General features: G+C 35.5%; 1 protein-coding gene across 1 annotated transcript; it reads left to right on the forward strand.

The window, feature by feature from the left end:
- The first annotated feature begins 20,897 nt into the window (after positions 1 to 20,897).
- Positions 20,898 to 47,158, forward strand: LOC123524755 (internalin I-like). The gene is made up of 12 exons (XM_053538505.1): positions 20,898 to 21,001; positions 25,354 to 25,532; positions 27,278 to 27,433; positions 30,856 to 31,045; positions 33,961 to 34,029; positions 35,522 to 35,653; positions 36,760 to 36,882; positions 38,069 to 38,202; positions 39,143 to 39,208; positions 43,233 to 43,323; positions 43,671 to 43,739; positions 44,416 to 47,158. Exons 2-12 carry the CDS (start codon positions 25,378 to 25,380, stop codon positions 44,458 to 44,460), a joined length of 1,230 nt encoding a protein of 409 aa, XP_053394480.1. The 5' UTR covers positions 20,898 to 21,001; positions 25,354 to 25,377; the 3' UTR covers positions 44,461 to 47,158.
- Positions 47,159 to 55,865: the final 8,707 nt, after the last annotated feature.

A 55,865-nucleotide genomic window follows, 5' to 3' on the forward strand; every position in this document is an offset into this window, starting at 1 on the left:
AACATAGTTTCGAGATAACATAAAATGCAGTGAAAAGTAGCGTTTTTTATTTACTAAAACTTAAAATGAATTGACATTACCTGTCATGGTATGTCTGATTTGATCGGATGAAATCAGACATACCGCGTAAGATATTTAGACATACTAGGCCAATGGTTTAGGAATATGTAGTTCGACCTTTCCCCTATCAGACGTTAACATGTCCTTATGATTATATATTTTCTTTAATTTAACCACATCATAATGGCGTGTTGGCGCTTTTTATGTTTTATGTGACTCCTCGTGTCCGTCCGTCCTATTTCGTGCCAGGAGCATAACTTAATAACCATCAAGATAATGACTTTTAACTGTGCATATACGTATATGGCGATGAGATGATGTACAGAGCGCAAGAACCGATAGGTCAAAGGTCAGGGTCAAGTTAAAAAATGAGGTCAAAGGTTATATTTGTCCATCATGCTTTTTGTCCAGAGCGTTACCTAATAACTCTTCAAGGTATTGACTTCAGACTCTGCATATAGGAAGGTGGCGATTAATGTACTGAGCGCAATCCCCGACTGAGCTGCTGCATATTTTGTGTACGAAGCACAATTAAAAAAAATCTAAGATACTGACTTTAAACACGGAATATAGGTATATAGTGAGCTCATTGAAGTAATGTGAGAATTTCTATTATTTTAATTTATTGTTGGTAACAGGGGTACCAAAACTCGATCATCAGGCATAAGAATGGTTCGTTTCTGGTGGGTAAAGAAAAATATCGGGTACATTATTCTTTTAGAAATATTCGATTTGTTTTTATTTTCTGTCATTCATCGGAATTTCAAGTTGTGGCACCATTTTAAAAGCTTGAGTAATGTCAGACGATCTCGTTGTACACACGAAGCATAAAGTCTTGTTCATAACAGTAAATGAGTGAGGCGCAGTTAGTCCAAATTGGGATACAAGTTACTTACCTCTATGTTTTATTTCCAAATTTGATATATATATCCAATGGAAACCGCAACGCTCAAGGTGTAGTTGCTCAACTTGTGTCTTGTTTCCTAGCATGCCAAATAATTAGCATTTTCTCTTGCTATTATGATTTTTACAAATTATATGTTAAATTATTATTAAGGGTACAAAATCGTTTGTGCTAGTGATCGAACATCTGTAATCATCATGTTTATTTAATAGCCTTTTAATATCATCTCCGGAATCCTTGAAGGACCAAAACAGATTATCACCATAGCTTTTCAATACCTTTGTATTGGTTGTAAACAGTTATAGTTATATGAATTTAGCGTTAAAAAGTGAGTTTTACTGGTAAAATTGCTTATGTCCAATATCCTTTCGGTACTTCCTATTAAATGTTTGGTCACTGTTGGGTCATTTTAAGGGCACGGTCAAAACAAAAGGTGTAGTTATTTGGTGGTTATTCATTTGTGCAAAGAAAAACGGTTCCAGTTTTTATGCAAACATAGTATGTTAGGTTTTATTTCACCCAAATACTGTAGCCATGGTATGCAAATCCACATGTAATTACTGTACACAAGTTCTGTGTTCAATAGCAGTGTATATAACCAACTTAGTTATAGAGGGTGGCTAACGCTCCATTTCAAACGTTGTTTCTATAATGACAGTCGGCTCAGCAGCAAAATAAATTCAAGTTGTATGACTAAATACTTTTGGCACTTAGCAGAGGATAAGTAATATAGCCAGTCGTACATTATTTCTCTGTACCAACTACTAACATTACATTAAAATTACGAAAGAGATAGAATCATTGGTCATATATACATGTACCTGCGATCTGAATGTATATCCTTAACCTTTAGCATGCTAGATAAATTGTCGTCTGCTGGAAATGTCGTCTGCTAAAATTGTAAAGTTCATTCAACTTGCTCCAAAATTGGAAGAAATATTGTCAGAGTAGCAAACAGCTTGGAACCTGATCAGACGCCGATTTAATCGGCGTCTGATCTGGTTCCAAGCTGTTTGCAAAGGCTGTTAAATTCGCCTGCAGCAGGCTAAGGGTTAATACACGTAATGGAAGTAGGCTTTAACACTTTAATCTTCATAAATATTGTTTATGTTAATATGCGATATTTTCGTAGGACAAAAATAAATATTTGCTCATCGATTCTTAACCAATGACATGTTCCCGTATGTTACAACTGTACGTAGGCCTATCGTAAATCAATTTGCTAGCGATTTATGTGACATTTAACAGGAAATCTTCAGAATTTATTGAAAAAAGGTCATTAGATATAATCGCCTTTTCTTGGAAAAGGACAATTGCACTTTGGTGTAGAGTTCGACCACTAACTAATGCATAGGGGACCTGATTTTGCAAATGCGCACGTAAGTTGCTACTGCAGTAGAGTGAACTGCTCTCAGTTGCTGGAGAAGAAGCAGTCGTACAAACTACAGCGACGACCGTAGAAATAAACACTTGAGCCGCGCCATGAGAAAACCAACATAGTGGGTTTGCGACCAGCATGGATCCAGACCAGCCTGCGCATCCACGCAGTCTGGTCAGGATCCATGCTGTTCGCTTTCAAAGCCTGTTGCAATTATAGAAACTGTTAGCGAACAGCATGGATCCTGACCAGACTGCGCGGATGCGCAGGCTGGTCTGGATCCATGCTGGTCGCAAACCCACTATGTTGGTTTTCTTATGGCACGGCTCACTTTCTTTACTGACAATTACACAGGTCACTTTAACATCGAGGTACACTCGTCAACTGTCGTTGGTGTTCCATCTATCCTACAATAACAGTAAAGAACAATAAGGAAAAACGTTACGCTAAACTGAAATATAAAGATCCTCTTTCAAGCCCGGCAGCAACGGTGAATAATGCAAATACCTGGCAAAATTTGTGTTACATTGAGTAGATTTATAGGATATAACACTTATAATACGGTGTTCTGTTACGGTCATCATTGTTTCGCCACTTCGACTTATAACTAGTCTGGTAAGTGCGATTATACGATGCAAAGATGAGATCAGATGCGATGACTCGATTATACAATACGAAAATACAAAGGCAAGACACGCAATCGTGTTTTTCTCGTTTCTGTGTCGTATTAATATAACAATATTGCCCATCAACCAAAGGGCCAACTTAAGATATTACGATGCGTAAGTGCAATATTTTTATCACGTTTTCGCACTTCCGTAAGTTGGCATTTGGGTCCAGTAAACGACCGTATGGTACTAATACGAATGCGAAGTCCAGTCTTGGCATCGTGTTATCGCAATTTTGCTTGTATTAAAACACCACTGTATCTTATCTTCCTGTCTTCGTATTGTACTCACCCCTACCAACCTACAGGGCTATGGGGTGAAACAAAGTCACCGTATAAAAGCCTTTTCCGGTAAATGTGTATATATATTGTTAAGTGACTTGAAAAAAGAAAAGGCGGGGGTCAAAATTTGTACTTACGTAAACGTGGGTATTCGACGAACTTATACACTAGGGATGATATCAACAAATTGTTTCCAGTGGATCCTATTGACCTCCCTGTTATCCAGTCTGAATCTGCTACCAAAAGACCTAACTGAAGTTTTTAACATGAATGAACGGGAATCGAAGCAGAACCCGGATCGCTAAAATGAGGGCCTCCTATAACTTCTGCGTCATTGACTCCCAACTGATGTGCACAAGATGTAAATATATACGTTTTCTTATTATAAATTGATGTCAGCTATTTTGAAAGTTTATAATATTGTAGGTGAAAATATGAAAATGTTAAGTTCAGTTCACTGTTGAAAGAAGGTGGAAAAAGCATAAAGATTTAGCCTTTTGTTAATTTAAAGATCGTCTAAGTGTAAAAATCATCTCATTGATAAATTGGAACAAGCAGAGTTCCACTTTCTTGGTCTTGTATTTCCTAATGACAAATCACACTGACTTTCTGGCAAATGACACAAAGTAATAGTTTAAATTTATGACAACATATTCGTTGTAAGAATCTTAATTAAAAAGCGGGTTGATGTATCGGTAGGTAATGGCCACTACATATTTGGTGACTTTCTCATAATTTGGTTGTGGAAAGGACGCTGTCATTTTCCAAATTTTATTCACAATTTATTGAAAAAAAAAAATGAACAAGTAATTCGATTGCAATATAGTTCGTGTAACCGAATTTATCCTACCCTTATACAAGATATAGCACAAAATCGGCCTGCCTAATAAACTTTGCTTTATTCAGTCAGTGTCAAAATATCACTTTTGTGGGAAACTTTGAAATCACATATTTTATCAAAATTTTAATTTGAAACCGATACTATTTTATTGGAAATGCTTGAATTTAGGAAATGAGTGGTCAAATTTAAGGATTTTATCCAGAAACAAAAAGTTATTGTTATTTTTCACTTTCACGGCACTTCAGCCGGAAATTTTGAAAACATATTTTTTCCGAATTTTTCACTGAAGCCGATATCATTGTATTGGAAATGTTCTATCTAAGAAATAAGTGGTAATATCAAAAGTTTTTATCCAGAAACAAAAATGTTATTGCAATTTTTCAATTTTATCCAGCAAATTTTATTGCACTTGCAAACGTTATATATGACGTCAAGTCTGCACGCTGTTGCTCTTTCCATCGCTTTTCCCCCTAATATTCTGAGCACGTAGGATCAATAGAATATTAGATTACTGTCAGAATTTTTTTAATTTATTAGGCTCGTCTGCGAAAATATATAAGGCTCGGCAACAGCCTCGCCTAATATATTTTCTGCAACTCGCCTAATAAATTTAAATTTATCCGACAGTAACCTAATATTCTCTATATCAGTCCGCTTGTTATGTTTCTCTTTTCATGATTGTGGTTTACCAAGTTATACTCCCCTGCTTAAAATAATGACTGTTTTTTTATGTACCATTAAATATGTCAGTGCATCTTAAGACCAAACAAAACAACACCAAACACAATGTATGTTCGCATTTTCGGAGTATTTATGTGTTTAATTTCGTACTTAGTCTACATTTTCTTTAACTTATTCTGTCAGTTAAATTTGTTTTAAATCTAATATTGTTCATTATCTAACGGAATGCTAGAAAATTGGTGATTGACCTGCCTTACTTCCGAACCTGATATCTCTCTTTTCAGACAATCCTTGTACATCTTATTCATAATTAATGAGATACGGAGACACATATTTGCTGCTGTCGTGCCATTTATTACTGATGCCTGCGATTTAACCTAGGTTCATAATTTTGTCCTACTTAAACAGAAAATAAACTACAGAGAGTAAAGTTTACATTGCTAGTTAATGAACCATCAGTGTTGATTGATATACAGACATTATCACCGTAGACAGACTACGTTACTAAAGAGATATTTTAGAATCAAGCTAAAAGCTGAATCCGAATGGTTAATGGTATACTAGAACCAAATTACATATTTTAATACATGAACAATTACTTCATGTATTTCATGCAAACAAAAAGTAGGTTTGAAATAGTATATACTTAAAACATGTATAGCTAAAGTTTTAACGCAATGATAATTTCATTTCTTTTAGTAGATCTACCTCATGCATTTCGTAAAACGTCACAAAATTACATTTAAAAGTTACATTCCGAGAAAACTAAAGTATACCATTTATATCCTTAGGACAGCCAGCACAATTTTATACAATCTCGCCAGGCATACGTATGTTTTGACAACACAGAAAATGACGTCAGATGACCTTCAGCTTTTCCTGGATGTAAAAAGAATGAAAGTACACAGACTAAACTTGAAAACGAATTTCGCATTTGCATTGAAATAGCCAGGGTTTACGCGCAGTTGACTTCTTATTTTTTTTTTTTTTTTTTTTTTTTTTTTTTTTTTTGGCAATTTACAGCATTTTCCTACAATTTGAAAACGCCTGGGCTTTAGCACGGCGTGTCAGCTTTTCATCCATGAAAAAATATTTGCACTCGGAATAAACACAAATTCCACAGGGGTCCGTAACGGAGCAAGGGTATATGTATATGGAGATTTTTGGAACTTCGTCAAATCGTGTCAGTATATGCCTCGAATGTCATATATTTCCGTATTTGTGAGCTGCAGACCTAGACATTTCAAAAATATTTTAAAATAAATTTCTTGTAATAAATGTTGATTCTATGGAAGCGTTAAAGGGCCACCAGACGCTAATACGTTTTATTACGTTACGGTCGCGGAAAAGAAATGAATAGAGAATTGTATATATAAAGGGTGTGTAGTAAATTCGCTCCTATTCGTTTTGTTACCATAATAACCTGTATAGTGTCGAATGAATTTTGTTGCACGTCTTGCACTGTTACTGTAAAACCTGTTTAGTATACAAGAATGCCATCAACTGCAATTTGGCATGTAGACCGTAAGCTAGATTTCAAAGGTTTGCCAAGTTTGGATAATGCCATTTCGGATAAAATCAAGCTGTTGAATATTTTACAGGCTAGCTTTTCCATTTCGTAACTAATATTGACTGAACGTTTTCATTTTTTGATGAACATACCTATAAGCTACTTTAGCCAGAACCATGAATTCGAAATTGTGTGATTTATATATAGTAGACAAAGAATCCAGTTTGTCCGTGGAAATTGTAATATTTTTAACTGATATGCGTTCTTATTTGAATGTTTAGATTACAGCGGCACTTGCCTTCTCATTTGGAAATGAAGCCTATGGTGAAAATAGAAACGAACTTTTTACACACCCTTTATAATGAATGGTGTTACTTGAAAATGGACAAATCTCGCAAAATATAAACGCCCTTTTAGACATAGCAAGGCAACATTTTTTCACTTTATTACCATTTCTTTCCACAAACCGTGTTTTGCCAGTTTGTACATTCAGACATATTTATGTATTTTTGTGAATTCTCGAAAAATGGGTCGAATAATTCTGTTAGATGATATGTTGTTTTTTTTAGATTTGATTTTGTTGAAATTTTAAAATATCGTCAACAACATAAGCGTACGCTAAATTTTAAAGTCACTTGTATAACATTGGCAACTAACAAAATTAATGGCGAGTTAGCTGTTTTGTTCAGTATATGTTTTCCCAGTCAGCCACTTTCCAGTGCATTTGTAATACCTTGATTGAATAATGACAGATAAAGGGATTTCGGGCAAGTCGACCATATATAATGGCTCTCTTGATCGTTTTAAACTTCTGATTAATCAAGGGGTACGTATTTGTTAGATTGTAGATTAAAGTTCACAAAAGAACACCTATATTGTATAGAGTACCAAACGCATGTACATGTGTACCTGAAAAAAAAACGTCGATGCGCTTAACGAAACGAAACAATTAACATTGATTTTCAGGTTAGAGGTCACTAATTCAAATTCTCCTTTGTTTCAAATAATAGAAAACGTCCAATTAAAAATCTGATTTACGTACTTTATAGAATATCACTTTTCCCTATACCTTCTTTTCATGAAAGTTCTATCATTAACTGGAGAAAGAAATATATTAAAAGTACAATACAATTCCTGAGATACCACTCAATGGTGAACTGCTAACGTAAAAAAGGCACATATTTGCTCCCTACCTTTTGTTTGGATATGCAAACCTGCCATCGTTGGCGAAAAATCATGAAAACCGTCATATTTCATGCAGAATGCGTTCAAGCAGGTGATTGCAGCACCCGTTCAACACCCAAATCCGCAGCAATGGAACAATTAGGATATATTTACCATGGACTTTTTTCGAATACACGATAGATACACATATTTTGACCTTATTCCTGTAATTGATATGTTCTGTGTTCTTATCTTTGCAATCACGATGGTGCTGACTCCTATCAAAGTTGATCACCACTTGAAATCAGGCTATTCCTTTTATGTCCCCGAAAGGATGCATATTAGTTTTCAACTGTCCGTCCGTTCGTCACAACGTTAACTTTTTGCATGAAAGCAACGTTAACTTTTTGCATGAAGGCACTTTACTCACGAACCACTGCACCCAGGACCTTCAAACTTCACATGCTGATAGTACTTATTGAGTACACGACCCCTACTGACTTTGACGTCAAAGGTCAAGGTCACCAGGTCAAGGGGCTGCGGGGGCATTTGTCACCATTAGTGACAGCTCTTGTTCTTTATAAAATCCACTTACTTGATAATGTTGTTCCGAGATTGTCAATCTGACCAGGCCGAGATTTATATTCCAACCAAGAACTGTTCTTTACACAAGAAAACTTAAGGTAAAAAGAAATGCTTCATAAACAACAGCCCCCTAAATAACCCCTTTTCTCTTCTTTCATTGTGGCACTTTTCGGAACTTGAAATTCTTTTCTAGCATGATATACGAGCATACATATTTCGAAAGAATGCTAAAATAACCACTAATATACAGAGTAAAAGGCAAACACGATATGCTACTGAAAAAAGAACACAAGGGGAGAATAAGGACCCCTTGTGACCTGCGAAGACTTTCGTTGGATTTGGTAGTGATAAGCCTCAACACACAGAACAAACAAGTTCAAAGCAAATTAGTTATCGATGCAATCGATATGAAAAATATAAATACATTACTTTTTTTTAATTTCCCTTTACGATTTGGTTTTGTCTCTGTTTATGTTCTTTTAAACAAAGACACATTTTCTATACAACATCGAAATAATCAAATCAATGTGTCCGTCAGTATCCACAGTACGCTATCAACTTCCGATATTATATTCAAGAAATTACTTCCTTACACATAAAGCAGAAAATGTGATTGGAAGTTCGGAAAGTGTGCCAAGCAAGTATTGATATCGTTATTATGTTGGCACCACATGTCAAAATATGATAGACACGTAATAGATAGCCCGATGCCACCAGTTTGTTCAGATAGAAAGATCAAACATATGTCAGATTCCTCTGCCATCTTCACTAGCTCTCTCACATTATAAGCTACTGTCAGAAGTAGATAATTTCAACCTGCCTTGAATAAATTTACAAATGATAATAATGAAATTGACACTTACATTCATCATGAAACATATACAAGTCCGTCTCAAAATTTAACTACATAGCGATTTGTCTCATAATTTTTCGCTTACGCCGATGTCCGCTAAATTATGATCACACTTTTGAAAAAGAACATGTGAGCCGCGCCATGAGAAAACCAACATAGTGGGTTTGCGACCAGCATGGATCCAGACCAGCCTGCGCATCCGCGCAGCCTGGTCAGGATCCATGCTGTTCACTAACAGTTTCTCCAATTCCAATAGGCTTTAAAATCGACCAGCATGGATCCTGACCAGACTGCGCGGATGTGCAGGCTGGTCTGGATCCATGCTGGTCGCAAACCCACTATGTTGGTTTTCTCATGTCGTTCTGCATGCAAAAAAGACGTCTTTTAAAAGACGTTTTTATTCCGTCATAAAGACGTTTTTGCAAAAATAGCATTCAATTTTTATTCTTCTTAGGTGCAATGATAATACAGCACAATTTGTTTGAAAAAAAAAAACAACGAAAATCTGTTATCAGAAATGAAATGCGATCGTTGTAAACATTTTCAAAGAGAGGCAACTATACACAAGCCCTGTACATAACGATTTACCTCCCATGCCTTAAATAAATTCCAACTAGGTGCGGGCCAATCAAAATCCAGCATACCACGTGTTTACATGTAGACCGCCATTTTAAACGGAAAACGAGGAAATGTAAATAGCAATAGTTACTTCTTGGATTTAATGCTTCAAAGTTTCAGTTGTTTTAGAAAATATAGCAGAGGTGTGTTTTTTACAGTATAAACATGAGTGGGTATATGTATCATGTGGAATCATCAGTTGTTAAGTATATGTATCATAACATCATGTGTCTTGGCTAACACTGGTTTGATTTTGAAAATGTAAATATTAAATGTTTAAAGTGAACATGTGTTTTATCTTTCTGTTGTGCTAGTTTTAATTTTTAAATGTTTTATGGGGAGTTTCTGAAGTCGTCACTAAAAGACGTCTCTAAAAGACGTGAACGCAGCTTTCAAAAACAACCGGAAAAAGACGAGAAAAAGACGTCACTAAAAGACGTCTTTAAGACGTCTCTAAAAGACGTGAACGCACCTTTCAAAAACAACCAAAAAAAGACGTCATAAAGACGTCTCGGAAAGACGTCATAACAACCAAAAAAGACGTCTTTTGTTTGCTGGGTAAGTATAGGTAATGCATTTAGCCCTCCTCCTTTTTTGTTTTTTGTTGAACTATTTTCATCTTGAAACATTTAGATTTGCTTAATATTTTACACATATGTAAAATTAACCATGATTAAATAATGAGCATAATTAGGTATTATGATAATATGTTACCTACATTCACATCAATGCATTTTTACTTTTTGCATTGGCTATGATTACCTCACTTATAGTAAGAACTTATGGTTGAGATGGGGACAATTAAAGTATACAGAACAAACGTTCCAAATTGACCAGGCTACAGCTGATTCTTTGATCCATTTAATTATGTCATTTGTCATTTAGTAACAGATTTATTTAGTAAAATAAAAGACGTATTTATATTTTCCCTTACCATTAAAGGCTAATTCCTCTACAAAGAATATATTTTTCATTATATTTTTTTCATGACATTTCATTGTCATGGATGCGTACAGAAACCTGATAACTCGTATCATTTGAATCACCAAAATACATATTATGCATTGACTTGTCAATGATTCTAATCAGTTAGCATCTCTTCCTTTTTTCGTGACACCACAACTGTTGGTTTGTAATTCCTATTAGGCTATAAAATTTCATTATTATGATGAAACTATGCACCCAGTGTACGGATGGTCAGATAATCAGTGGAGAAGCACGCGAAATATGCTTGTGTCCTATAGTTGCTACCGATGTAATTGGAAACTGCCTCGAACGTCTTTCGATAATACATTTACCGTCGAGCATAAGTGCGTATATTGTTTGGATGTTGTTTCATTTCCCAGTTGTGCTTGCACATTAATGTGGAATGTGTGCAACGGTATAAACAGATTCTATTCCATGATTTAATTTAGAAACAATTGTCTCGTGCAATTTGTAAGATGTCTGAACAAGACTATTTATGGTCACCATAGGCTTATTATGCTACATTTAGACACCGTGCAATTACATCTTGCAGTTTCTGGAGAAGAATGAGTAATCAAACTTTGTAATAGGCAATTTCCTTATACAAATGCAAAGACTCGGCTACATTAATCATTTGGAAACAACAAACAAACAGAAGGACATATTCGCCTATTAGTAAATAGTGTTGGTATTAATTGTCTGACCTTTATTTAATTTTTCTTGTTGTTTGCAAACGTGTCACTTCCTTTAACGATCATCCACGCTATTAATCCTTTCATTTTGATCCCGGTTGATACAAAAGTATTACCCGACTAAATATTATCTTGAATTGATTCGGTGCAATAACGTTATTCGTTCTAATAAAATACTAAGCAACAAAACTGATAGCAGACCCGATTTGATAACTCTTTTCATGAAAGGTAACGGAAATGCTATCATATCAGAACGATCGACAGATGGAGCAAATATCCTTAGGACGGCCGCTAAAAGAAATTAAAGGGACTTATAAAGACTAAATAGATGTAACAATTTTAATTTTCTACACCAAACAAAAAGTAGAAAATACCCGTGCCTAACTCACACGACTGTATTTGGAAGTGACTCTAGAGACTGTGTGCATATATGTGAAGTTGTGAGAATTTGTGTTTAAAGTCGCATTTCTGACAATTAAGAAATAACTGGGTCACGCACTGTTCATACAATCACAAAGTAGATTCTAGTTGTTTGGCTTATAAAATGGTGTTTCTATGTTAGAGTGAAATTGCCATAGTCTTAAATATGCATAAATACTTTACGGCCCTTTATAGGATATACAAATTTCTTCCTAGGGACTCCGTCGCCGAGTGGTTAAGGTCCCTGACTTCGTATCACTTATCCCTCGCCGATGTAAGCTCGAAATTCACTTGGGGCGTTGAATTCTTCATGTGAGAAAGCCATCCAGCTGGCTTACGGAAGATTGGTGGTTCGAACCAGGTGCTCGCCATTGATGAAATAATGCACGAAGAGGCTTCTGGGGGCTTCCTCCACCATCAAAGCTGGAAAGTCGCCATTTGGACTATGATTGCGTCGGTCCGACGTTAAACCCAACAAAACAATAACAACAAAAATCATCCAAAACGTCTTTAGAATTGTTTTTGGCAAAATAACTTTTCTATTACAAACTTTAAAAAAAACCAATCATTTTAACATTTCTAGACGTTTTGTCATATACTACTAAGAGTTTTCAAATGCTTTAACCCAACACCAGTATCTTACATTAAAAGAACAATTTTTCAAACTATTAAATGCTTTTGAAACATGTAGTTGTTACAGTAACAGCAAAAGTGGATGATTGATACATGTTATTCTAAAAAAAAAGAAGCAAAATACGAATATGTTAACTGCATCTGTCTCCAGTCATTCTCTATCTGTTTCATTTAAGTAATCTCGAACATTTGTTTAAAGCTGCATTTTCACTGAAAAGTGGCATTTGAGATATCATAAACGTGATAATCAGCAATTTGGCCCCGTTAAGTTCGAAATTATTATATCTAAAAAAAAAAGAGTAAAGCATCCCGTGACGCTATTGAATGGGTGAGTAAACAATTTTAATGTTTGCTTGTAGGTATTTATTTCGAGATTTCACTTATTTGTTATTTTACTATCTTAGAAATAAAATCTAAATAAAAGTATGAGTACAACTATATTATAACTGTTACAGAAGTAACCGAAAGAAGTAACCCTGATCTTTTGTTTAATACTTACTAAATTGTTTATTCACAATAATATTTATGCTCATTTATTTCATACATCTTTAAAATGTCTTAATTTTTAGACGTATTTTTTTTGTGTTTGTAAAACGCCATTGAATATGTTTTACGTAAAAATAGGCGTTTAATCAAATAAAACAGTTTCAGTTTCAAAGTTTACGCGAGTAGCTTCAAATGAGAAAAATATTATATGGATGAGATGTAGATACTGAGCTCCCTGAAGGAAATGTGCTAAAAAGTTTTCTATCTAGTTTTAAGTGTTCTTTTTTTTTTCCTTTTTTTATAGCATGTTTTTGAATTACATATTTACTCGTTTTAAAATTCAGTATGTGTGTAACTTTGAAATATACTTCAGGAAACGTTTAAGATATTGGCAAATATAATTATTGCGTTCGAAGACTTGTTAAGTGAATACTTATGTCTGTTTTCTGCATTAAGTGACCCTATCATAAACAAAAATACTTCTTTCATAAACAACAAATGTACAAGAAAAAACCATTATTGACAACAGCAAACCTTTTAAGATACATATTAGGAAGCAGTTTGTTTTTCTTAATCTTATTTTACAAATGAAAATGTCACAAGGTTTCAAACCATAAGTGAATTTTCTAGAAAACCCGCTAATACGAGAAAATGTATTGGGATCAATGTCTCCGGCAACGTTTATGTCTTCTAAAGGATCGTTACCCGTAATTACTCATCAGACGTACTTTTATATTATTGTTTTGCTTATATGGCTTCTTACTTACAAGTCTGTAAACAAATTTACATCCAGGAAACATTTGCTTTCAGCTCATTTGTCAATTCTCTTATGTTACTGCTGTTCAGTCAACTGACAACCAATCCATCACTTCAAGAATTGGCAATTACTGTAATGAACACGAATAGACAATACATACTAAATAACAAGGATTACTGGTAAATATCTCTTATTTGGCACTATGTACAGCTCTCTTATACAAATGTGATAAAAAATACAGCAGCAGAAATCGTTCATTATCTGCATTATATTTGCCACAGTTTTATTTGGAGTATTGAAAGAAAACATTTTCTACATTTTGTATAACTGATATTTTTATCTTTAAATTTACCCAAATCTTAAATTTTACTGTCTATTTCCATCTACGGGTAAGTGTTGAAGTTAATAACCAAATAATAACCCATACTCCGAGTGAATATGCGTAGGTACATGAGCCGTGCCATGAGAAGACCAACATAGTGGCTTTGCGACCAGCATGGATCCAGACCAGACTGCGCATCCAACAGTTCGCTTTCAAAGCCTATTGAAATTAGAGAAACCGTTAGCGAACAGCACGTATCCTGACCAGACTGCGCGGATGCGCAGCTAGGCTGGTCTGTATCCATGCTGGTCGCAAAGCCACTATGTTGGTTTTCTCATGGCGCGGCTCATATCTGTTTTAGTATTTCCACTTAATGAGTACGTCAGTGGGGAGAATAAAATTTGATATGCGCGATCATATTGAATTACTATAAATATACCCAGTGGATGTTACAAATATTTTAGAGTAGATATTTATGAAAGCATCGTTGTGATCCTACATATAATTACATAGCAATGAAGCCACCAAATTGTACGTACGATCCTTCGGTACAAATGTCGGAAACAATTATTTCACGCCTCTTAATTTCATGTTGTAAGTCTTCTCCAAAAACAGTAAACAATGTGAATGTACTTGTACTGCTTTTATTCAGAATAAATTCTAGAAGCACTGGTTTTGTTGCAACAGCTTGCGTAGAAGCATTTTATAAAACTTCATTTCCTGCGATGAAATTCTACTGTTTGTTGTATTCGAAATTCCTTGAAATATACAGACCGAAAGGTGGTAAAATAAATCTGGTATAATAATAATAATAATAATAATAATAATAATAATAATAATTCGCCTTATTGACCTAACGTTGAGTTACCTTATTCGATAAAGGCATTTGGATGTTGCTCTTGGAAAGCTTGCGTCGTGGAGTTTGTACCATGAATGTTTCAGAGGTTTATAAAATCTACAGTTTGCAAACTAAACCGGATGAGTTTAAATTACAACAGTGTAAAAAAAGAAACAATAGTTTAAACGAAGTTAAAGATACTTCATTTTTTGGTATATAGGACGGATATAATTAATTTCGGGCTTTTGGGGTTAACACTTAAACAATATTATAACTAACATTGAAACAGAAAATTCTTTACAAATTTCTTGTTGAAAAAGACTGCAGTTAAAGGTTTCGAATGAGTAGAAGACAATGTGTATGGGGATACTTGAATAGCAAACGAAGGTTCTGAGGTGTATTCACGACCCCATTAATATCTGACTAATATCTCTGCAAACAATTAAAAATCATTTTCCATACTTCTCAATTTTCAAGTGACTGTTCAGAACTGAGTGACAGTCTCAACTTTAATTTAATCTTGAAGTTCCAGTAAAATTTGCTATTAACATTACAATCTCAAAACTCAGCTGAGGGCGAAAAATGCTTAGTGAACATAGGGCCTGGTTGGAATGTTTATCTTTATAATTATATAGTCTGGGTCAAGATATAGACTAGGTCATCTTGGCTAAAAAGGTAAGTTAAAATGTTAAAGAATGGTCTTGGTAACACTGCACAGGTTAAATTGTTTATCTGATATATATGAAACTTGGTTAGAGAATGTTTGTCTTTATGAAACTATGGTCAAGTTTGAAATTGGATCACCTAGTCAACAAGGCCATATTATTTAAGTATATGAGATTTCTTCAAAATAGTTAAAAATATAATTTCTAACTCCAGTTTAAAACTGGACCTTCTGTTGTCGAAAACAGTATCACTTTGCCAAATCATAGGAAAATATTGTAAACGTTCTAGACCCCCCCCCCCCCCCCCCCCCCACTCCCCTTTTTTCTTGATCTACGTGAAACTTGAGACTGGGTGACCTGTTGTCAAAATCTAGGTCAAGAAAGCGATACAAGGTTTTCGAAAATTGTAATTTTATGACATTATAACGGCAATGGAGCGGACTGTCTGAACACAGAAGCAGATAAATATAGTTTTGTTATTATTTTGTTTACTTATATAAATGATTCATTCAGTACATTGGGTACTTTAACTCTTAAAAAAGACAGAAGAATACAGAGTACGAGTCAAAATAGCTGAAACAGTGAGGTATATTTGCCTACTTATTTTATAAAATAATATCCATTCAACCTCACAAGTACTGGTACAGACATAAAACTAGACACGTTTTTTCTGTTATTAGCATCAAAGGTCAGTCACAATCTATAACTTTAGATAGAATATTGTCCATATCTTTTCTTGAATTTTCATATAGTAAAACAGTGATATTCAAAACTGTTGAAATACAATGTACATGTATTTCTAAAACAAGTGCACATTTAAATGAGCGTGCATGACGTTTATTATTTTATCATAAAGGTTTACACTGAAGTGTACAATCTTGTTATTGTTTTGTCTAATTATGTTAAGTCTGTAGAAAGATAAACACAATGAGTAGCAAAACTATCAATTTTCAAAAGAAAATTAACCATTCTGAATGAATCCATGCTAGTATACAATCATAATCATATTTACTTACTGCGAGGATTTGCAGAATGTGTCCGGTTTCCGATTGATTTCAAATGATATTGTCTCGGAAGAGGATTCGTATGTGCCAAATGACAGCTTAAAGTCACATTGAAAGAATTTGGGGCATATACCGGCTTTCCAGGGAATCAAGGCGTAGATAGGAACGACTTTCAAAATGGGATCATCTGAGAATTAACATTGCCAGCGGTCAAATAATTCTATCTCTCTCAGATTGTCAGCTGACATGTCCTAGATTAATAAGAAAGCGATTTGTATGCAGCATGTGTAACAGTAGGAAAAATAGATGATCAGAATGGACAGGTACGTAACTAGATATCTAGCAGGTCAATGCTTGACAATAAACAACATTTGATCGACAATCTAATAACCTACTTGTTATACTAATTACACCATGGCAGCTTGCAGATTAACGCTTCTGCTATGTGATCGAGATTAACAATATGTTCTGTCTAATGAAAATAGGAGTATTTATGGTATCACCAAAGCCGATGACTACAAAAGGCAACATTTTAATAGCGTCTTCTGATAGTATCTTTCAGGAACAGACACAATTAAACCGAGGCATGGTTGTGTTCTGTGTTTCCATAGGTACCGGTAATTCTTAATATAATAATGTGTTATTAAGTAGAAATTTGTATAGAGATTTTTTTTTACTTTTTGTGGATTTCGTTTACTTAATGTAGTCTCGAATTCGTACTAAAAGATATTATGTTTAGTTTGTTGGAGAGAAAATGAATCAAACCATTTACAAGTAATTTATACAAAGCGATGTAAGTTCGGTAAAAGAATTCCCTGAAAACATACTGTCCCATTGCTGTCGTTCAGACTGATAAATGGCATGTGCTAGCTCTAATAAATCGGAACATTGGCTTAAATAGGACATTACATTTCTCTTTCAAAGTTGACAGTATTTTTATTATCCTCTTAAAACTTTGTCAGCCTATGAATATATAAGTCCGACTGCAAAATAAGGATGCTTCGTATACATTATAGATTAATATGTCTAGTGAAATGTTGCGGAAATGTGTTTAAAGATGTTTGATAGACGGGTTACTAGTCTCTTATATCTTCTTTATTCCAGCCATTATCTTTTATAGAATATTACAGTTTCTTGTCAGTGCCTATATTGCTTTTATAACTTTGTCAACATATAAAAAATGGAAATTTAATGACAAAACTGTGTTTTCCTGCGGAAATTAATACGTCTGATCTAACGCTGTAAAAATATTTAAGGATATTTATTTGTTTGTTATTCTCAGTTCTGCCTCGGAAATAACCGCAAGAGACGCTGTTTGTATACAAATAGTCTTGCTTATATTTTCTATGAGGTATTCTATCACATTTGTGGCCACTTTGCGTGACGTGGTCATCGTTAAGTAGAACAAACGCATGTACATTTTTGTCTTCGTTTTGTTAGTCAGTCATTCTCATTATGTTACACGTGAATATATACCTCATTATATCAGTTACGCAGATTAAACTAGCGAATGTTCTTGACAATAAAATAATTCATATTTCATTTATATAGACACAACGTAGCTATTCAACCAGGCAAACTATTTTTAACATGGGCTCATAAATTTTCTATCAGTCAAATTTCTTTGTTAAATGTGAAAAAAGCTCCGCCACTCTGTCAGACCGGGACGCTAGGATACCGTTCCGGTGCTCTACAGACAGAGCTACCTGGCTGCTTACGCATTTTCTCTCTAGATTGTGAATCATGCATGTCCGAAACCGAAGCATCCTTCCCCACTCAATTGAAAATACTCTAACTATATTGTAACGATTCTTCACTTCTTACAGCTATACAGCATTTAGCATGGCATTAGTGATGTATTTGTCTATGGTAATTTTGCAATGTTGTAAACCTGTCTGTATGTCTGTCTGTCTGTCTGTAAAAGTGTAAGTTACGTCCAAGGTCCGTAAACCTGGAAAAGAAAGTTATTTAAAATAGCATACTGTTTTATTGATATAAAATTGCAACGTACCCTTGAAATTTAGTTAGTTCGTACCCATTTGACTCTATGTTAAACGTTTCTAGTATGAAATAAGAACTAGCACATTTTCATTATAACATGACAATATTGACGTCACGTTGACACAGGAAAACGCCGAGAAAGTATGCTACTATCATACATGAACGACCTTTCAGGCAGTGTTACACTTCATTCGCTCACTCTTAATCAACTATTCGGCGTGTAGAAAGAAAATCACTAGACGTCTATATACTCCTTGTAAATATTCCTACTAAGGCGTGTTACCTCCCGCATTGCATCACTACTTAAAGACGTCAATTTAAGTCAAGGAGCCGTGAAAGAGTGTTTCCCTGTTTCATCCATTCCTGTTTACATAAGAACATAAAATATTGCAGGACCATGTATAGATCTGTCTAAACACTCCGAATCGGTCATACGCCGCAGTAATAATTCATTCTGGCTACACACTCGTGAAATTATTCCGTTGGCGTAATACCTCTTCGCATTGTTTCGATATATCAGAACGTAGTTCTGCTATGTATTCTTAATTTTAAGACAACTAAGATTTTATACCAGTACATGCAGAAAATATATGATGTATGTCCATAGTCTTTAAATGATGTAAACTGGTAATAAGCATCAAAATTACATGATATAAAAGAAAATTCGTTTGTGTAAAATTCACTCTTGAACCCCGGCTAGATCTTACACACTTTCATGGGCACATGATAAGATATTTAAAACAAAATATGCTCTGAAGAAGAGTTCGGTAAAGTACCTTAGTTAAAATGGTATAACCAAACTTATCTCAAACTGACTGTAGTCACAATCTAATCTAATGTACTTGATTGAAACCCGACTTGGGGTGGTGAAATTCTAGATGCTGGTACTGTAGTTTTGAGCGTTAGAAGGGGTACTTTAAAAGAGAGAAGACATTGTATGATCTCTTACACTTAGTGTTGACGGAAAACATACATCATATTAGTATTTTTTTAATGTTTACTTTTCAAATTATACGTGCACGTATAAAGTATGAATAACTAGAATACGTAGGTGCTTGTATACATTGCGTAAATTAGAATGTGCACGCAAATTTGATAAGAATGTGCAACGTTATACATACTTTCAGAAGTAATTACGCATACATTTAAACGTGGATAAATGCGTATACGTGTAATATCATACGTTCGTATACGTGAACGTATATTTTGAAATGTGCGTAGTACCGTCAGGCAAAGTAAACGGTATACCATTATTTTAGCACATGTCGTGATACCATGGAACAGATGTTTCCCTACGAATACACAAGGAGTATCACCAAGAGATAGCCCCAATCACGATTCAGTTATTCTAACTATTTCTTGAAAATGATCGATCAGGTCACAAAAGATTAAAAGAGTAATCGTTACTCCTGCCTATAAGATATATAAACTATCCAATGCTATAGCAACTGTAGGCAAGCTTATATATTCCTAACTGTTTTATCTCCCATAAGATTCTTACATTTTCATTGGATAAAAGGTGGTCACGTGCAGTGACCCCTATATTTCTGTGGATGATCAGTAGATTTTCTGTCGTTCTGGGCTAAAATATGTGGCCGACTAAACAAATCAATTATATGGTTTTTAGTGACCCTCCACTGAAATATGTGGGTCAGTATCATAAATATGGGGTAGGCTATAACGCCTCGCCCCCCAGTTGATTATATTGCCCCAAGATATTTCCGTGGAGGGTCATGCACCAACATATCCAATGATTAATAATGTACTGTATTGCCTTTAAAGTATAGTAATGCAGATTCTGGTGTCTATATAACCATGTTCCACTTTGTCAAAAATGGTCTCCTCAGTCAGTACTAACATGACTTCCGGTCAAAGAATTTTAATAGCTGTGATGACTTATGTTTAACGCAAGAGCAAATCGAAAATCTTGCGAATGGCTAACAAACAGATGTCATTGTAATGGACTTCAGTAAAGTTTTCGCCGGACAATTAAGGCTGACACAAACTCGATATCATGCGAGTCCATCCATAAGCATCCATCATTACTCACAAACGGCCACATATCTGACCTGTTCTGGGCGGCCCTTTATATCAATTGTTGACTGAAAAACACGTCGCTAATTTTTTTTTATTGTATATCTATTAAAGTGTTATTATTCCATATTTGCACCAGCCTTCGTTAAATGTGGTCTGCATTTCTTCGAAAATGGACAGGCAAGTGATCAACAGAGTCCAATCCAGATAACTGTGAGGTATTTGGGATTACTGCAAAGAAAAAAAGACAATCGTTTACGTGTTGGGCTGACTTGAGGTCCGGTAATTAATATGAATACTTGAGTGGTATTTGCAGAGAGGAAACCGCGACTACAACCCACTCCCGGCCTCCACCTAGCCTTAGAGTTCTCATTGCATTAAGGCCTACAGAAACTTTTACAGAAGAGTCAAATACATCTAAAGCAGGACTACAAAAATAGATGAAATCGTGTGCATACAATTATTTTTTTATTTAGTTCTATAATTTGGTGTACGTATACCTATGTGTTTTATTTTATCAATCATCACGAATATTCAATAAAATGAACACACTTAGTTTGTAGTTACTTCCCTTGTGTAAACAGCAACATTAGGAAATATTTTTCGTAACAACTTAAATTATTTAGGACACGTAGCCTTTGTAAGTTTTGTATAAAATTTCTTTTTAGTTGTTTGAATCAAGAAATACAAACTTGAATGTTCCAACAAAATTATTCACCAACCAATAGAATAACTGACATTTTTAAAGAGCTACCAAACAATATCATAGATAGCTAGACCTATTTCATAGAACAAATCCTTACCTCATTTTAACCTTTAGCCCGCTAAATTTCTAAAATGAACTGGTCCATCATTCAATTTGGGCAGTACCATTTATTATTCGAAGGGGTGTTCACTGAAAATTTACTATCTGAATAGCGAACAGTGCAAACCATGATCAGACTGCACAGATGTGCAGGCTGATTTTGGTCTGCACTGGCCGCAAAGGCAGTATCGCTTGCCTCCAGCAGGGTAAAGGTTAAAGAATTATGTTAAAACTGATATAAAATGAAGAGAAAAATAGGGGTCATGTATCTTCTAAGATAGTCCAAATAATTTGATGTCAGAAGTGATTCCAATATTTTCGTGATAGGGCAGAATCCCTCTCTACATTAAAACCAGTAAAGACCTTTTCTGTGGTGAAAATAGATTTAGGTAAAAACACAATCAGGCAATATACATAAATGATGAAATCATAAAACAAAGTAAAACTGAATCATTTTATGATTTAAACATAACAGTAAAACACATTAATAAAGCGTAAACACTAAATGTTTCATTTTGGCTACCTCGCTGTATTTACATGACTGCCATATACACTCAGTACAATGACAGTGCGGTTGGTCGTTATGTGAGGTCTATATGTTCTAGGCGTTCCTTCAGATGGTCAGTAAGTTAACACAATAAACTTGTCTCTGACTTCCTTCTCCTTCTTTTCATAAGTGAAGCTGCCATATATATGCTGTCTACTTTGGACAGGTAGCTAGGGTCCTGGGTGCCTTTTCATTTTCTCAATGTTATAGATGGTGGAGTGAACTTGAAAATAGACACATGTCTAGTCAACATTTTCCTGTTCGAACAGTAGGGTCAGACTAGCAAAGGTAGCACACATGTAACACAGGAGAAGAATGTAATACAGTTTCTCGTACTGCTTCATCATTGTCAGTAATCCAGCTGCTGAGGGACCTGATTTCTCACCCAACTTTTTGTCTCGTCTGGTGGCAACTGCGTCTTCTAGGTCTTGACAGATTGGAGCGTACAGTTTCCTGATACATTGTACTTTGAAATGCATTTTTGTGGCTTAGCCAGCGGGTGTTTCACTGTTAGATAACTTAGATTGCTGTCAGAAGTGCCCAAGTCCTATATTGCATTCAAACTCCCTGATTTCACTGTGCTGTAGTAGTAGTACTTCCACAGACCAGTGTCAGTAATTCATCAATGTTGTCTATCTCTTTGACACTTCAAAAGGCCTTGGATACAGCTAGCTGCAGACGATGATTCATGCAATGCACAGGAATGACAGTATTATTGTTATTGTCTTTTTTCAGAAGGGCTACATATATTCATTTTTCTTGCCTGTCATCACTGACAGCCCATCACTGGCAAATAAAGTCATATTCTCTAGACTCAATTCTGAAGAGTTCAGGTACTCACGGAAGGAGCCATAGATAGTTTGTGCAGTGCCATTTAAGGTAGCAGGATGTCTTGTAGGAACGCAAGTTTGGAGACTCCACTGTCTATGTACTTCCCTACAACAGCAAGATGTTTTCCTGCGCTTACATTGTATACGCGTCGACCATTATTCCATACCCTTCACTGTCTTCTACTTTTTTCACAACATTAATCCTAAACAATTCTGTACAAACTAGCTTATCTAAAACTACAGAACCTGACTCTACAGGTATGGATCTGTACATGTAGACACTCAGTTTCTACAGGACGTTAAAGTAATATCCTGTTCTGAATTTGACAATATCATGCATAAATCTTTCAGTCCCAAGAAATGTAGAAATGCTATTTGTCAAAAATATCAATTACATCACACAAGTAGGGGCTCACAGTCTAGTGGTCAGGGATTTCTAGACTCTGGCTTACAGGACCTCTAGCCTCTGACAGGTGAATATAGCTGAAAAATTCAACTGCAGAGATGTTTATGTACAGTTTTTGATCTCTGAGCTGAAAAGAACCCTGTATTGACAGGGTTTTTCTAGCTAATTTGGGAACATAGCCTATACCCATACATGTCATACGTCCCGGATAGGCTATACCCCCAAAATTGGGAATTTTGACGCGTAAATGTTCCAAATTGGGAAATATGTAGTCCCATAGGATATAGTAAGGATGTGTTTAAGTACTTTCTCATACACTTGTTTCACATTGTACAACCTCTTTAACATACTTCCCACAGGAGCTCGAGGTCGGGAAAGCAGATTTTTCTGCCTTATCCGGCCTTTATGTATTGACAGAGCTTACGGCCTTTACGAATATGATCCAAATTTTCCAATATCTCCACTTTTAAAAATTACTCACAAACTCGGGTATACTAAAAAAACAAAAGGAGTGACATCCGCCATATTGTAATGGAAGTATCACAGGAGCTCGAGGTCGGGAACGCAGATTTTTCTGCCTTATCCGGCCTTTATGTATTGACAGAGCTTACGGCCTTTACGAATATGATCCAAATTTTCCAATATCTCCACTTTTAAAAATTACTCACAAACTCGGGTATACTAAAAAAAAGTTTTTCAATATACCCGAGTTTGTGAGTAATTTTTAAAAGTGGAGATATTGGAAAATTTGGATCATATTCGTAAAGGCCGTAAGCTCTGTCAATACATAAAGGCCGGATAAGGCAGAAAAATCTGCGTTCCCGACCTCGAGCTCCTGTGATACTTCCATTACAATATGGCGGATGTCACTCCTTTTGTTTTTTTAGTATACCCGAGTTTGTGAGTAATTTTTAAAAGTGGAGATATTGGAAAATTTGGATCATATTCGTAAAGGCCGTAAGCTCTGTCAATACATAAAGGCCGGATAAGGCAGAAAAATCTGCATTCCCGACCTCGAGCTCCTGTGCTTGAATCAAGCCAGAAATATGTCACAAGTTATAATTTCATGATTTGAATTCAAATACTATGCAGACTAACATTTTACTGTAATAATTATTATGTTTTCATTTCCTTTTTCTTTTGATCTGACATAGAATAAACCATGCAACATATTTTGAAGATGTGTTCTTCATAGAAAGTTGGCTAGCAATGTAACCGCTCACATGTCTGCAATACTTGGCCCAGTATCTAACATAGTTGTAACATTGATCGATATACACACTGCATTAAATCATTATTGTTGATGACTTTAACATTTTTACAGTATATGTTTTTATAAACTTTGTTAAAAATGATAATTTTATATCTAATTTCATATTCAGAGTCAAATGAAATTCATGAATAATAAAAATTTTGATCTTCTGTTCTCTAAATTGGTGGTACATGTTCAGTTTTCTCATTAGAGCTGGATGTATGCTGGTTAAGTTAACAAATGTTGCTATGCTAAAACTTAGATGGTAAGAAAAAAAAGGCCTATTAAAGTATTAAGCAAAGTTAACCCTTGTAACCCTGCTAACTGTCTATAATGAACTTGTCCATCTTTCAGTTTAGACTGTACCATTAACTGTAAAAGGGGTGCATACAAAAAAGATACTCACTGAATGGTGAACAGTGCAGGTCATGATCAGACAGGCTGATCATGATCTGCAGTGGTCGCAAAGACAGAATCAGTCGTGTTCGGGATGATAAGAGTTAAGGTAGCCAGAACTATACTTAGTGCATAGTCTGTTTCTTTTTTCATGCATATGGGATATATAATTGTAAACACTGCTACCTCACCTCAGTGATACTAAAATGTTTGTTATAAGTTACATATCGCAAAATTTTCACATGCACCTAGATCAGAGAATTATTAGGAGTCTGAAATACTCGTAAATAAACCAGACACTATAAATATCTATAATTTATTGTCTTGCAACTTAAGAGCGTAACAGATATTGAAGAGGATAGCATTTTTTTAATGATGAAAAATCCCAAGTGCCTAAGGTGGGATTTGAACCCGGATCGAGGCACGGGTGGAAGGCCAGTGCTTTAACTAACTGAGCCAAAGAGTCGACTCCCTGACACAGTTGTCAGAGATTGGTTTTAAACCTGAGGCTATAATATTATTATTATGTAAGCGACCGTAACAATTGTCTTTATATTACTCCAAAACTATATACGACAGACATGTTTTCACTAAAAAATTATGGCAATATCATTTTTGATTCTGTCAAATTTTATAATATTTCTGATCACTAAGTTGAGGTTAACTAGTTACAGACTGTTAACAAGGCATCAGTTAATTACGTATAAAGTTAAAAAATGTGCATAATTCAGCATTATTTATTTTTTTACATTACAGCTTTTTATTAAACACATACAAAGAATGTTGAAGCAGGACTTTATTGAAAGACGAACACATGTCTGCCATGTTATACCACCGCAGTGGAAACTTGATCCACAGGGGCAGTACTACGAACTGGATCTAAAAATGTGCCAGCTTAAAGAAATGCAGTATGACTTCCAGTGGGGAAAAGAAGGGTAAATGAAGAAATGTGGATTTATTTTAATATATATCTTTAAGTATGGTATAATTCCCAAAAAAGATAGCTACTTTAATCCATTGCATTAGTTTATATCCCATGACTGTTTTTTTTTATTATTATTTTGTTCAGCCAGTTTGGGTCTTTTTTATATATTGTTATTTTGTCAATACGGCTTAAAAAAAATGTTTGTTTCCGGTATCCCAACCTACCCTAAATGTTTGGCCCGACCCTAAATGTTTTTATGGTCTTGGAGAATATTTTTTTCAACTTTTTAAAAAGTTGCAAAGCTGCACTTTCTATGCTTTAAACATGGTCAGCGATGTTAGAAATCAACTTACTGATGATCTAAAGGCATAACCCCTATTTTTGTATTCAGTTTTTGACACAAAAATAATTTCCGAAAAGTCTCACTTAATAAAAAAAAAATTCAAAAAAAAAAAAATTTCCAACCTAGGTACCTACCCTAATTTTTTTTTAGCATGTTACCGGAAACAAAGAATTTTTTTAGGCCTATCTTAAAAACTTTAAAATTTTATTTTGAAATTTAGCATATTTTACAAAACTTAAAATTTAAAACTTGAAACTTTAGAATGAAGGAATATGGTATTAAACAAGAACACCACCATCAGTCTATATCTAAGAAGAGAATTTAATTTTGTCTGATATTTAAACATTGCACAAGTGAAAGGTCAATACTTCCCCTCTGTTTCATTATAAAATATACTGTGAGTGGCTTGATTAATAAAAAGAGGAATTTTATGTGTATTTTTCTGACCTTAGATTTGGGATGACCACTAAAAATGAACAAGCCCGCAGGGGAGCACACGGATCTCTTGGTTGTGAGTTCGATTTTCAGGCTGGGTGTATGTTCTCTGTGACGATTTGATAGAAGACACTGCATGTGTCTGACATCATTTAAAGTCCTCCATCTCTGAATTACATGTATGTTGGGAAGTTGGCAGTTTCTTGTGGAAAACAGGTTTGTACTGGTATAGAATCCAGGAACACTGGTGCGGTTAACAGCCTGCTGTTACATAAGTGCTTAGATATAATGCATTTGAAAAGCAGTGTTAAATCCCAAACAAAACAAAAGAAAACGAACAAAATTACACCAATGCACCATTCAGTGTCTTGAAATTCAGTAAATTTACAGGGTATCGTTCAGAGAAAGTGTGACAAAATTCAAAAATGTATTTTTGCTACCTTTAAAGATTGACAAACGTAAAATGTTGTATTAGAAGATAAATGTCTGGGTAATAAATAATTCTGTTTCAGTATATAGATCTAATGAAATTGTCTAATCGGTCAAATTTTCATACATGAAATCCAGAATTTTTAACAAAATAACCAGATAAGGTTTACCAGGTGGTGAGTTGTTAAAGTTTTCATAACCACCGTTGCCTTGTCTCATTTGTGCTATAAAAATTTAATAAAAAGTTAAAGGAAGTTTTTCCATAAACTGCTGTAAAATCAATAAACTTTCTCGGAATGAAATTTTTTGGTTTACACAGAACATCTTTTTTGTTGGGACATGAATTATTTCAAAGATGAAAAGTTAACTTGAATTTAAAGACATTTGAAGCCTTAATCGGAATTTAATTTGTTTGTTGTGAATATTTTCCTCGAATTACACAATCAGGAAATATATCAAGTTCCTTAGGGATATTTATTTATAATCTTGTATTGATCTGACAGTAAAATTATTAAAATGATAATATTTGTTTACAATCATCAATTTAGAGGTCCACTACCAAGGATGGCATCAATTATTGAAGTACCGTCTAGGATAGTGCGACTGGACCTGTCCTTAAACGAGTTAGCAGTACTGGAACACTCGGGTCTCAAACCATACAGGAACCTTAGGGAGCTGAATGCATCACTCAACAAAATAAGCAAGTATGAATCAAATTTGTAAGGAAAAAAATACAGACCACCGGTGCCATCTCTATATACACTGCATGGCATTGTATGTAGAGTTTGTGGTCTGTGTTTCGTATTTAGGTGATGTCTGATCAGAATTAAATGTGACATGAACACAAAGGCATGTTGATAGTCAAGATCTGATAGTTTATGTATCTACACAGATCAGTAGAAAACATGCACTGTAGACTAATGGTAAATGATTTAGACATTGACTGTTCAATAATTGTGGTAATTAAACTTTATTAAAGTATCTGCAGATTGTAAAAAATTGAAATTGCAAAGTTCTTTAATGTAGTCTGATTCTGATTATCCCCCGCCGATGAAATTGGGAGGGCCCGGGTATTGAAATGGCGTTGTCCGCCCTGACATCCGTGCGTCCGTCAGTAGCCATTCCTCAGTAACTAGCTGGTAGAATTTCAAGAAACTTGAAATAAACATGAACCAACATTCTGCGATGATGCCTGTCAAGTTTTTTTTGATTGGTCAATTTCCCTTAGAGTTATTGCCCTTGATTTAATGAAAAATGTCCGTCCGCAGCCATTTCTCAGTAACTGTCAGATAGAATTTCATGAAACTTGAAATAAACATGCATCAGCATACTGCGATGATGCCTATCAATTTTTTTTTTTGATTGGTTAATTTCCCTTAGAGTTATTGCCCTTGATTTAATGAAAAATCCACGTCTGCAGCCATTTCTCAGTAATAAGCTGATAGAATTTCATGAAACTTGAAATGAATATGAACCAACATACTTTGATGATGCCTGTCATTTTTTTTTCAATTGGTCAATTTTCCTTAGAGTTATTGCCCGTTAATTGTTTAAAAATCTACAGATTTGTACATAACAAACCAACCAATTGGTAGAATTTCATTAAACTTCTTTCATTCTTTTCCATGAAAATATATTTCAGACATGTGAAGTTTTGTACCCACACCTGGTCACCACCTTGCCTTGGTCACCCCGCGCCCCCCCCCCCCCCCCCCCCCCCCCCCCCCCCCCCCCCCCCCCCTCAAAAAAAAAAAATTCATTCCTTTTTATTATTATTTCTTTTCAAACCTTCCATGAATATTTATCAGCATGCAAAGTTGTACCGTTCCCCCACCTCAGTCTTGCCCACCACCCCGATCATGCATCCCCATCTCCCATCCATTTTTTTTTTCATCATTTTTAATTTTCCATCAATATTTATAATCAACATGTGAGATTTTGTACCCTCACCTGGTTCCCCCCGCTGCCCTTCCCCCTCCCCACCCCGCAAAAAAAAAAACATTCATTTTCTGTTAAAATGATCTTGACTAATGAAATTATTTGCTTCTTAGTAACATCCTTAACTTTTTGCCGGATATATTTTTTGCCATTCCTCACCACACCCTAAATTCGGCGGGGGATACCAGTTCATCGAATTATTTGCTTGTTCTTCTTGGCATTCACCATGTAGAAATGGTGAACTTGTATAAATATTTGTAATACAAAATAGAAAGGTATTTGATAATATTATACACTTATTGAATGGATTGCTGGTCAGTAGTCAAATTTGTTTACCCAGTGACCAAAGGTTAATAGTTTTGATTTTCACCTGGGAAGCCATTCATCTTTGTTGTACATTAGACTGGTCTATAGCACAAAGTTATTTATTACATCATACTCCTTTCTATTCCCAGTTAAGTTACAATGGAACCGGAAATGTCAATGTTTTTCCATACACTGATGCCTGAATATCTGGTGCGTGACGTTATTTAATATGTGTTCCTGCATTAATTATTTTATTTAGTTCAATATTGTCAGTCTTATTCAGGCTATTGAACAAACATTACATTTATACGTGTACATATGTATGTAATAAAAAGGTTATTATCTTTGCATCGGAAAATATGCACTCATTCTTTAGCGGAAGAATATTGCACTCCTTTCCCTGCAGAACTTGTGCATATTTCCTGATACAAAGCTAATAACCTATAACTATAGACCAGCAATTTGTATAAAGAGTCGTGTAATAATACAACTATTTGAATATTAGACCCTGCTATTAAACAGAGCTTCAACAAAGACTTTTTGATCAAAATGCTTTGATACTTTTATAGCTTGAAACCATAAATCAAACCATTTAAAGGGATACCCTGTAATTTTTTTCAAAATATAGATCCATGATCTATCTATGCTAAACTACTCAGACAAAGGAAACAGAAAGAGGCTAATCTTTCGATCTTGCTATGTTAGTCAATTATGTGACTGAAGTCATGACAAATTGTCTGATCAATAATCTGAACATTGAACTATTTATCTTACGTTGTCCATCGTGAAACTGAATTACATTAAAAGAGGAAGACAAAACATGACATTTCATTGAAATTTTCTTGTGATTTCCTGACCTGGCATAAACAGGTCAGGTTAGCAAAATAATGAAAGTTGCGCACCCATGCCATCAAAGTAAGAAATAATAGATCTATTTTAAATAAGCTATCAGTAAAATATAAAAAGTATTTTTCATCCACTGTTCTGCCAGTGTATCCTAAGACTTAACTGCCAGGGTCTTTCAAGTAGTTGGTAGAACAATAGCGTCTGCAGACTAATGGCAGAAAATTGAAAATCCATATCTGTTTATTGGTAGGATGTGCAAGTGAAAAGAATTCCTTAATATAAATCCTGCAAGGGTTTAAAGAAATGATGTAGAAAATTAAACCTAAGAGCTCGGAAACATTGATGTTGATAGGGGGATTGGTTTATCTGCTGAAGGGAAACTATTTTTGATTAATGGAAATTTAGAGTACGTTCTTTGTTTTGTCTGACACATATCTTTGTCTGACAAAAGTGCCTTAATATTCTGACACACAGCTTACTGTAGTTTAACCCTTACCCTGCTAAATTTCTATAATGAACTTGTCCATCTTTCAATTTGGACAGTGCCGGCCATTAACTGTTAAAAGGGGTGCTTACCAAAAAAGTACTGACTGAATGACAAACAGTGCAGGTCATGATCAGACTGCACGGATGTGCAGGGTAATCATGATCTACACTGGTCGCAAAGGCAGAATCAGTCATGTCCAACATGATAAGGGTTAATGGATATAAGTCTTTGTCTCATTTGAAATTCACGGAATAGAATGCCAGGGTCAGTTCTCAGCATAAGTCTGTGACTAGAGGTATGTCAGTCACTGTTAAGCCCAGCATACTTCAGTTATCCGCTAACCCAAAATGAATGGTGTTGTTACCGTACTTGTTACATTTTACACAGTCTTTGTGTTTATTTTGAGTTTTGAGACACAGAACTTGTAAACATTCTTTGTATTTATTTTGGGTTTTGAGACACAGAACTGAATACTTGTAAAAATTCATTCATTCTTGCTTCACAGTCTGCTGTATATATTTTTGCAATTTTTTTTCGTTATATTTTCAGTTTCACTGGAATTGAGGTATTGAAGAATCTGTACACACTAAATTTGTCACACAATTTCATCAGCAAGATTGAGAATCTGGTGGCCAGTGCATCACTTGTAGAGTTGAACCTTAGTATGAATGAACTGACTGATGTGTCTTATATGCCAAGCCTGATCAACTTGGAAGTGTTAAATATCAGCAATAATAAAGTAAGTTTTGCTGAGGAATTACTTACATAACTGTTATTTTGATGATAGTGGGAATATGATATAATACTGCTCAAAATATATAACCAGAGTTTACACTGCTAAATTTCTAAAATGGACTGGTCCATCATTCAATTTGGGCAGAACCATCTATTATTCAAAGGGGTGTTCACTGAAAATTTACTGACTGAATAATAAACAGTGCAGACTAAGATTCAAATCAGCCTGCGTGATGGAATGTCAAAAATCTCTCATCATTAATATAACTTAAAATACTTTTGTAGGCCACACTTTGAGGTCAAGTACCAAAAAAAGCTTAACTTCATTTTTGCACCTTATTTTCTTAGCTGCTGAAAACCAGCATCAGTTCACAGTTAACCTCATCGAGACAACATGCTGAGGACCACATTTGGCATTCAAAGGTCAATTAGCTTAAATTCATGTCAGCTCCGTATTTTCTAAATTGCTGTGACAGTGTGCGACATTAACTTTTTAACACCGTAGCCAATGGGGCTACGGACATCCATTTTTTTGTAGCCCAACAGAATTTTTCTTAGCCCCACTAATTTTTCGCTCAAGAATGAACAAGACTTTCATTCTAGTAATATTTTATTTTAAAATTAATTTCTTTCAATATACTGCTGTAGGTTGGTGAATATTGATATATTTCAGGAATTTGTATGAGTTTTTCAGAATTGATTTAGAAATCTGAAATAGTGTTCACAAAATTGTGCAGAAAGTCAAAGACACAGAGTCATGAAACGAGATCTAAACAGCTTTGTAGACAAGAAATAGCTTGGCAGTAGACTGACCAGGGGTCTCGCTAGGCCCATTATCTTTTGGGAAAAGTCAATTCTCCCTCAAACTGATTTAGGGAGAAGTGGGGAGACTTTAGGGAGAAGTTGGAAGACTCCATTAATTTTTATATTTCTGCCTCGACGCTGTGGATTGATTCAATGACCATTCATTTTCTTAGTTACATCATTTTACCATATACAGTGATTATCGTTTCAATACAAAATTCTGAAAAAAAAAAGTTTTCTGTTCAAGACGGTGCTGAATCTAACACGCCGATTTTTTTGTTGCTATATCGTGTAATATATGAATGCAGGATGAAAAGGGGTTTATTATTAATACAGAGTCACCACTTGTGTGAACAGTTTCTCATCCGAATAAAACTGAAGTAAACTGTGTCGAACTTAGAAATACATACCAGTATTCAAATCAGTTCATCCATCAAAGTCAGTTTTACGAAGTTAATACTTTACATGTCGTTCTTTTACCATGGATACCAAATATTTGTGTCTATAATTCCAATTAATCGCATATGTAATTGACAATTTCTTTAGAAAACGACTAGCATGTGTTGACTATTAAATGTTAAGTGTCAAAGACGTAACCGCGGTGCTGATTGGCCTATCTGGTGAAACCGATAATTTGATTTGCTTTCACACTTCTCGCGAAAATCTCACAAGTACCTGAAGTAGGCGGAGCATAAATTATGCTATCGGCATGTGTGTATGTGCGTTCAACACACATTATGACATGGTGCAAATTGTCAAAAGATTAGCTAGTGCGCATCAAAGAAAAAATTCGCGCAAATTGAATTCGTTGTGAGGTTAGATTTGAGCGAAGTTTGAAGCTTCAAAGCAACTATTTTGCTCCCACGTTTGCAATGATCTTTTTGGTAAATTTATTCCTCAGAATTTTTCATAGACCGACGGGCCACAGTCTGCCGATTTTCTGTCGCCCGAGCCGATTTTTCATAGCCATTGGCGATCGGGCTACCGTTAATGTCGCACACTGCTGTGAAGATTTTCTTTGAACTGGTATCACTTGTTCACCTCATCAGGACAATGTGCAGAGAGTATGACCCAGTTCATTATGTTCAAGGTCAAGTTGAAGATCAGGTAGCTTAAATTTGTGTGTGCACAACCAAGGTCACTGGTACAAGGTCAAGATTGTACTTGAAGGTCAAAGGTCATAATCTTGACATTTTACTTTCCCTGCATCAAAGCAACATCTGGGGGATCTTAATCACCTTTAGTGATAACTCTAGTTTCTCCTTGTTACATGTTATCTTAAAAGAAATTTGTCAAAAATAACAAGTTGAAGTTGGAGGACGAGTATTGTATGAGAAATCTGATCTTTCTTTATTTAAACTATGGCCAATATAATAGTGTACAAAATGTACCTCCTTCTGAAGAGTATTCAATTCCAACAATAAACCTAAATTTTTCAGGGGACATTATAGGCTCAAGCCCCACTGGAACCCAATTTTTCCAGTGGGGTCAAAAACTAGGTCACCAGGTCAATTCAAAGGAAAAGCTTGTTACCACTCTAGAGGCCACATTTATGACTGTATCTTCATGAAACTTAGTCAGAATGTTAATCTTGATCATCTTTAGGTCAGATTTGAATCTGGTTCATGCGGGGTCAAAAACTAGGTCACCGGGTCAGATCAAAGGAAAAGCTAGTTAACACTTTAGCGGCCATATTTATGACCATATCTTAATGAAACTTGGTCAGAATGTTAATCTTGATGATCTTTAGGTAATAGATCAGGTGAGCGATACAGGGCCTTCATGGCCCTCTTGTTTCTAGTAAGTTTCTACTTTTTTCAAGACTTATTATTGATTTATTGTACAAAAGTGAAAAATTTTCATTTGATGAGTGATTTCTTTTTAGTCAGTAAGTTTTTTTTTGGTCAGTAATTAGAAAGAGTAAATTTTGTTTGTTGGGTAACAAAATATGTTCTTAGGATTTTGTCTACAGATGCAATATTGGTAGACTAAAATATTTTCTTTATGTTATAGAGGATCTCACTAAGTATTGTTCAGAGCTTAAACAAAGGAGCATTTCAGTATTATAACAATACATGTCCAGAATTTAATAGCAACTGTGTTTTTGTTTTCCAGCTGAGATCTCTTGATGGTGTACAGTCCCTTGCCAGGTTACGCGAGCTGCATGCTCACAGAAATAATGTTGTAAGTACATTTTGTGATAAGGATTTTGAAGATGTAAACATGTTTACGCAAAATCTATAACTTTTAACAACACTTAAAAATTACAAATTTTCTGTTGAATACCTCAGTCATTCAGGTAATTTTACCATCCTCAAGATTGTAACAACTCCAAATATTATTGAAAAGAATGCAAACTGTTTTGTTGGAAAGGAATAAAGACATATCTCTCTTGAGGAATGCTTTATCATTTACATTAATTGACTGGTATTATTTCTCTGGTTACAATTCCCTTTGGGTCAGGCAATAACATTTTGTGATAGAACATTTAGCCATGAGAAAATGATGGCAGCACAATGTACTGTTTATCTGGTGGAAAACTAAATAAATTTACGGACTGACACAGAAATGTCCATCTAGGAGCATGACTGGAATAATTTTGTTCAAGATTTCAGGATGAGATCTACTTTTTTGTAATTGTGAAGATTATGCCCAAATGCTCAGTAATCCCATTGAGGTAATTGACATGTTTTGTTATTGAGTTTCTGGAGGTGTTCTGCAAATTGGATGGGAAAATCCTAACAGGATTTTCTGTTCTCAAATTTGAAGCTATCATTAACAATCTAATATTGATCTATGTTTCAGATGTATTCATTTGGTATTTCCAAACTGTTATATTTTTATGCCCCCCTTCGAAGAAGGATGGGTATATTGTTTTGCAGATGTCAGTCGGTCTGCCTGTTGGTCAGTATATGTAGACCAATCCATTTCCGGATGATAACTCAAGAACGTTTGGGCCTAGGATCATGAAAGTTGATAGGGAGGTTAATCATGACCAGCAGATGACTCCTATTGATTTTGAGATCAGTAGGACAAAGGTCAAGGTCACAGTGACCCTGAATTATAGGAATACGGTCAGTTATTCAATCGAAAATGTGCTTCCGTGGTTTAGTCGGAAAAAGTCCATAATATTAAATAGATCCTAATTTTCCCATTTTTTTTGTGCAAATTTGTGTAGAATGAGTGTTTTAAACACATTCTTTCACTGCTAGATTACATTCTGCATGGAACAACAGTTTTCATGTTTATACACCCCACATGGCAAGTTTTGCAGATCGAAACCGGAAGTAAGTATTTATTGTGCGGACAAGAGCAAATATGTGCCATTTTTTAGGTAGCAGACCACAACTGACTGGCATTTCACTAGGAACTATTCAACCCCCTATTTTCTTTTCATTTTTTCTATTGGTCAGTTTGAAGATTGTATTCAGAAACAGTCAAGTTTTGAGACAGTGCTACAATATCTTCCTTATAACAGTGACTCTAAATTGTTGAACCAACAAGTTAATAAACTATTATACATTCAAATGTATATGTATTGTAATTTCAGTTAATAGATCTAATACCTGCATGTAGAATTGTAAGGAATGTTATACTGGGTAGTCACAATTTTCGGATATCCAGATGTGTTCCTTCAAAAAATATAGTCAATTTTGTTTTAACAATGTACTTTCAGGAAGATATAGTGCCTTTGACAAGTTGTTTCCATCTTCAAGTTCTGAATGTCGCAGACAATCATATCACTGCCCTACACAACACTGTTGATATACTTGCCCAGTTGAGGAGACTAGAAGTGCTGAGTCTTTATGTAAGTTTGATTGATACAGCATACGTATGTAACATGCATCCACCCTTCAAAACATGATTATATCAATATACTTGCCCAGTTGAGGAGACTAGAAGTGCTGAGTCTTTATGTAAGTTTAATTGATACAGCCTACGTATGTTATATGCATCCACCCTTCAAAACATGATTATATCAATATGCTTGCCTAGTTGATGAGGCTAGAAGTGCTGAGTCTTTATGTAAGTTTAATTGATACAGCCTACGTATGTAACATGCATCCACCCTTCAAAACATGATTATATCAATATGCTTGCCTAGTTGATGAGGCTAGAAGTCATTATGTAAGTATGATTGCTACAGCAGACGTATGTAACATGTAGGCACCCTGCACAGTATGATTATTTCTGTATACTTCCACAGAAGAACAGGCTAGAAGTACTATGTGTAAGTTTTTTGGACATATGATTTGTTACAGCATACATTATCGTGTAACATGTAATATGTCTACTTACTAGCACATGGGATGAGGCTATATAGAAAGCCTTCATATAACACTTTGTGTTAGTATAACTGTTACATCTTACTTACGTAACATGTAGCCATGCTACACAACATGATTATAAGTCTATGTACTTGCATACACATTTGAGGAGGCTAGAAGTACCTTCTAGTAGAAGTCTTCATATACATTTTGTTACACCATTATGTAATATGCATACACTTGGAAGGGGCCAGATGTTCCGAGCTTTTTAAAAGTGTGCTATTAATCTGTCCATCTACTGAATTATTAAAGTTAAAGCTATGTTAAACACTTCAAAAAGAATCTGCAGGTCGCAGTGGATTTAGCAAATAACTTAGAACTTTTTTCTTCCTTCCTTTCTGGTTTCGAGATAATAGATTCATTCTTTTACACACATTCTTTTAAAAAAACAGCTTTGTGCTGATAGTTACTACGAATAGCTTGTTTTTATTGACAAAAAGATAGAAGTTTGTTTGGGCATATGTGGTCAAATGGTTAAGAACACTGGCTTCGAATTTCTTGCCCCCCCCCCCCCCCCCCCCCCCCTGCTCCACCATTGTAGCTTTGAATCAAGCAAAAACAAAAAAAGAGATTTTTATTATTTTAGGGTAATCCAGTGGACAAAGATCCTACATACCGTACTGAGATTATCAGATCTACAAATGTAATGACGTTAGACAATATCTCCGTTAGACCTCTGCCGAAACCTGCAGATATGGATAGAGTGCAGGTTAGTGATGTTTTAGCTCTGATCCTACTGGTTTTGTTGCATTATTACACTGCCTGTATTTCTTGGTTTCTAGATTCCATTCACACATTATTATAATAAAAAATATTGCTTCTTGAGAAAGCAGTTTGGCAGACTGTTGCTTATCTGTGTATCTATATTCTTACACTGCGAAGTCATTAACCTTTAGCCTGCTAAATTTCTAAAATGGACTGGCTCATCATACAATTTGGGCAGTGCCACTTATTATTCAAAGGGAAGTTCACTGAAAATTTACTGACTGAATAGTGAACAGTACAGACCATGATCAGACTGCACAGATGTGCAGGCTGATCTTGGTCTGCACTGGTCGCAAAGGCAGAATCACTTGCCGCCAGCAGGCTAAAGGTTAATATTTGTGAGAGACTATTTTTCTTGGATCTCTTGTTATACATTATGTATGTCCAAACATACAATATATAATTTAAAATGGAAATCCGCAACTTCATCTCTCTGTGAAATAGCCATTTCTGCCAAAACCACGCAATTTCATGCCATCAAATTTAAATGATTTTATAACTTCATTATGCAGAATGGTGATCAGTTTGCAACAGATCACCAAAATTGAACTTAAAATGATATTTTAGTGCATGTGATTTTGAGACGGGACATTGAGATAAAGGAGTTCGAGATAACGAGTTTCAGCTGTACTCAGTATTCACATAATGAGCTGCGCCATGAGAAAACCAACAATAAGTGCGTTTGCGACCAGCATGGATCCAGACCAGCCTGCATATCTGCGCAGTCTGGTCAGGATCCATGCTTTTCGCTGACGGTTACTCTGATTGCAGTAGGCTTTGAAAGCGAACTGCATGGATCCTGACAAGACTGCCAGGGGGCACAGGCTGGTCTGGATCCATGCTGGTCGCAAACACATTATGTTGATTTTCTCATGATGGGGCTCAAATTAATTGTTTTGAATATCACAACACACTGTTATCCAAGAGCATGGTATTACGCTCAGTAATAGAGGAACACACTAATGAATCTTTGCCTCATTGTCTGACATCTTTCCACTGAACCACTGAGTATCTGACTGTTGACTGTCATAACTGATTCAGTTTTTGATATTACTAGTTAACTCATAGGTTACTTCCATTTTACAGATATGTGATTTAGAGTAGTATTTATGAGGCAATTGTCTTTGCAGTTTGATGAAAATTATAAGCACGTTCAGAATATTCACACTTTAAAGGAGGCAGCCAGACAGGCATTCGAGGAGAGAATGAGAGATGCTAAAACCCAAATGGCTGATCAGATTGGATTCCTCCAGAGGAGAATTGTGTAAGTTCTGTTCATAAAGGAACTGTCAGAACAATTGCTCTCTCATATACAGTAAAACCTGCTTTAGAGGTCACCTCTATTAAGCAGCCAACCTGTCTCAAGCAGCCAGCGTATCATTTCCCAAAATGGTCATTCATTCTATAAATTACCTGCATTATGCAGCCAATTTTTCCCACTCCCCTGGCTGGCTGCTTAAGACAGGTTTTACTATATTAATTTCAGCTATTTGCTGTACTTTGTATAATTTCTATATTATTATTATTTGGAGATAAAGTTGAAAAGCAATTTACATTATTTTCATTTAATTACGCTGCTTACTGTTCTCAAGTCTTTTGAAATTGCACATTGCTCTGTTCAGGAATATGGTTGAAAGTAAACATTGTATATATTACCAAGTCCAAACACAGGTGAAAATCTGTGAGATGATCTTGTTATAACTTGAGAATTAAGAAATAGTACATCCCAAACAGTGATTTTGACATTGATTAGAATTATTGTTTAGATGCAAAGGAATGGTATCTTGAGAGCTAACTGTTCATGTGATATGATATTACATATCTGAATGATAAACTTAGAGTGATCTCCAAGAGAAAGTCACTGTCAGAGATAAATTATTCCAATTCTAACCTGATATCAAGGTATATTATCTAAATCCTTGATGACAGTAACCATATATTTTCTTGTTTTATATTGTATTTATAAATTTTGTTTTCATCTTGCTGCTATGACTTCTATTGCTATGAGATAATTGTGATGTACCAACAGTGATTTTGTTACAGAATAATGTCACAGATTTGACCTTCTTTGTGTAGTGAGTAAATATGTTAGAAGACATCCTTAATGTAAATAATCACAAGATATTGAAACATTTGGTTGAAATCTAAATCATGAATCGTTATATTAAAATCTCAAATTCTCTAGAATGTGCTTTCATTTTCAGGATGTTACAGAAGGAATATCAAGAATATGAGTCAACATTAAGGAATGACTTGGACTCCTGTTTAAGGTATAGTCTGTCTTTTATATGTAAGATTCTCTGGAAAGTTAAAATTTGCTGACATGAACAACTTATTGACCCTTGTCTTGCTTGACACGATTGATTCTGCCTTTGTTCGCCATTCAGTCAGTATCTTTTTGGTATGCACCCCTTTTAACAGTTAATAGTACTGCCCACACTGAAAGATGGACAAGTTCATTATTATAATAGAAATTTAGCAGGGTAAGGGTTAATCCAAGTTCTTACTGGATACTCAGTTTGCTGCTTTATTTCTTATTGATATAAAATTTTGTACAAATTATACCTAAAAAATAACCACCTGATTAACTTTTTCAAATGTAACATATTTTATTATGATTATGTCCCTCACTTCTGTGGGTTTGAGTCCTGCCTGCTATCATGTGAAGAAGCTACCCTGCTAGCTTGCAGGATGTTGTACCAAGGTGCCTGGCTGTGCCGGAAATAATGCCCGGTAAGGCACCTGGGGTCTTTCTTCAACATTTAAACCTGGAAGGTCAGCATGCATCTGGGGTCTTTCTTCAACATTTAAAGCTGGAACTTCAGCATGCACCTGGGGTCTTTCTTCAACATTTAAAGCTGGAACTTCAGCATGCACCTGGGGTCTTTCCTCAACATTTAAAGCTGGAAGGTCAGTATGCACCTGGGGTCTTCCTTCAATATTTAAAGCTGGAAAATCAGCATGCACCTGGGGTATTCCTTTAACATTTAAAGCTGGGAAGTCAGCATGCACCTGGGGTCTTCCTTCAACATTTAAAGCTGGAAAATCAGCATGCATCTGAGGTCTTCCTTCAACATTTAAAGCTGGAAAGTCAGTATGCACCTGGGGTCGTCCTTCCAATATTTAAAGCTGGATAATCAGCATGCACCTGGGGTCTTTCTTTAACATTTAAAGCTGGAACTTCAGCATGCATGCACCTGGGGTCTTCCTTCAACATTTAAAGCTGGAAAGCCAGCATGCACCTGGGGTCTTCCTTCAACATTAAAGCTGGAAAATCAGCATGCACCTGGGGTCTTCCTTCAACATTTAAAGCTGGAAAGTCGGCAGGCACCTGGGGTCTTTCTTCAACATTTAAAGCTGGAAAATCAGCATGCACCATGGGTTTTCCTTCAACATATAAAGCTGGAAATAAGCATGCACATGGGGTCTTCCTTCAACATTTAAAGCTGAAAAGTCAGCATGCACCTGTGGTCTTCCTTCAACATTTAAAGCTGGAAAGTCAGCATGCCATGCACCTGGGGTCTTCCTTCAACATTTAAAGCTGAAAAGTCAGCATGCACCTGGGGTCTGTCTGGGGTTATATCTTTTCCACACTTTTTAGCTCACCTGTCACAAAGTGACAAGGTGAGCTTTTGTGATTGCGCAGCGTGCGTCGTCCGGCGTTCATGCGTCCGTCCTTGCGTCCGTCCTTGCGTCCGTAAACCTTTGCTTGTGACCACCCTAGAGGTCACATTTTGTATGAGATCTTTATGAAAGTTGGTCAGAATGTTCATCTTGATGATATCTAGGTCAAGTTTGAAACTGGGTCATGTGCGATCCAAAACTAGGTCAGTAGGTCTAAAAATAGAAAAACTTTGTGACCTCTCTAGAGACCATACTATACAATGGATCTTCATGAAAATTGGTCAGAATGTTCACCTTGATAATATCTAGGTCAAGTTCAAAACTGGGTCACGTGCCTTCAAAAACTAGGTCAGTAGGTCAATAATAAAAAAACCCTTGTGACCTCTCTGGAGGCCATATTTTTCATGGGATCTGTATGAAAGTTGGTCTGAATGTCTATCTTGATAATATCTAGGTCAAGTTCGAAACTGGGTCAACTGTGGACAAAAACTAGGTCAGTAGATCTAAAAATAGAAAAACCTTTTGACCTCTCTAGAGGCCATATTTTTCAATGGATCTTCATGAAAATTGGTCTGAATGTTCACCTTGATGATATCTACGTAAAATTTGAAACTGAGTCACGTGCGATCAAAAACTAGGTCAGTAGGTATAAAAATAGAAAAACCTTATGACCTCTCTAGAGGCCATATTTTTCATGAGATCTTCATGAAAATTGGGTAGAATATTCACCTTGATGATATCTAGATCAAGTTCAGAACTGGGTCACGTGCCTTCAAAAACTAGGTCATTAGGTCAAATAATAGAAAAACCTTGTGACCTCTCTAGAGGCCATATTTTTCAATGGATCTTCATGAAAATTGGTCAGAATTTTTATCTTGATGATATGTAGGTCAAGTTCAAAACTGGGTCACATGAGCTCTAAAACTAGGTCACTATGTCAAATAATAGAAAAAACGACGTCGTACTGAGTTTAAAACTGGGTCATGTGGGGACAGGTGAGCGATTCAAGACCATCATGGTCCACTTGTTTCATATCTGATGCAACTGTATAGAATCTGTTCAAGTTCACTAGTTTTAGCAAAGTTGTGACCCTTTTTAGCTCACCTGTCACATAGTGACAAGGTGAGCTTTTGTGATCACCCTTCGTCCGTCTGTCCGTCGTTCGTCGTCTGTCCACAATTTCTTGTGAACACAATAGAGACCACATTTTGCAGTTGATTTAAATCAATCTTGCAGATAACTTGTATAAGCATAATATCTCAGTTCCTTTCGAAAACTAGCCAGATCTGATCACATCATGGGTTCCAGAGTTATGGCCCCTTAAAGGGCCAAAATTTGCTATTTTTGGCTTGTGAACACGAAAGAGATCACATCTTGCAATCAATTTTAATCAAACTTGCACACAACTTGTATTGGCATAATATCTCGATTCGTTTCGAAAACTGGCAAGAATCCATCATGGGTTCCAGAGTAATGGCCCCTGAAAGGGCCATAATTTGCTATTTTTAGCTTGTGAACACGATAGAGACCACATTTTGCAATCAGTTTTAATCAAACTTGCACACAACTTGTATTGGCGTAATATCTCGGTTCCTTTCGGAATCTGGCCAGATCCCATCATGGGTTCCAGAGTTATGGTCCCTTACAGGGCCAAAATTTGCTACTTTTGGCTTGTGAACATGATAGAGACCACATTTTGTAATCAATTTTAATCAAACTTGCACCCAACTTGTATTGGCATAATACCTCAGTTCCTTTTGAAAACTGGCCAGGATCTATCATGGGTGCCAGAGTTATGGCCCCTTAAAGGGCCAAAATTTGCTATTTTGGCTTTGGCAGCCATATAGAGACTTCATTTATGGTTTGATTTGATACAAACTTGCAAAATATCTTTAACAAAATAGATTTTGGATTCCATGATGAATCTGTCAGATCTAATCATGGGTTCCGGAATTACGGCCCCTGACTGACCCCTGAAAGAGACAAAATTTGTTAATTGATAGAAGTGACATTTTACATTTGATTTTAACCACACTTACACACACCTTAAGTCACTATAAGATCTCAGTTCCTTTTGAAAACTGGCTGGATTCCTTCATGGATTCTAGAGTTATTGTCCCTGAAAAGGGCAAAATATTCTATTCTGACCCTTTCAGCCATATAGAGGTTTCAGTTATGCATTGATTTGAAACAAACTTGCACATAATTAATGTTTATCTTGATGATCTCTAGGCCAAGTTCGAAACTGGGTCATGTGGGGTCAAAAACTAGGTCACCAGGTCAAATCAAAGGAAAAGCTTGTTAACACCATAGAGGCCACATTTATGATCATATCTTCATGAAACTTGGTCAGAATGTTTATCTTGATGATTCCTAGGCTAAGTTTGAAACTGGGTCATGTGGGGTCAAAAAGTAGGTCGCCACGCAAATCAAAAGAAAAGCTTGTTAACACTGTAGAGGCCACATTTATGACCCTATCTTCATGAAACTTGGTCAGAATGTTTATCTTGATGATTCCTAGGCCAAGTTTAACAGGTGAGCGATAAAGGGTTATCATGACCCTCTTGTATATTTTTTCACTCTTTAACCATGAATTCAGATATGCATCAACATGATCAATGTATAAAGACTCTTTTATTTATTTTAAAGTTATTTTTAAATTGCATTTAGGTACCTAGACAATCTTTCACATACTGAGATTGGATCATTTGATAGGCATGCAATGAGAGACAGTATGGGTACACCACAACCCAAGCCATGGGTAAGAGCCTCCGTGATATTTCATATTGCAATAGTACAATTAAGAAATAATTTATAGCAAAACCATGTGCTATGTGACATTTGTTTTTAAATCTTTTTAAGTAAAATATTTATAAATCCTCTGTAAAGTTACCATATTTAATGTTTATTGGATCATTGTTTGTTGCATCAACAATTCCTCTATACAATTGTAGGTATGTGACTTGAATATTCTGTTCAAAATAAAAAAGAGACATTTATGTAGTAGTTTTATGTTTTTCTTAATTTTGCTGATGTTTCATAATTCATATCAAATATTTAAATTGCGTTTATTATCATACACTGATACAACCTTGTATATGTTTTCAGCACAGACATCAAAGATCTCGTGCAGACAGGGATAGATCTGACTACTCAAATGTGAAACAAACAGAACAGGTACAGTACTACAGTTTCCATCCTTATATCCTCAAGCTAAAACATAATTTACATCTTGCATATTGAGTGTCAATGCTCATTGTTAAATAACGAAAAGTGCTTACTTAAGTAGTGTTAAATAATTCATTCAGTACATTTTTCCTAACATACTGTACATTGTATGTCTTTCAAGGATAGTGGTAATCTAGAATAGCAGGTAAGATGTCAGCAGCTTCACTAGTAGGTGACCCTCTGCCTCGGAATTGTGTAGAGGTGACAAGCACACCTTGTCAAATTGTACCTGTATGGGATTTCTCAGGAGTCAGACTGAGGTGTGATATACAAGCACATAAACTTCTTGATTTCTCTACAATATAGCTAAACTTAAGTAGCACAAACTTAATGTGTCATCTATTTTGAAAACTGTTCATTGCAATAATTTCTGGTTGTTTGCTGTTCCGTAATTTTAACCTTTGTAAATTTCATGACATATAGATTGTATTAAGCAGATCAAGTCAAAATATGTTTAAAATATGCACTAGTAAACACATTATAGCTAAACAGCAATCTCTGAAGGACGCGTTTTTGCCGGAAGTTCATATTATCATATATGTCTAGGTGGAACTTTTATCCATTTGTTTATGACATATTCTTTACTTTGATTAAAATAAGCACTTAACTGTTTTCTTTTATGTAGGTTTTGAAGTATGCAAGCATGGAGCTGAAAAAAGGAAATTCTTGATAAAGTGACAATATTCCATTAAAGAACCAGACAAGTGCGGAAAATTGTGTTCAATTTCACATTCTATTGCTGGGAGACATATCAAATTGCATTAAAGGCAACAATATTATGTCTTTTATTCATTTCTTGACATGTTATTTGTACATTTTTTATTTCCAGTAATGTCATCATTATGTAATGGTAAAGCCCGCCCGCTTAGCTCAGTAGGTAGAGCGTTGGTCTACGGATCGCGGGGTCGTGAGTTCGATCCTCGGGCGTGGTGTATGTTTTCTGTGACTATTTGATAAACGACATTGTGTCTGAAATCATTAGTGCTCCACCTCTGATTCATGTGGGGAAGTTGGCAGTCACTTGCGGAGAACAGGTTTGTACTGGTACAGAATCCAGGAACACTGGTTAGGTTAACTGCCCGCCGTTACATGACTGAAATACTGTTGAAAAATGGCATTAAACCCAAAACAAACAAACAAAAATGTAATGGTAAATCTTTTATTTTCTAAATTATTCATGTTTCTTGCTAGATACAAATGAAATTCTGGTAATATGACAGATAAAATGTAGATGATAATTATTATGCTTTAAGCGACAAGTTGCCATTATGTGATATTTGTCCAAGTTTAGATAGACTTTGTTTGTTATTGTTGCAAAAAGGGTGTTAAATCCAAAACAAAAGACATTGTTTACCAATAGTAGCAATTAACATGTAGGAAAAAAAGATTGCATGTCTCAGTTCAAGGCAGTAGCTATTCATTTAAACACTGAGTAGTCTTCTAGCTTATTTCACACATTAACCATTATCATGCTGGACACCATTGATTCTGCCTTTGTGACCAGTGTAGATCTTGATCAGACTGCACATCTGTGCAGTCTGATCAAGATCTGCATTGTTCACCATTTTAGCTCGACTTTTCGAAGAATAGGGGAGCTATCCTACTCGCCCCGGCGTCTGCGTTAGCGTTAGCGTGAGCGTCACACAAATGTTAAAGTTTGCGTACCACCCCAAATATTTTCAAAGTCCATTGAGATATTGCTTTCATATTTTGCATACTTGTTTACCATCATGACCCCAGTCTGTAAAAAGGAGGAGGCAACTCTATCAAGCATTTTGACTGAATTATGGCCCCTTTTCAACTTAGAATAAATGTTAAAGTTTGCGTACCACCCCAAATATTTTCAAAGTCCATTGAGATATTGCTTTCATATTTTGCATACTTGTTTACCATCATGACCCCAGTCTGTAAAAAGGAGGAGGCAACTCTATCGAGCATTTTGACTGAATTATGGCCCCTTTTCGACTTAGAATAAATGTTAAAGTTTGCGTACCACCCCAAACATTTTCAAAGTCCATTGAGATATTGCTTTCATATTTTGCACACTTGTTTACCATCATGACCCCAGTCTGTAAAAAGGAGGAGGCATCTCTATCAAGCATTTTGACTGAATTATGGCCCCTTTTCAACTTAGAATAAATGTTAAAGTTTGCGTACCACCACAAATATTTTCAAAGTCCATTGAGATATTGCTTTCATATTTTGCATACTTGTTTACCATCATGACCCCAGTCTGTAAAAAGGAGGAGGCAACTCTATCAAGCATTTTGACTGAATTATGGCCCCTTTTCGACTTAGAATAAGTGTTAAAGTTTGCGTACCACCCCAAATATTTGCAAAGTCCATTGAGATATTGCTTTCATATTTTGCATACTTGTTATCCATCATGACCCCAGTCTGTAAAAAGGAGGAGGCAAGTCTATCAAGCATTTTGTCTGAATTATGGCCCCTTTTCGAACTAGAATATGCTTATTGTAATGTTAAAGATTTACTCATTGCTTATATTATACTACCAAGCACTGAGAATAGTCGAGCGCACTGTCCACTGACAGCTCTTTTTTTTTTGGTATTACTAAGCACCCCTTTTAACAGTCAGTTGAAAGATGGACAAGTTCATTATAGAAATTAAGTAGGCTAAGGGTTAAAAATATGGCTGTAAGTAGTCATTAAGTGCCTTGTAACATCCATAAAAATGCTCCCCATACTTGGACTCAGTGTTGTTATATTTTCTGGTTCTTTAGAATCAGGGAATTCATTCAGTGTTCATGCATGATAAAATTCCTGTTAAGTCAGTGCTAGCGACATGAATGGTGTATTACATTTCATTACCTCTCGTGAACAGACTCAAACCAACAAAGTCTGCTATTATTTTGCTTAGCAGTGTTCTGTGCTTCCAAAGGGTCTACACATATGTTTAGCTATACGACCAGATGCAAAACATATGAACTAAAATAATATTGAATATGACTTTTTGATACTTTATAGATGTGTCCACACAAAGAGAACGGTTAAAAGGTGTTTTCTGGTCATTTGTAGAGCCTAGAGAAAGTCTTAATAGTTCAGTTATGCTGACCTTGAAAATAGTAGGTTTGTAACAATACTGACCAATGAAAGGACATGTTCTTAGTATAAATGTTCTAACCAAATACTTGCTAAATGTGTACAGTGGCAGTGAAAGAAGAATTTGTAAATGTAATTTAATTACGATTTCAGATATGTTTTGCATTCCATCCACTTATTGCCAAAGCCTGTGATAGTGTAAATGAATTATTTATTAGACATCGTTTTGTACTTTTATATTTGTCTTTGTATTATATCTTTTTACTGTTTGTTTATGAAAATTCTTTGAATAAACAACTGTTATTCTCTGTTGCAGTCTGTCATTTTGTCTTCTTATATATTGAAGGAACATATGGGTTTGAGACATGCTAAAACAGAGTAAAATTCTTTTTTTTAGCTGTCCTGTACACTTATTTTTCCAGCGTGACCTATATTCGGCCACCACTGTTAGCAATTCTTTTAACGATCTATAAAACTCAACCAGAATATTGTTTCAGTACAAGGGTCCGATAAAAATCAACAATAGTAAATATTGTTCAAATAACTTCAAGTTGAGAGACATGGCCCTAGAATTAGCCGAAATTGACATATTTCACACTGTTAATACATTAGAGGTAACATTACCATGAAACTTAGTAAAGCATAATATGCATATTGCCACAAGATTTCTGACGAGTTCCGTAATAGGTTAGAATACGATACATGAAAAGACTGCTAAATTTACAGCAGAGACATAACCGTTTTTATATGTCAAAATTTGGCATTATTTGATATTGAAAACTAGTATGCTACAGGTGAAAGAGTTTCAGCAAAACTAATGAAATTTACACATGGTATAGAGGGTGGAACCTATGCTCGCGGTATTCCGATGAATACGCTCTCTGCAGAAGCACAGATAAAGATATTTCATCATGCTATGTTCAACACCGACCAGTGGTGAAATGCCTTTACAACAAACGTAGCGATAGCCGCGGGTGCCGCTCACGTAACGTATACAGCAGCCGATACATTTTACGCAATCTATATCCGTCGCACAAATCACAGACAAATATGTCAAAACAACCCAACTAAAGTTAGTTTTTTTTAGAAATCATGCATTACAGTCAGATGTAAGATACATTTAAGAGCAAGATTTGACGAATGTGACGCCTGGCTACACTACGAGTGCCTGCCGAACCACGAAAAGATCGATGTTGATCTTAGTATTTTGACACAGTCAAAATTGCTCTTTCTGAGATGTAGGGAGGAGTAATTTTCATTAATACTTGAACATTCTGCTTTTATATAACATTATTATACGTTTTTAGGCTTTGTTCTAATAGTGAATCCATTTCTGTAAGGGAAATATACACATAGAAGCACATACTAAATTTTATCCTCATTTCTTTTGTTTTTTCGCATAATAAATGAGTAATGTTCTAAATATTATATTCGCATATGCTTGTTTGTTCATTTTTAGCCTGCTGAATTTTTTTTCGCCCATAGTTTAATAGATATAACATACCGCCAGCATAGGTTCCCTTCAGGGCGAATTTTCAGTTTCACGTATGCCGTGTCAATAGCTCACGAGACGACGCACATCAACAATATGTTTCGATAATAGGAGGATAACTTTATGTTTTTGTATAGGCAAATCGAAATAATTTTTTCTTGTTTCTTAGAAAGATAATATATGTACAAAATACGCGAGCATAGGTTCCACCACTCTATATTTAACAAAAAGATCCGATAAGTTTTATAATAAAGGACAAGATTGTCTGTACAATTTATTTGCTATGGTCAACATATCTATGGCAATATTCATTTGCTTACTCGGCAGATTTTGCATACTCCGGCAATGAGTGAAAAAGAGGAGTTTTGAACATGTGAGGTATTTTCCTCCGGCGTAGCTTTTAAAGCAAACCTTTATAATCCGTTTGAATGTTAGCCTTTATAGACCATGGGCTAAATAATTCGAGGCTGGTGACATAAAATGTACAATAAACAAACCCGCCTGCTTAGCTCAATAGGGAGAGTGCAGATCTACGGATCGCGGGGTCGTGAGTTCGATCCCCGGACTAGATGTATGTTCTCCGAAAGACATTGTTTCCTCCATCTGTTATTTTGGCAGTTCTTTGCGAAGAACAGGTGATACACTGATTAGGTTAACTGCCCGCCGTTACATTATGCTGAAATACTGTTGATAAAGTGGCGCTGAATCCAAAACAAACGAGTACTAAACACACTTGTGTCGTCTTGTAGTGAGCTATACATAGTTGTCAAAATGGCTGAGTCAGTTCGCGCATCAGTGTGGCTATGATCATATCTTGCCCGGACTAGAACAGTTACTTTGATATACATAGAGCAGAGATGTTAACTCAAGAAAACTGCGTATCTCATCGAGACCTGATTCCCTGTCACTATGCGTCAAAGATCGAATCAAATATTGTACTACATAGAGCAGATAGGAATGTTTGTTGACAGTGAATTGGAGTACCGCATGTCAGCCTCAGACAGTTATATCAATTTTTATATACTAAAGCTTAGATCAGATAAAATCTTAAACGATTGACTTAGTTTAAGAAGCTACATTTTACAAAATTCTTTTTATTATTGTTTTAACTCCCATAAATTCATTCTGACGCACTAAAACCATAGTGACGTTCAAAGGGACATTACAGTTTTAGGTAAAATGCAACCTTTAAGGAACAGTTATACTTCTTGAAGTTGTCGCGGGTTTGTAAAATTGTGCATGTACAGCTTAAAATGTCAGCTTCAACTTTGTTCAACCAAATTCCAAAATTCCGTCAAAGAAGCAATGATTCAATTCACGCGGGTTTGCTTCCTGCTGATGTCGGTCATAAGAAGAAATGATTTTTCACGATCATAGGTAACGCATATCTGAGCAAAGTGTCACGGATCTTTGCTATTAGCCGTCATTGAAAACGGAAGTAGGTTGACATTTTACAAACTTGATATTCAGTTCAATATTTATGTTGTTGTGTACTACCAAAACCCTACTGTGTAACTCTGTATGGGAAAATGATGACATAACAAGTGTTTGAATTGAAAATGGGCAATTTTTATTTGCCGGATGAAAGCATGTTTAAGTAACAACATAAAAGTAAGCATATGTTAATGCCATGAAACTGACCTACAATCATTATTCCCATATCTGGGCAGCAAGAAATCGCCAGCAGTAAGAAATTAACATAAAAAATATATGTACATACATGGGAAAAGTGTGGTCTTAACAACAAATTGATAATATTGAGACACATAAAATATATATACATACATGGAAAAAGTGTGGTTTTAACAGCAAATTGATAATAATGAGACAGTCCGGCAGAAAGCGTATTAAAATAAACCAAGCGTTTGAGTGGCTATACTGGTGAAGAAATATGGTATTATGTAAACGTTGAAATGAAGACGTGGAGGAGGGGATGGATGTGGTTTTTTCTAGAAAACTGAAATACTTCTTTGTATTGTGAATTTACAACATATACGCTATCTGATTGGCTGGCTCATTATTTATTCGTGTATGTGAAACAATAGAGTTGTAAGAATGACTTTACTGGCTTAAGACTGCTAACACTTTATCGGCTTAAGACCACTAAATGAAATTAAGTATTGAAAGTGATACCTAACACAGGTAGCACTCACATAAATTATTTTATTTAACAATAAAATGCATTTATGTTGTTGTGTACTACCAAAACCCTACTGTGTAACTCTGTATGGGAAAATGATGACATAACAAGTGTTTGAATTGAAAATGGGCAATTTTTATTTGCCGGATGAAAGCATGTTTAAGTAACAACATAAAACTAAGCATATGTTAATGCCATGAAACTGACCTACAATCATTATTCCCGTATCTGGACAGCAAGAAATCGCCACTAAGGAGACAGGGATTGCACTGTTGACGCCGCCCAGAAGTTCAATATTTAACATACATTTGACAGTGCCATTTTGTATCAAATAAGTGACAGTCATCGAACAGATTAAGTAAACAGCAAAATAATCGTCATGCCATGAACAATGTTACAGATTTCCTGACGACCCATAAATCTATGCAACGGATTTCTGTCTACAGTGTAACATTTATTACGGCAGTGTTGGATTAAGATATACAGTTATTATGAACATTATGTTTTTTGGAAATTAGTACATGACATTTCATGTATCAGTCATTCTCATCCACCAGAGTCTCGTCAAAATCACGAGACGAACGCAACCAGGGAACCATTGTAGACTTCTGATGCAATGCAAGAATGGTATCAGTAAGTTCGACCATTTTGGTTACCAGCAGCTCGTTAACGTTTTTTTTTATGTATAACATTGAAGACTTTGCATACCCGGATCAATTATCTCGTCGATAGGTTTATGAAATATTTTTGCCATATATCAATGATTTCGTAGTTGCCAGTGGTGCGTTTAAAATCGCTTGAATGTTTGACCGAGTAACATTCAGAATCTTGGCGGTTGGCGACAGTCAATGTTGATTTTTATGTCAGATTCAAAATGTTGCTGCGACTAGTGCAGTTACTAAGGTAGACGGTTTCAATATGTTTTGTCCTTCTTTCTTTAGCTGTTATTCATGATAGCATTTGTACAGACATAGAAATATTGAAACTTTTGTTCTTATCTAATGCATTCGTATTATCAACCTATGAAGATTTTGACGATGTTAATCACAACTTGTTTAAACTTTATACATTTATCTGTTTACTACATTATATTGTGTCACACTATCTAGAAAGAAAAAGAATAGATAATTTATATACGCTTTAAATGATAAAAGATATCTATTATATACCGCTATAAACTCTGTCAAAAATACGGTTTGTATTTCACAAGTAAATATGAATAGGCAGAAAAACAATCCGTATTGTACCTTTTGTATTAAATGTTACCGGACTACTTTCATTCAACATGCATGACTTGACACAGGTCTATAACTAGCGCGCATAAAAACTTCACTCACTTCTATTTTAACATCATCGATAAACATTGACGGTTTCGTTCGATAACAAAATAACAAACAAAAAAGTGGAGGTGTATAATAAAAGGGTCATTATAACAATAGCTAGATCTGGGATTTTGTATTCGGCTCTCGTGGATTTTCGTATGATCACACTCGACGCTTGCGAACTTCGTGAGATCCGATCTGGCAAAATCTACTCAAGCTGAATACCCCCAACATCTTCCTATGTTACAAGACAGTGTAAATAAAATGACTCCCAACTAGGCGAATCAGTTATCATTGAGCAACAGTGGGAAAACAAAATATGCTTATGAAAAGATATATAAATCAAAACCTATGGAAACGATGGTTTTGCAGGAGCCAGAGCACCAATTAAAACACCTTTAACGGTACGGCGAAGCAGGACAGGGACTAAATATCAGAGCAGTCCGTGACAAGAGGTATCTGTCATGCAGTTCCCAACGCACAATCAGAACGGAAAGCGTAGTGACCAATAGTAAAATGGTTGAACAATAAACATGCAATGTGTCTCAGAACAATACGGTCATAGCATTTTGAAATAAAACGCTAGATAGTTTTAATAATGGTCGAAAATGTCCGAGAGTTAAAAAGTGTAAATCACATCTCTATAGAAGTCAGGTTGTCGTAAAAGAGCCTTTAGATTACTTTTGAATTTACTCACTAATGATAAGATTTAGCAAACGATTTACGAAGTTTATGATATTGGTATCTCTGCTGAAGAAGCTTCAGGCAGTATCAGCATTACGAAGATTAAAGTCTTGTACTCAGTCAGTGTTTATGCTTAATAAGGGCCCATCACAGTAAAGCATTACGCTGTGTAAGAGTACGGACCCCTGGAATGTCACCAGGCATGCCGTTAAAGAGAATGTTGAAGCCAAATGGTAAAGAGAATTTACCTCTACTCAATTTCCGTAGAGGATAGGCCAAACATCTAAATAATTCTGAAATAAAAGTGTGACACTGTCACGGCCTATGAGACCGAAACGACAGAGATAAGAGACGTAGTTGCTGACAGTGGAGAAGGTAAACTAATATGGAACGCCGGGACTGTCAGATGTGATCAACTGTAGTTTTATTATGTTAACATACAGTATTAACTTGTTTAAAGCTGTGTTTTTTTTTGTTAGTTTGCTGTACTGTCTTGTCTACTGACCATATTATTTTGTCAAACGGACATGCAATTATGTTTACATACAGTATTTATTTGTCTGTTTGCTATACTGTCTTGTCTAGTTGAGTTTTGTCCATTTGCTATACTGTCTTGTCTACTGACCATATTATCTTGTTAAAAAGACATGCCATTATGTTTACATACAGTATTAACTTGAATGTTTAAAGCTGTGTTATTTTGTCTGTTTGCTATACAGTCTTGCCTACTGACCATAGTATCTTGTCAAACGGACATGTCATTATGTTAACGTACAGTACTAACTTGTTAAAAGCTGTGTTATTTTGTCCGTTTGCTTAATACTGTCTTGTCTACTGACCATATTATCTTGTATAACGGACATGTCATTATGTTTACATACAGTATTAACTTGTTTAAAGCTGTGTTATTTTGTCCGTTTGCTATACTGTCTTGTCTACTGACCATATTATCTTGTCAAACAGACATGTCATTATGTTTACATACAGTATTAACTTGTTTAAAGCTGTGTTATTTTGTCCGTTTGCTATACTGTCTTGTCTACTGACCATATTATCTTGTCAAACGGACATGCCATTATGTTTACATACAGTATTAACTTGTTTAAAGCTGTGTTGTTTTGTCTGTTTGCTATACTGTCTTGTCTACTGACCATAGTATCTTGTCAAACGGACATGCCATTATGTTTACATACAGTATTAACTTGTTAATAGTTGTGTTATTTTGTCTGTTTGCTGTACTGTCTTGTCTACTGACCATATTATCTTGTCAACCAGATAATATGGTCAGTAGACAAGACAGTAAAGCAAACTAACAAGAAAACACAGCTTAGCTTTAAACAAGTTAATACTGTATCTTAACATAATAAAACTACAGTTGACAGTTGATCACATCAGACAGTCCCGGCGTTCCATAAGGTAAGGTGGAAAGCTTGTACTCCATCGCTGGTGATGATGCCCCTCCGTTCTAGCACTCCACGTTGAGCGTAGGGATGAGAAGCATGGGGACTTTTCCGCACGTCGTTTGATTAAGTGCCGGTGTACTGGTAGGTCTTCTATTTGGATAACACATCCGTACCACTCGAAGTGTCCCGCGAAGGCGATTTGAAGTTCATTTCATTATATAGGACATAAAGTTGTTTTGACCCTTGTTCGAGCTCCGACATGCCGGGTACCTACCAACATTACAAATATATGTACAGGTAGATGTTCCCACTTTGTGGGGAGGCACAGTAGTGCAGGATTAAAGTGTCGAACTTCTGATACAGGGTTGCGGGTTCAAATCCCGGTAAGTGCAGTTTGAAAGGCGGTTTCTCACTTAGGCCTGAGTACTGATCAGAACTCCAGCAAGCGGTAATTGGGCGTACCTCGCAAACTCAAATTTTGTTTTGAGCAATCGATGCAATATTAAAGGTTTTAACTACATGTGGTACAGTGATTGTCCTGACAGCGATGGGCATAAGGATGCTCCAAATAGATTATTAAGTCGTTTAATCCACGTGACCAGGCGCCTTTTAAATGCCAAGTTACGTTTATAGTCTTTGCCTATATACAAATTATATTCTTTGTAAGAGAATTAGGTAATATCCCATGATACTAGTTATACCCAATATATTTTTCTCATTAGAACAAAAATATTACTCTTGTATTAAAATATCCTAAAGATAAGTTTGTTTTTTCTCCAGTAAACTAAACTGCTGCTAGAATACTGTTTTCATTTAAAGCCACTAACCCACAGTTTGGGTGAAATAGTTCAACATGTTCCTTTCCACCAAGTTACCAAGATTCTAGTATCTTTATCAAATTTACATGTTCATGTCATATTTATCAACGTGTACGGTTATCAGCACAACCTAAATTTTAAACTCCAGCGGACTTTACGCTTTTTGGTGCAATATACGCCTCCCCGAGACGCGCATTTAAACAGAAAACAATTAGGAGGAGATATCGTATTGATCGGTAAGATTTATACATAATTTAGATCATTAGTTGTTCTAGTCTGCCTTGATGTAAGATTATATTAATAATATAGTGTTAAAATGGGACGATTGCCTGCTAAACTTTTATAAAATGGTATGCTTTAATTTCATTTGTTCTAAGATAGCATTGTCTACAGTATATAGTATAGAAAACAGGATACATTTATATTAATTTTGCTTTATCTTGTCAGCGTCGTAATAAAGCATCGTTGGACATCTTTTGACCCAATTGACGTTGAATTTAATTGACAACTAGAACTGAAAATTGAAAATATATAGCCACATGTAGAAAATTATATTTTCGTGGTTAAATATTGTTTTGTTTTTGCTTTTCTTCAGGCTAACGCCGTGTTAGGTGACTGCTGTTAGACGGTGTTGTTGATGTTGAAGGCCACACTGATACGGGGCCTATAGTATGAGTGTATCGCTGCTGACTAAATTGTAAAATTTATCAAAAACTAAAATATCATCAATTAAGTGTACGTTCGGTACAAATGACATTAAAACGGACTAACCATGCAAAATGTCACTGAAACCAGTTATGGAATTACGCAAAAAGCATTATACCTTTCGTATAATATCATAGATTAGCAAAACTTTAAAGGGAAATAACACATTTATTCAAATTGAAAGGTAATTCTGCACAGACTAAAATATTATATTTTGTAATGACATTTCAGACGTAGATGTAAATGGCTGAAAGAATTGGGACCGCTGAGGTAAGCTGCTTAAATTAAATTAATTTTTGTATTTGGTTTTGTTTTTCATGTTTAAATAATCAAATGTAGAAGCATTCTATGACGAATATCCACCTAAATATCGTTGTAAAACCAGAATTTTAGCGGACTTACCTAAAGTTTTTTCAAAGCGGAATTTTGATATTAAGTTATGATTGCAGTT

Source organism: Mercenaria mercenaria, chromosome 3, assembly GCF_021730395.1.
Source record: "Mercenaria mercenaria strain notata chromosome 3, MADL_Memer_1, whole genome shotgun sequence".
Lineage (NCBI taxonomy): Eukaryota > Metazoa > Mollusca > Bivalvia > Venerida > Veneridae > Mercenaria > Mercenaria mercenaria.

Bases quoted from the DNA above. Each gene is read 5' to 3' on its own strand.
- LOC123524755 (XM_053538505.1), top strand. From the start codon at position 25,378: ATGTTGAAGCAGGACTTTATTGAAAGACGAACACATGTCTGCCATGTT. The intron at 35,654-36,759 runs GTAAGTTTGATT...TTATTATTTTAG, and splicing joins TAGAAGTGCTGAGTCTTTAT to GGTAATCCAGTGGACAAAGA. The intron at 43,324-43,670 runs GTAAGAGCCTCC...ATATGTTTTCAG, and splicing joins CACCACAACCCAAGCCATGG to CACAGACATCAAAGATCTCG.